Source organism: Orcinus orca, chromosome 4, assembly GCF_937001465.1.
Source record: "Orcinus orca chromosome 4, mOrcOrc1.1, whole genome shotgun sequence".
Taxonomy (NCBI): Eukaryota; Metazoa; Chordata; class Mammalia; order Artiodactyla; family Delphinidae; genus Orcinus; species Orcinus orca.
This window is the reverse complement of record NC_064562.1, coordinates 154,353,979-154,414,926: the sequence shown is the minus strand read 5'-3', so window position 1 is coordinate 154,414,926 and position 60,948 is coordinate 154,353,979. Positions and strand designations below refer to the sequence as shown.

Sequence of the window (60,948 nt, the reverse complement as noted above, 5' to 3'; positions counted from 1 at the left end):
CTACCTGAGTGCCTGGGGCTCGCTGGCGTGACGCGGTGTCAGGCCGAGGTGCTGAGGGCGGTGGGCAACGCTGCCTGGCGGTGGGTGAGAAGTGAACGAGCTGCTTCCCCATCCCTGCCACAGGTGGAGCCCTGCCCCCGCCCCGGGAGGGTGCGGACCCCACCCTCTTCCCCATCTTCTCACCCACGTGCGCCGTCCTTGACCGCGCAGTCTCATGCCCGGACTGGCCGGGGCTGACCTTCAGCCGCCGCCCACACCCACACTGCCCGCGGACTCCGTTGGGGGCCACACTTGGTATGCGGCAGGCGCTCAATAAATGTCTGGACACCTGCTTTAAGCCTTGGCTCCTGTTACTCTGACAACCACTCCGGGTGCTAGAGGGAGGGCGTGGGGCTGCGGGCGACCCCTGGCGCCAGGACAGCCGTGTCACCTCCACCCAGACCGCAGGAGTTTTACACAGCTCGACTGCTGCCCGTTGACAGCTTCTGGGCTAATAAGAAGCTTCTTTTAAAGATGTAACTGAACCCTGGCACGCTTTAGTCACACCAGGGAGCAGACATGAAAACACTGCTCTTCCTCAATACCTGAACCCCTCTGCATCTAAATTTTGGAGAGTTTCAAGAGAAGGAAGCCAGGGAAAGAAGGGTAGACAGCATTTAGGTTACGCTCCCTCTGTGTCCTTTCATGGTACCCCTTTCATAACCAAAGAACCTGGACCAGAGAGGGTGAGTGCCTTTCCCAAGGCTGCACAGCACGAAGTGGGCAATGGGGGTCTCATCTCTTTGTCTTGGGCCGTGCGGACTGTGAGGACACTGCCCACTGCAGGTGACCCTCAGGAAGCCCCAGAGAACAGCTGAGAACCAGGCGGACAAACCATCTGGGCAGCTACGTTCACCGTGTTTGTTGTTTTCTGTACTTTACGAGGGTCTGGCGTCTGGGGGCCTTGCTGACTCCCAGAGGTGGCGCCGGTCTGCCTGTGAGCGAGCGCAGCCGCCAATCCAGAGCCAGCTCTGAGCCCCCCTCCATCTGCTGCCCCACTCGGCCCTCATCAGCCCGGCTGGACCTCAGACAAGCGGGGCGGCCCCCACACCTGCGACCACAGAGACGGCTCAAGCCAGCCAACCTCAAGCCTGCCAGCCTCTCCCGCGGCCCTGCCGTTCCTCCCTTGAAAACCGCGGCCCAGGCTCTGGCCCAGGCCTCCGCCTCACCCCTCCTGGCGGCCGTGCCGCCTGCTTCCAGGGACCGTGAGTCCACCTTCCTCCTGCACGGCGGTGGCTCCTGATCTGTTGGCCTCACACACCCGACGGGTCCCGGGTACAGTCCTCTGTTCAGTGGCTACACGCTCGGCCCCACGACGGCAGGCAGCAGCACTTTCTCACGTACGCTTTACAGGACTTCATGGGGACAACGGCTGTCAACACAGCCGAGGCTACCGAGGCCTCAGGAAGTCAACAACTCATGGGTCGTGTGGGCAGCGCTCTGGCCACAGGAACAGCGGGTGCCAGGCCCTCAGTAGACCCGAGAACCATGAGCCACGGCAGGTCTCGGTCCTGAGGGCAGTGACCCCGGGCGCTGCAGGAGGCCCGGGCAGCACCGAGGAGCCGCCCCCTGGGCCGGTGCTACTGAAAGCCAATGACCAGACAAGGCCCCACAGCCAACAGGACACATCCAAGTCAGGGCCGAGCTTCTGTTCAGGAAAGCGGCGTGATTCAGTGCATTTGGAAAGATTTCCATTGAAAAATTTAAATGGAAAACATGGTGACATTTAAAGAGGGTAAGTTTCCAGGTCGAGAATGTGGGGACGCTCGTGTCCCTGTGTTGCCAGGTGGACAGGCTGCGTCCTGTGGACGAGACCTGGGCACTGGCGGGTGGGCGGCCCGAGACGTGGGAGCGGGTCGGCCTCGTGCACAAGCTCGTGGGACAGACCGGCAGGGGGCAAGGCTGAGGTGCCCGCGGCGCGTCAGCTCACCCAGGCAGTGCTTGCCGAGAAGGGGCCTCCAGCTGGATGGAGCTGACATCCGCGAAGCTCCTTCCCAAGACCGAGCATGAGACGGGACCACTTTAGGGCATCGTCTAAGACAGACAACAGCGGCTGTGCCCGGACGCCCACTGCTGCCTGCCTGGGAAGGGGCCGTGAGGCGGCCCCTGCCGCCTTGCCTGGGCCGTGAGCGGGCCCCTGTGCACCTGCGCCTTTGCGCTGGGGGTGAGAGCAGGAGGAAAGAGCACGGCCGGGGGTGACCCTGCAGGACCTGGGAGCGTACAGCTTTGCTGCGTGCAGAGCAGAGACCGAGCACAGAGAGGCTGCCCTGCCTGAGAGACGCCTGGGCGCCAGCTCGCGCAGACCCGCACAGCAGCCACGGTCACCCTGGAAGAGAAGCACGAGGTCAGGGGACTCACACTTGACGAATTCGAAAAGTCCTCCAAAGGCACAGTGAGCAAAGGGCAGAGACAGTCCTCAGAGCAAAGGGGAAAAGCGACTCGTCACACACGAGGACACGGCTGAGGGCGGCGACCCCTCACCAGAAACAAAGGAGGGGCCAGAGGCAGCAGGACGACTCGGCAGAGTGCTAAGAACAGTCATCTGAGAATTCTCTTCCCAGTGGGATTACCCTCGAAATGAACACATCATCATTCAAAGGTGACAAAAACTGGGAGAATTCACAGCTGGCCAAACTGCCCCACAGTAACACGGTACTTGGGTCTGAAAGGAACACCCACCGACAAGCACGTGGTCCCACAGGAAGGACGTGGGCCCAGAAACCTGACGAGCGCGAGGGGCGCGTGTGCGTCTGCCTCCTCTCCTGATCTTTGGGGCACGTGAGCTTCTGTAAGGGACGTCATCACAGGCCTGTCGCTGGGGTTCTATGTAACCTAAGTGGCTACACGTAATCAAAGCATCCCAGAGCAGCGGGTAAGCGGACCGCACGGGCAAAGCTGCCGCATGTGACCAGAATCCAGCTGGGCGGCCGGTAAGGCGCAAGGCTGCCCCCGAGGCAAGACAACAACGAGACAGCGCAAACATCAACGGAAGGCCGAGTCTCCCAGTCCGCTCTGGCTGCCACGCCACCAGCGCAGGCTGGGGCTTCAGCAGACGCTTATTTCTCACAGTCCCCGAGGCTGGAGCCCAAGATCAAGGCGCCGGCAGACCTGACTCCTGGTGATCCAGTGGATCCCGCTTCCCACCTGCAGACGGTGCCCTCCTGCTGTGTCCACACGTGACCTCTTCCCGCGCGTGCCGTCTCTCGTGAGGACACGAATCCTATCGGATTAGGGCCCACCCTCAGGACGGCGCTGACCTCCTAGAGACCCCCGACTCCGAATGCAGTCACAGCTCTGAGGGGACACGGGGCACTAAAAATAGTTAATGCCAAAGAAGGCAGTTAAGGAGATACAGATAAACAAAAAATCGCAAAAACACATGGCAAAGAGGCAGACATCAGTCCAAACCTATTAGTAACCATGCTGACTCAATGGACTGGACACTCCAGCCAGAGGCAGAGAGTACAAGCAGCATCCCACCACACACTGTCCACAAGAGGCACACTGTCCACAAGACAAGACACACACTGTCCACAAGAGGCACACTGTCCACAAGAGGCACACTGTCCACAAGATACACTGTCCACAAGAAGCACACTGTCCACAAGACAAGACACACACTGTCCACAAGACAAGACACACACTGTCCACAAGAGGCACACTGTCCACAAGACAAGACACACACTGTCCACAAGACAAGACATACACTGTCCACAAGAGGCACACTGTCCACAAGACAAGATACACACTGTCCACAAGACACACACTGTCCACAAGAGGCACACTGTCCACAAGAGGCACACTGTCCACAAGATACACACTGTCCATAAGAGGCACACTGTCCACAAGATACACACCGTCCACAAGAGGCACACCGTCCACAAGAGGCACACCGTCCACAAGAGGCACACCGTCCACAAGACGCACACCGTCCACAAGACGCACACCGTCCACAAGACGCACACCGTCCACAAGAGGCACACCGTCCACAAGACGCACTGTCCACAAGAGGCACACTGTCCACAAGAGGCACACTGTCCACAAGAGGCACACTCTGGCTTCAAAGACACAATCAGGCGAAAGCGAGGAACGAAAAGACGCCCCACGTAAACTGTACCCAATCTGAAATTAAAGAAAATTCCACCATCAAGATAACTCACTACTCGGGTACCAGCTTATGGATAACGCCTAAGACCCATACACTGAAAACGACGATTCCTCAGGTCAATCGGGGTCCAGTAAGCGGAGAGGCAGACACGTCAGGTCTATGGACTGGAAGACGCAGGAGTGTTGAGAGAGCAACTCCCCCCAAACCGATGAGCTCCTATCAACCCCCAGCAGGCTTTTTTGGTAGAATGTGACAAGTGGACCTTAAGATTCATATGGAAATGCAAAGCCCTTAGAAGAGCCAAGATTACTTTGGTAAATTAAGAACAAAGTGTCTGATCTCAAAACTTAACCGTAAAGCACAAGTAATCGTAACAATGTGGCATCTATGAAAGGAAGGATGGAGTATACTCGTTGACAGAACAGGAAGTCCAGAGGAAACCTTGACAGTTACGATCTATCAGCTACGTGCAATTTTGGACTGTTGGTTGTTCGTATACAGAATTACAACGGAGTTCTGCGTATGGATCTCGCACCCTGTAGCCTCCCCAAGCTCATTTATAATGCTTGACAGTATTCTTACAGACCCCTTGGGATCTTCTACAGTAAGACCAGCTGTCTACACAGTAGTTACACCTCCTCCTTTCCAACCTATGCGCCTTAATTTCTGCTCCGCTAGCGCCTCCAGGACAAGGCAAGTAGACGTGACGGCTGTGGGCATCCTTGCCCTGTTTCTGGTCTCCAGGGAAAAGGTTCCACCTCTAGGGTCTTGGCCACTCTGTGGAAGTGCCCTTCTAGTGCGTGTCTCCTAAGAGTTTCTACCACGAATGGCTGCAGAGTTTTGTCAAATTCTTTTTCTGTTGTAAAGATCTTGTTTTTTAGGTATTTCATTCTACTAATATAGTTAACTGATCTTCAGATGTCAATAACCTTGAATTCCTGAGATAAACCGCGCTTGGTGATGGTATATAAGTCCTTTTATATGCTGCTAGATTTGATGGCCTCGTATATTTTAAAGAATTCTGCACCAGTATTCACGAAGATTATGGTTCAGTTTTTTCCTCGTGTTATCTTTGGCTGTGCTATGAAGACACCACTGACATAAAATGAGTGGGGAAGTTTGATCCTCTCCTACTTTCTGAAAGAGTTTATGTAGGGCTGGTATTAGTTCTTCTTTAAATGTTTCAAAGAATTCACCCATGAAGCCAGTGAGAATTAGGCTTTTCTTTGTGCAAAGATTTTAAAATTACTAATTCAACTTCTTTACTTGATAGAGGTCTACCCAGACTTAGTATTTCCTCTTGAGGTAGTTTTGATATTTTCTAGGAATGTGTCCATTGCATGTAAGTCATCTACTTCGTTGACAGAGTTGTTCATAATATTCCTTATAATCCTTTTATTATCTGTAGGATGTGTAATGATGTTCCTTCTTTCATTTCTTATACTAGTAATTTGTGTTCTCTTTTTCTCTTGGTCAGTCCAGGCAAGAGTTTGCTCATTTTTTCGAAGGATAAACTTTAGGTTCCATTGGTTTTCTCTATTGTTTTTGTTTCCTGTTTTGTAGATTTCTACTCTGTTCTCTTGTAGCTTCTTAAGGTGGAGGCTTAGATTACTGCCTTTAGATCTCCTTCCTAATCTAAGCGTTTAAAGTTATACATTTCCCTCTAAGCCCCGCTTTACCTGCATCCTATAAATTTGGTACACTGTATTTTCTTCCACTCAGTTCAAGCTACTTTCTGATATTACTGTTGACGTTTTTTCTTTGGTCCATAAGCTAGTTATAATTGCATTGTTTAATTTCCAAATATTTGTTTTATTCTCAGAATTTTTTTCCTGTTGATTTCCAATTTAATTCCATCGTGGCCCCAAAATACACTCCGCGTGAACAGCCCTAAGCATCAGGGCCTGTTTTATGTGCCACTGTGCGGCCTTTTCTGGAGAATGGCCCATTTGCACTTGGGAAGACTGTGCACTCTGCTGTTGCTGGTGGTTCGCGTTTGTCGGATAGGCAGTCTCTTGTCTTCTTTCTGAGCACTTGTCTAGTTGTCCACCAACTACTGATAGTGGGCTACTGCAGCGCTCAAATCACGTGTTGAATTCTTTCTCTTTTTAACTCTGGCCTCGTGCATTTGGGGACTTTCTTCTGTGGCGTGTTTGCACTAACGGTTACGTCTTCCTGATAAATGACCTTTACTCATCATGCAATGCCCGTCTCTAGAGACGTTTCCCATCTTATGACCGTGTGTGTGACGTGAGGACAGCTGCTCCGGCTCTGCACTGGCTGCTGGCTTGATCCACCCTGTACGTTATCTCGTCTCAGCCTATTGGCGCCTCTGGCTCCGAGATGTGTCCCTCGCAGACAGCGCGCAGCAGTCTGACGTCTCTGCGTCTGCTGCACACTCATACCCGATGCTGTCCGTGGCTGACATCAGCGTGTCCACTTTGCTCTTTGTTCCCTACACGTCTCGTGTCTTTTTCGTTCCTGCTTCCCTCACAGCTTTCCGTCTCTGAAGGGAGAGCACTGAGCACCCCAGACCGGATGGTTGGCTCTTCTCTCCATGGGCAGCTTTTGCTCCACGTACCTGCTCTGCTGTCAGGTGTATACACGTTGGTAACTGTTGTTTTCCTGACACCCCGTTACCACGGGGTGTTCCTTCTGCTCCTGGTCTCCAGAACAGTCCTCGTCCCGGTCTGTTTCTCTGGTGCTCACGCCACGCCCCAGCCCTCATCTGGCTGCCACACGCACGGTGTCCTTCCACTTGGAACGTGTCTGTGCTGCTGTGGCTCAAGCACGTCTCTCGTGGGGAGCATGCGGGGCATCTCTTCCCTGGTGTGGCCAGTTGCTCACGGGTACTGGGTGGCTGACGTGCACCTGCACCTGCCATTCTATTTACTGGCTGCACCTCACTCTCTTTTCTGTTAGTCTGCCCGTGTCACCTTCTAAATGCTTTTCAATGTAATTATTTCAGTTCCTCTTTTAAACTGCATTTTTGTTTTTTAAAAAACTGAAGTATAGTTCATTTATAATGCTGTGCTAGTTTCAAGTGTACAGCTATGTGATTCGGTTATACACATATATATATTCTTCCTCAGATGCTTTTCCATTTTAGGTTGTTACAGGATGTTGATAGAATGGATAAACAAGGTCCTACTGTACAGCACAGGGAACTACATTCAGTATCTGCCAGACGCCCGTTTCCTGAGGGAAAGATGCTCCCAGCGCCGGGCTCTGCCCCGCAGGCCGGCCTGCAGACGCTGACCTGAAACCCACACCCGCACGGCAGCACGACGGTGGGGGCACAAGGTGGGGACGCTGGGCCGGGCACGAGGGCGGAGAGCCATTGACGCCCACAGGACACCCCAGGGCCCAGGGGAAACGCCACCTCCAAAACCAAGGGAACCCTGATGGGCGGACACTCCAGCTGCACAGGAGGATGGAGGCGGGAAGCATGAGGAAAGGGCCCTGGAGTGACCGATGGCCTGGGATCCCAGGGGAGGGCAGGGAAGGGGGACAGGAAGACACAGGCCTGACCTGTGAGCTGAGGCTGGGAGCACAGCGTCCACGAAGGGGAGAGGAGGGGAGGGGAAGGGAGGAAGGGGCAGGTGCAGCAGCGATTCCAAAGTGCAGAAGCAAATCAAGCCCCAACCGGGTGCTCAGGTGCAAGGGCGGCAGCAAGAGGCCCTAGACAGCCGCGGCTCAGAAAACGTACACCTCAGAGGCAACTATCAGAATCTCAACTTCAGCACGAAAAAAAGTGAATCTAAGGACGGAGATGCAAGAAGCAATGGCAAGAAGGAAAACAGAGGGGCTGACGATTAAGAATGGATAAGCATCTATCTCAAATGTAAATATTTCCATGACGACACACACCGAGGAAACTTCCAGGGCCTTGGCCCGAGTTTGGTGAGGGAGGGACTTGGGGTGGAGATGGGCGTGCGCCAGAGCCTAGTGCTTTGGGCAGGCGGGCAGGCCCACGCTGACCCCAGGGGAAGGGCCGGGTGCTCCCCCAGCAGCCACCCCAGCAAGCACCAGTAAGCACGGCAGGCCCTAGGATTCCTGTTCAAAGCCCAGGAGACGGGCCACGAGGGCCCGCCTCCCCTGTGCCAGGTCAGGTGGGGCCCTGGATGGACCCAGGAGGGGCCCGCTCTGGGGGAAACGTGCCTCCACATGGACCCACACCCACTGGGTAAGTCCTTCAGCACGTGTGGACCGGCGTAAGGTGGCGGGTCTCCACTTACCCATGCGTCCATCCCGAGGTGGACTGAGCAGGGAGATCCTTGTCAGGCCGGTGGCGACCTCACGCTAGGTTGTAAGAGGAAAACAATTGGTAACGTTCCAGACCTGCCGCTCTGGAGGAGAGAATCTCCTCATCTGCTAAGAACACAGCCCCTCAGTCTCATCTGCCTGAGAAACAAACTCCTGTCTGACCGCGTTCTGTGCGGGAACGTGGCCGAGTGGGCAGGGCCCACGGCGGTGAGTGGACGAAGGACCCACCGAGTGCTTTTAAGAGTCTCAGAAGAGGAAAAGTAAGCCAACTTCTTGGCTGACATTAGGAATTGCAAAGTCCTGAGTAAATCACTTGGGGAGCGTCCTGTCACCTTGAAATCCAGATGCTGACGGGCGTGGCTAGGGCTGGCGGGCAGTGCCCGGCGCCAGGCCTGCTCCACGCCACGCACGCGGCAGCGTCCGCCAGGCGGCGCCCCACCCCACCCCACCCGCTCTGCCCCTCGCTGTAACTGCGCGGTGGGACCTGGGGCGGGGCACACAGCCACTGCCAGGATCTGCCCCCCTCACTGTAACTGCGCGGTGGGGCCTGGGGCGGGGCACACAGCCGCTGCCAGGAGCCCAGGCTTGGCGCTGCTTCTGTGCCCGTCTCTTCATCTCCACAGCCCGTCCTGGCCCTTCCTGGGGCCCTAGACTCGGCCACCGCCCCACCTGCGCCCCTGCTGCGACCTCGGGCCCACCTTCCCAGCTCCCGCGCCCACGACGGTCCTTTGCTCCTGTCAAGCAGCCTCCCCGCCAGCTCAGCGGCGGCCTCGTTTCGGGGCACTCTCTGCAAACGTCCCCACCCCGGCCCTGCCTCCGGCTCACGCCTGCTGGCAAGACTCTGACCTTGGAGGGACTGGCCCCCACCCTCGAACGTCGCACTGCCTGGCAGGCTGCTGCCCACCCACCGGAGCAGCCTCCCCTCCCTCCCCGGCCCACCCACTCCAGGCCCGTGCCCAAGGCGAAGGCCTCTCCAGGGTCTGCGAGAACGGCAGGGCTGGCTTGGGGACGCTCACTGCTCAGGGTGCCCTCATCCCATTGCTGCAGTGGCTTTAACGTGGCTCGCAGTGAGCAGGGCCTGACCTCACAGCCCATCCTGCCGCTGCTGTCTCTCGGCTGCGTTCAGAGCCTCCCTCCAGCTCGGCCACCCTCCCCGGCCCCTCTGCGGCCGCCTGTGCACCGGCCTCTGCCCCTCCTCCCACCTCCGGCACGTCCTACATGTCAGGCCACGAGTGTCCAGCACAGGCCAACTCTGAAAAGTTATCGAAGAGAGGAGACAAAATCGCTCCTGTCGGGTTAGCACCTATCTGGGGGAGGCTCCAGTAACAGGCGAAACAGAAAGAGTTTAAAGATGCGGAGTGTCCAGGATGGTGGCTGTGACGCAGGTGAGCGCCGGCCGCGGCCCAAGCCGGGGAAGGGCACGGGCGCAGCACCTCCAGGAAGTGGAGGTGCTGAGACAGGCCCCCACAGGCCCCGCTTCTTCGAGCGCGCCGAGGAGCTGCTGTCGAGGATCTGGGTTGTTGGCAGCCGTACTCGGCTGCCCTCAGGATCTCAACGGTCACCCGGGCTCGGCTGCGAGCACATCTCTGCGTGGACGGCCAGGTGGTGAGGCCGGTGTGGCAGAGTGGGACCACACCCGACCAGGGCCGCCAAGGCCAGGGATGGCCCCAACCTTGGGCTGCATTCTCCACCGGCCCATCAGTCACCAAGTCCCCATAATGCAACCGGGCTGGCTTGTGGGACGTGACTGACACGCTGCGTCACGGCCTCCTCCACACACCTCACTCCGCGGGGAGCTCCTGCCACCAGAGGACGGGTGTTCTGGAGAGGCCCAGGCCCCGTGCCAGGAAGGTGTGGTGGGGCCGTGCGCGTGTGCGGCCCCTCAGGGTTCCACGGGGCCACGTCCTCACTGTAGGCCACATCCTGGAGGGGACGACCGGGAGGCCCCTGCCTGCTGCCCGCAGCGCCGCCTCCCCACCCCGCCCCAGCCCCGAAAGCCCAGTGGCCCCACAGCCGCCCCCCAGCCTCCCTCCCAGGTCCCTCCTGGGAGCCGCCTGGAGATTGGCCGCCCAGAGTCTGCGGAGCTGGCGTGCTCGAAGGTCATCAGCGACGAGAAAACCATCCACGCGGAGCATGTGGGAACCAGGCACGCGGCGAGCAGGTGCACTCACCTTTCTTCTCGGGGAGGGTGTGAGGTCAACCTCCATGGACTCCACCCTGTTACAGACAGTGAAACACGGTCACGGGCCTGGTTACGACCAAGTAACAAAAACACACGAGGCCCCGCGGGCGGCTCTCCCTCCGGCAGCTGCTGAGCACCAGGGGAGCCCGGGGATCACAGCCCCGCCGTGGCCAGCGAGACCTGCAAACCACCGCGCACCCACCCGAGGACACGGAAGCCCCCGCTGTCTGCCCTCCCGCCGCCTCCCCCCGAAGGCCCCCGCGTGGCCACCTCCTGGCTGGCTGCCCCCCTCCGGCCACTGTCGCTGGGCCCCTCCGCTTCCTGCTGGGCTTCCCGGAAGCAGGAGTACTACTTCCGTCCACCCTACTGCCAGGCCCACACGTTTCATGCAGGTAAGGCTCGACCCACGGCAGTTCCCTAATTAATCAGCCCAGAGGCTGGCGTGGGATGTGGCCAGGCGTCCCCGCAGGAGCACAAGGCGGCGGGAAGAGGGCGTGCTCCCTACTTTCTGAACGAGCTTGGGGTGGGGGCGGCCTGGCTGATGGGGCCTCGGGCGCCCTCATCCCACTGCTGCCCGTGGGCTCGACTCCAACCTCCCAAGAGAAACACCCCCCCTCTCGTCCTGTTTCCTCCACGTCCCTCTGTCCCAGTGTCAGAGGAGGGTCCTGGGGACGACACCCAGCTGCCCAACCCCGGGTCACGTGACCACCCCCACCGATCCCTGCGGCCACATACCCCTGCGTCTGAAACACTGCCCGCTGACGTTCGGGGGTTGGGGGCTGGGGGTGCACACCTTGCAGAGGCTGATGAGTCAGGCGGCATGAAGAGCGGCCCGTTGGGCTTTGTCGAAGGAGCTGTGGCGAGAAACCTGGTGCTGGAGCCGATCGGGTCCACTCCGTACCGCGTCACAACCCTCCCCTTCCGGGCGTCACTTTACTTACTTGAAACTGGAGTTTTTATTGTGCTGAAAGCCGTTTGTTGTGACAATCTCACACTAAATAGATGGAGAAAAGGCATTAATTGAGCCATAAACGTTTACTTCCAGGTAATTCCTTCCAACCTGAAGGTAAAGAAAACAGAAACAGCCTCTGTTCTCCATGGCGCTGCCCCCTGGCCCCTCCACAGCCTCAGTGACTGCACACGCCTAGCTGCATCCCACAGGAATGGAGGGAGCTCCTTCTGACTCACCAGAGCCCAAGACAGTGCTGAGAACACAGCAGGCGCTGAATAAAGGCCTGCTGAGCGGCCCATCAACCGGCAGGGGGACTGGTCGTGCTGGGGCCCAGCTCCCTGAAGGGCACTCACTCTCGCTTCCAAGTGACTCAGTGGAACAAACTGGGTGCCACGCTGGGTGTGTGGGGAGGGCGAGTGTCCAAGGCCCCGCCGAGACAGGCCCTGTGACAGGGTCAGCAGTGGTGACACCATGCCGTGCTTGGCGGGGCAGACCCAGGCAGGCGCGTCGGGGGCACAGGCTCCCCCCAGAGGGAGACGCAGGCCAGTGGTGCATGCAGAGCCGTCAGCGGGTGGGCCTGGCACAGAACCACCGCGCCAGGAACGCTCCACCTGGAGCCCGAGGGAAACGGGCAGATTGGGACCCTGAAGATGCCAGGTGGGAAACAAAGCGCTGTGAGGCAGAGCGAGAATACAGCACCAAAAATGGCCAGGGATGGGCTGGAAGGGTGAGAGCAGCCGGACAGACGCGGGGAGAAGGCGTGCGCGGTGGGGCGGAGAGGGCGCCGCAGGTACTGGGGTCTGAAGGAGCAGGCCACCAGGTGCAGACACCAGGTGGGGACAGAGCCACAGAGGGAGAATGGGAAAGGTAAGGGCTGGACATTTTCCAGAATGAAGGAAAGACATGATTCCACAGAAAGAAAGCGAACTGCACACCAAGGAGGACAGATCCCAGGGACTGGCCCGGGGGCCTCTTGTCCCCGTGTCAGGGTCAGGCCTCGCCCGCCACAGGAGGTGTCGGCCGCGCTGTTTCCCGCAGTCCTTCAGGGAAGGGAGGGCCTCCTCTGCCGCGGCGCTGGCCCGCAGCTCGCCGACCCCAAACACGCCTTCACGGGCGGCACCGGCAGCTCATGCCCCATCACGAAGGCGGGTGGGTGGAGGCCTCTTCACCCCAGACGAGGCTGAGTCCACACTGGCAGGCGCCCAGCTCCGACTCTGGCTGGTGGCCCCGGGCGCCCACGCTGCCCGGTGCAGCGAGGAGGCAGGAGTCCACGCACTGGGGCGGGGGGGTCACTGCTGGCAGACAGCAATCCCGCAGCTTAACCTGTGGCCCCCAAGCTGGGACTTCTGAACGTCCATTGCGTTCATACCAGGTCTCATGAAACCGAGAACGTGGCTGAACACGGGTGGTGCCGTACTGACCCCCGGGGGCCAGTGGGCCCAGGGCTGCCACAGGGCCCGGACCAGGGCACGGGTGTGCTGCACGCGCTCTCCGGGGAACTGCAGACGGGGTTAACTCTCCTCCAGGCCCCCTCCCGTCACCCCAGGAACCACTGGGGGGCCCCCCAAGGGGAACCACTCATGTTTTTTAAAAATCTTCTTTTTTGTCTCCCTTTCCTCCCCTCCAGTTTCCTGCACTTTTGCTTTGACAGAAGTTTCTAGCCAACGGAAGTGCTCTTTCCTCTGCACCCCTGGTTACGACAGGGCTGAGACAGACGAGCAGTCACGACAGGCCCACTGCCACCCTCGCGCCCCGGGCCTCACCTCTGCGGCTGCCCCATCCTCAGCGCTGACTTCCTGAGGGACTCTTCCAGCTGAGAAATCTAAACACAATTGAACGACTTCCAGTTACCACACGCACTACACCAAGCGACAGTTCAGACGGAACACGTGGATCCTCAACTTCTTAAACCACAAAGCAGAACGTGAGTTATGTGGCAGTGGCCCTCACACTATTTATGAGTGAACGTGCACCAAGTCCAGGTCACCAGGTGTGTAGGGAAAAGCGCTGGGTGACGCGACCACTGTTCTCCTCGCCGCCAGCCAACTGGAGTTACCTTTTCTCCGTAGAAGGCTAACAGTCTCCTCCTGTGCTTTTCTTGAAATTCTAAAACCTGCAAAGACAACACGTGTCAGCGGCTGATGCGCGCGTGGCGGCTGCCGCAGAGGCCGCTGGGGGCTTCCTGCAGCCGCCAGCTCTTCCCAGGACGTGGCCCCGCTGCAGCCTGGCAGCCAGAGCAGATGCCGGCAGAGCCCAGGCCGAGGACGGTCACGGCCAGGCGCACTCCACCCAGAGGCAGCAAGGGCCGCGGGTTCCACGTGAGGACCGCGTGGGCAAGGGGGCTGCTGTGCCTCCCTTCCGTGTGGCTTCAGTGGCCCTTGGGGCCCAGGCCATGGGATGCGACACATTTCACAAGGGCCGATCACCATGTGCTGTCCCTCAGGCAACAGCAACTGGATCACAGATGGCCTCCTGACCAGACAGACCAACCAGGAACCCTCTGACCTGCCACCCCGACTGGGCCTGCGCCGGGCAAGAACGCCACCAGGCAGACAGGCAGGGCCGTGCCATTCCTGGAGCCCAGCGACCTTGACTGGACATCCGGGGCCAGCAGCACCTGCAACCAGCAGTGTCCCTGGTCCTCCATTTATAAGAGCCCCAACCTCCTTGTCTGTGGTGCCCAGAGCCTGGACCGGCCCCTGAGAGTGCCCGTGTACATTAGAAGACGGCGACTGTGATTTCCTCAAGGGAAGAGAGCTATTTTCACCACTAGAGTTTCAGACAACGACACCCACTCTCTCAAAACACCACACTGAATTGCTTAAAGCTAATTCTTGTCGCTGTCTGCGCACAGCTGACACACAGCAGAACCGGGTGTGGGGCAAGCTGGGATTTGAAGTCCACATTGTATAAACGCGTCACCCACTTCATTCCCCCCAGGAATCTGCCAACGTGAGTGCAAACATCCAGGGACGGTGGCCTTTTCCCTGGGGCTCACTGGTCTGGTCCAAACTGAGGGAAAGGAGGCTGGCCCAGCCCACCTCCAGAGGGTGGGGCTGTGGTCAGGAGGGACAAACCCTCTTCAGAGTCTCCTGACCTCCTGGCTCCTACATCCTGAGGGATTCAGAGCCCTTGGGGCAGGAGACATGCTCCACAGTGCTCCAGTGAGCCCCCCCACTCCATGAGACCAGGGGCGCGTGTCTCCACCCAGGGGAGGGGCGATGGGCACAGGTTCTGCCCAGAGCGTCAGCCTGTGGAAGGGTGCCCCAAGGGGACCCCAAGGCCGCCGCTGCACAAAGTCCTCATGATTTGCGAGGTCCTGTCCCAGAAAGGCTCGGGACCGCACCAACGGCTCTCAAGTCCTGCTGCCCCCGGGCCTCAGCAGGCAGACTTCTGAGTCCTCACTCCGGGCGAGGTGAAGCCCCCGTCAGCCCGTGACCGGGTGCCTTTTCCTCACAGCGTGCAGGGCACTGAGGCAGGGCCGTGCACAGCTGGGAGGGGTTTTGTACAGACAGTTCTCAAGCCACCTTCCCCAATCACCTTCAGCAAGACACAGTGACAGTCACCTGTCTCCACAGCTCACTCCTCCGTGTGTCCTACGCCTGCAGCGAGAGACTAATGTCCCGCGCTGACCCCTGACCTCCTGTCTTGGTGCAGGGCCCAAACTGAGAAACAGGCAGCACTGCCTCTGGGAGCAGCCCCGGGCCGTTCTGGAGCGGCTGGCACACGGGACCCCGCCTCGCAGGCGCTGGGGCTCAGCAAGGCCTGTGGACAGGCCAGTGGCTACCTCGACTCTGGCAGGCCATTTCTGAATGAAGACCCTGGTGAGGACAAGAGTGCAGGCCCTCTGTGGCTGACACAGACGCAACAGGACAGGTGAGGCCGCAGCAGGGGCGGGGCCCCGGGCAAAGCTGGCCCTGGGAGAGGGGCCGGCCGGTGGGTGCCTGAGCGGCAGGCGAGAGCAGCCCCACTGAGGGCGCAAGGCTCACGCGGGCTCGGGGGCAGCCCGGACCCTGTGGCCACACGCCGTCTGCACTGGCTGGGGCGCCTGAGGCTGAGCGCTGCGGCCTCGGCAGGGGTCAGATGGTCCCAACAAAACGAAATGAAAAAGGGCTCGAGTCCTCATGCAGCTCTGGCCCCGGGGACCTGGCCGGAAAGAGGGGCCCACCGCAAAAGGGGCGATGCGGGCAGTCCCTGACCCCCGACCCCAGCACTCACCTCGTGCTGATGCTGAGCCTTGGGGCACCCCTGCGTCCCCCTGGAGCAGTCCCGGGATGATGGGGGACAGCCATGGCCCCACCGGTGCTTCTGGCCACGTCGGAGCCAGAGAGCAGCCTCCCAGGGGAGGGGATGGTCTCTGCAAGCTGGCTGACCACGGCCTCCAGACATGCAGGCCAAAGGGCGAGAACGGTCAGGCGAGCGGCGCTGCCCCAGGGAAGGGCCTCGGCCTCAGGCAGCTCCCGGCCACTCCTCCACACGGCCTCTGAGGGCAGGTGGCAGGCAGCCAGCAGTGGGGGTTGCGCCTTTGACAGAAGGACAGCCGGGGGGACCACAGGCTGTCCAGTGACGTCCAGGGAGGAACGTGCAGAGGGCACGGATGGCGGCATTAGAGGCTGGGCACGGGGGCGGGGCGAGTGTGTGAAGCAGCAAAGGGGGCACGTGCACAGTGACGAGGAGGGTCGGGCAGGCACGGATGCCACGGGGGCCACAGGGTGGGCGAGGGCTGCACAAGTGACCCCCAGGAGAGGACAGCGTCACAAAGCGGCCCACCGCCCGGAGTCCAGACAGCCCCAGCCCCACCTCCCAAACCCCAGATCTAAGGTCCGTCCCTCGCATCGTGAGGCTCAGTGGGGCGTCCTGACCAAGCGACCACTGTGTCCTGACACCCAGCAAAGGCACAGAGACCACGGGACAGAGAGCGCGGCTTCGCCACAGCGGGGGTGGGAGACACTCGCCGACCGTGTGCCCAGAATGGACTGGTCTCCACAACACCAAGTCTCCAAGGGCTGAGGGCAAAGCCTAGGACTCACCTGGGAGGTCTCCCTTGCGTACTTCCTGCACAGGCCGTCTATGCCCATGAAGAGCGCCTGGATGTCGGAGTCCGTCTGAAAGAGAAAAGGCTGTTTCCTCTGCCACGGGCCAGGGCTCTACGTGCTTCAGGGCCCAGACTCAGCCACAAGGACGTCACGGCTGCGTCCAAGGGGCACCGAGTACTCCACGGCGCGGGTGAGGGACGGTGCCCCCTCCTCGAGGACCAAGGGCAGTGCTGAGGGGCTCCAGGCGGCTGGGGGGAGCCGTGTACAAAGGAAACAGTGAAATCAGAAGTGGGAAGAGCGATGGGCACGACTTCAAACTGCTCACAAGTACGTGTTATTTATTTTATTTTTTAAAATAAATTTATTATTTATGTTTGGCTGCATTGGGTCTCCGTTGTTGTGCATGGGCTTTCTCTAATTGCGGAGCACAGGCTCGGTAGTTTTGGCACGTGGGCTCAGCAGCTGTGGCACGCAGGCTCTAGGCGTGGGGGCTTCGGTACCTGTGGCTAGCAGGCTCAGTAGTTGTGGCTCACGGGCTCTAGCACGCAGGCTCGGTAGTTGTGGCGCACGGGCTCAGTAGTTGTGGTTCACAGGCTCAGTAGCTGTGGCACGTGGGCTCAGTAGTTGTGGCGCATGGGCTCAGGAGTTGTGGCTCGCGGGCTCTAGAGTGCAGGTTCGGTAGTTGTGGCACATGGGCTTAGTTGCTCCGTGGCATGTGGGATCTTCCCGGACCAGGGCTCGAACCCATGTTCCCTGCGTTGGCAGGAGGATTCTTAATCACTGCGCCACCAGGGAAGCCCCGTGTTGAGTTATTTAAAAAGCAAACATGAAAAAGTAGGGTTTACGAACTGGCACCTGCCCACGTACACTCCTCGTACAGATACACCTGCCTCCCACCGCCACCCACCACCCGGCCACAGCAGCACGAGAGACACAGAAGGGCCGGGACAAGGACACACACAGGCCGATGAGACCAGGAGCCTGGGCCCCTCCCAGTCTGTACCAAGCGTACAGGCCCAGCCGCTCCCCATCTCCGCTGAAATGACAGGAACACTGCACTTAGGGAAAGCGAGATCCGAGCTAGAAACTAGGAAATGCACTCGAAGGGCCAGGGCCCCCAAGGAGCCTCTGGAGGACCCTGTGGAGGGGCGGCTGCAGGGGAAGCAGCTCCAGAATCCACTGCCGGCTCGGAGGAGGGCTGAGCAGGGCGCCAAGAGGGCAGGGGGCCCGTGGCAAGGGCTCCGTGTGCACGCGAGCCCCGCGCTTGACCTTTGCCCGAGACCCTGGACAGCACCCAATGTCTCGAGCCCCGTCTTCCAAGGGAAACAGGACAGAAGCCACACCTCCCCTGAGGGCCTGGGTGAGGCCTACACCCTAGGGGCAGGGGCCCCAGTGAGTGGAGACCAGACTGATGCCCACACAGAACCCGGTTCTACACAAAGACCTCCATGGGCCAGGAGGGAGGTGAGGGTGTCAGCACTGACCTGTCAGGGCCCAGGGCCTTCCTTTTTTTTTTTTTTTTAAATTCATTTTTATTGGAGTATAGTTGCTTTACAATGTTGTGTTAGCTTCTACTGCGCAGCAAAATAAATCAGCCATATGTATACATATATCTCCACCTTCTAGGACACTACAGTGCATTAGGTAGAGGTCCCTGTGCTAAACAGTGTGTTCCCATCAGTTGACTATTTTACATACAGTAACAATAGCATATATGTGTCAATCCCAATCTCCCAATTCCTTCCACCCCACCCCTTTCCCCCTTGGTATCCATACGTTTGTTCCCTATGTCTGTGTCTCTATTTCTGCTTTACAAATAAGATCATTTATATCATTTTTCTAGATTCCACATATATGCATTAACATATGAAATTTGTTTTTCTCTTTCTGACTTACGTCACTCTGTATGACTGTCTCTAGGTCCATCCACATCTCTACAAATGACCCAATTTCATTCCTTTTTATGGCTGAGTAATATTCCATTGTATACACGTACCACATCTTCTTTATCCATTTCTCTGTCGATGGACATTTAGGTTGCTTCCATGTCCTGGCTATTGTAAATAGTGCTGCTATGAACACTGGGGTGCATGTGTCTTTTTTTAAAAAATTAATTTATTTATTTTTGGCTGCACTGGGTCTTTGTTGCTGTGTGAGGTCTTTTCTCCAGTTGCGGTGAGCAGGGGCTACTCTTTGCTGCAGTGCGCCGTCTTCTCATCGCGGTGGCTTCTCTTGTTGCGGAGCACGGGCTCTAGGAGTGCGGGCTTCAGTAGTTGTAGCACGTGGGCTCAGCAGTTGTGGCCTCGCGGGTTCTAGAGCGCAGGCTCAGTAGTTGTGGCGCACAGGCTTAGTTACTCTGCAGCATGTGGGATTTTCCTGGACCAGGGCTCGAACCTGTTTCCCCTGCATTGGCAGGTGGATTCTTAACCACTGCGCCACCAGGGAAGCCACATATGTCTTTTTGAATTATGGTTGTCTCTGGGTATATGCCCAATAGTGGGATTACTGGGTCGCACGGTAGTTCTATTTGTAGTGTTTTAAGGAACCTCCATACTGTTCTCCATAGTGGCTGTATCAATTTACATTCCCACCAACAGTGTAGGAGGGTTCCCTTTTCTCCACACCCTCTCCAGCGTTTACTGTTTGTAGATTTTTTGATGACGGCCATTCTGACCAGTGTGAGGTGATACCTCACTGTAGTTAAGGCCCAGGGCCTTCCTAAGGGGAAATACGGATGGAGTCCCCGAATGGGACAGAAGGGAGAGGGAGTGATTGCACTCCACACGCACGGAGACCCCAACAGAAAGCCCTCGCTTTCCCACTTCTAGGAATTTATGCTCTAGAAATAGTCTTACAAGTATGCGGAACTATGGTAAAAAAAAAAAAATGTTCACTGTAAGATTGTTTGAAATAGAAAAAAACCCAAAAAACCCAAAGGTTTACCAATAGGAAAATACTGTCATACCGTGCAATCACTTCTAGAGAATGTGGGTGTGTACATTTTAGAAAATGTAGTGTCAACTGGGAAACACCCCATAAAAGGTAAATCACACTAACACGCAGAGAAGGATCCAGAGAAGGACCCACGCTCCTGGCTGTCATCAGCTTCGGGAAGTAGGGCCTGGGGGACTTGCACATTCTCTGTTATGATTCTCTGTTACGTTTGAGTTTTGTGTAATTTTATATTTGTAATCAGAAAAGCAATTTTTATAGATTAAACATCAGATCAAATACACATCTTAGACCTTAAATGTGAAGGAATCAATTCACCGACTTTCCCTCAGCCCTCTTAATTGGAAATGACCCCAGGAAAACCAAACTGCACCACCTTCCTGAGGAGCTGGTGTTGTATTGAAGAAACACAGGCACCCGACTTCTGTTCCCAGGAGCACCACACCTCCTAATGGGGCCAGGCTCTGGCTAAAGAGAAAGTTGTGCAAGGTATTCAGAACCACGCTATTGGACTTTATGCAGAAAGCTTGTAAGATCTCCTACTGCACGCAGCAAAACAAACAAAAGTTTTAGACACCGCAAATGACTAAAAATTGAATGTCACATTTAAAAAGAAACACTGTGATTAACTTTCAGATACTACAGATTTCAACTTACACGTTTCGAAAGCAGAACTGTACGACATGGAACTTTACAGATCAAGCATTCATCCCTTTTACCTGTAATAGAAAGCATATTTTATTCTATTAGAGTGAGTAGTGCTTTTAAATACGTATAAATGCAGACCTTCTTGCAAAAGTACACAGAATTACAGCACTTGCAGTGGACATGCCTGTGGGCGTGCACATAGCCGAAAAGACTTACATAAGTAACAATCTTTTTTTTCTTGTTTTGCAAATATGCTCCAAAATGGTGGCCATAAAGATCAACAACACAAACTTAGATCAGTCCCAGATATTTCTTACAATCAGGTTCTATAGGAAAAACTTAACTTAAAATTTTAAACTCTACAAAATGGAAAGCTCCTCCCACCCACCTGGGGGCTACAGTGTTCTGCTCTGCCCCACGGCCTCACCCCTGCGGCAGCTGGGACAGCTCGCCTGGCGTCGGAGCATTTACTGAGCTCCTGAGACAGGCCAGGCAGTGCCGGGGCTGAGCACGGAGGTGTCACGTCCCCCGGGCCGCCCCCACCCCTCGCTCGGCCTCCTCCCTGTGGGGTGCCCGCCTCCACAGGCTCCTCCCCCACCGGCTGGCCCCGCACCCCCAGGGCTCCCCCCACTCCGTCCCCCTCGCTTCCAGCTCCTGGTTCGGCCCTGCCTGGTCCTCACAGCCTCTGATCTTGGCTTCTCCACTAGGCAGCTTGGAGGCCAGCCGTCGGTCCACATCCACCGCCACGGGTCCTTCCAGGCAGCACAGCAGCCCAAACCCGGGGCTGCCTCCCCGCCCCCCCAGTTCAACACGGCTGAGAAGCAGGATTCCAACACTGCGGAATCTGCAGCATTGCTGGGCACCCCTCTGCTTTTCTTGGTCATTTTCCCCCAGTTCCCTGCAGGGGGTACTCAAACAAGCCCCCATGTCGTCTACTGAGGAAAAGGCCCGTCATGCGCACCTCTCTCCGCCTGCACCACTCGGCCTCCTTCCTCTGTCTTAGGCCGACAGCCCCCAGGCCAGGCCTAACCCTCCACCCTGTGCTCACCTCCTCTCCTACCCACAGCCCTGAGGGCTCCCGTCCTGGCTCAGACGCCCTCCCACTAAGCTCCGCCCCTAGCCCTCCCTGGTACTTCCCAGCCCCGAGCCAGCCTGTCCCCACCATCCCCATAGCATCACGCAGGTCACCCAGCCACTAAGGCCAGGGCCACATGCGGATGTGCTGGCTGACTGTGCTGGGATGCCTGGTTTGACGTTTCTGCTTTCTCTTCTCCTCACAGCCTCCTCCTGTCTCTACCCACCTTCTTTAGGAAATGCTTTTCCCCAGGTGAGAACAGGATCCTCCATCCCCTGCCTTCAGCCCTCCCGTCACCGCAGCATCTCCACTCTCTTCTCTGCACTAACCTCTCCCTGCTGCGCTCCAGCTGCCCGGACTCCCAGACCCTCGCGTGTCCTCACAGCCCCTCGGTCTCTCCCTGCATGGCTCTCCTTGGAACCTCCGTGTCCAAAGGTAAGGTCCTGGGCCTCACCCCAAACCCGCTGTCTCCCCGCAGCGTCCTGGATGGCCACAGGAACCCCACCGCCAACCCCGGCGAGCTCCACACGCTGGAAACCGAGATGCCTTTCTGCACCCAGGTCTGCCCAACCTGCCCGCTGCTTCTGTCCAGCCCCGTGGGCGGCTGTCCTGCTCTGACACCTCTCCCCTGTGCAGGGTGCCGCTTCTTCCCCAAGTCCTGCCGCCCGCCAGGTTCCACTTACCCCGGCCACGCAGACCGAGACTCAGCCAGCCCACCCCTGGGCACGCGACGGTGCTCACCCCCAGACCCCGCATGAACATGCCTGCAGCACCACCGGTGACAGCCAAAGCCTGGAAGAGCCCGAGGGTCAGCCGCGAGCTGGGAAATACACCAGGACACGGCGTCGGTCCCGAGCAGCAGGCAAGGGGCACCAGGGGCAAGTGTGCACCGAGGATCCCGCAGCGAGGGGCCCAGGCAGGGGCCACCCGGGGCGGGCGTGTGTGTGGGGAGCCTGCTGCCCGCTGGACCACCCGCTCACCGGCGTTAAACAGTCCAAGGCGATGGACACCAACGCGGGTCAGGACAGTGGTTTCCCTTGAGGAGGCCTGGGGTGTGTGTGTGTGAGATGTTCTGATTCTTAATCTGTGACCTGGTTTCACAGGTAGGTCACTTTATGAGAATTCACTGTGTTTCCATTTAGGCTTTTTTCCTGTATAAACTCTATACGTCAATAAAAACATTTCACAAGAAAAAAAGTACACGTCGATCACGTCACTGCCCGCTGCCCACGGTGGGGGTGGGCCGGGGCCTCCCTCGCAGTCCTCTCCCGCCTCAGGCCTCCTCCTTCCTCCCACCCCCTCTGCCGGGGACACTTCTGCACCCCCCCCCCCCCCCCCCCCGCTTCTGGCTGCGCGTGTCCTTACAGGGACCAGCCTGAGGTTGGACCCCACGTGGCAGGCGGGCCAGTGCCGGAACTGAGACACTCGGCCGGGGTGCTGCCCGCCCTCCCTGTGGCCCCTACAGGCCCTGCCCCCCCCAGCCCGCAGGCAAGCGCCCAAGAGTCGCCAACGGGAGCCTCTCGGCCTGTGCCCCGCCACCCCCGCACGCCCCGCCCTCCCCCAAGGCCCCCTGCTCCGAAGGTCCTCTCCCCACCCTCCAGGCCCGCTGAGGGCCCCTCCCCCGGAAGCCCCTCCGCCCCCCCCACCAGCCCAGGGGTCCAGGTGTGGGCCTGGCCCGAGGGCCCTCAAAGCCCTGACCCCACCCTGACCTTTGCGCAAGCAGACATCGCAGTACACGTGGCCGCAGTTAGTCAGGCTGAAGCACGCCGTCCCCTGGGGTGGCTGGAAACAGCGATTACAGAACACCCAGCCGGCCATGCTTCGGAGCGATTTCCGCTGCCGCCAATGCTGCTGCCCAACCGAAGCCCTCCTGAGACCCACGCGAGACCTGGACGCGGGATCTGGGCGTGGCCCGAGGGCTGCAATTCCACGCCTGCGCACCGCCAAAACTCATGTGTTGGAAGGTACCAACCCGGGAAGAGAGGGAGGTTAGAATTAGACTTTCCTCTCTGAGGGTTGTTTTGGCTGGACGTCGGGGAGGAGGAACATACAGGCGAGGACCTGGCCTCGCTCTTTCCAACGCTGCAACCTCCAGCGATTCTCCTGAGGGCAGCGCGTTATAGTCCAGGACCTATGTGGGCCCCCAGGCGGCGCCGAGGTGGGTGCGCCGGGACGCCGGCGCAGGCGCAGAGCTGTGGGAGGCCGCTGCACCTCACAGACCGACAGCGGGCCGCCAGAGTCAGGCGAGACCCACGCCTGAGGGTTGGGTGGAAGTAATCACATGGAGGCGGGATGTGCATCGACCTTGAGACACGGTGAGCTGAGCGGACCGGCTAGGTGGACCAGGTGGCCCCTCGTGCCCTCCATTTTGCGGGGCGTGGGGAGGTCAGGGGGAGGGCCCCTCGGTGCTCGCCGTACTGGGAGTGGGAGGCGTAGGGTCCTTGGGGCCCCGGAGGATGAGGGCCGGGAGACAGGAGGGACCAGAGGAACAGCAAGGGGGTCTGGGCCGTCGGAGGTAGGGGATGGGAAACTCTGGGGCCGGGGCATTAGGAGACCTGGTAGCCCAGGACGAATGTCAGGATCACGATGGGGTGTGAGTGGGGCCCGGGGCCCACTGTCTGGACCCCATGGTCGAGGTGGGCCGGGTCGGGCCAGGCGCCGTTGCTTGCACATGTGAAAAGGCTTGACCTGGGGGAGGTTATTTCGCTTTTAAAAACGGTGGATAGGGGAGTTGGTGGAAGGGACTCTCTGTACTGTTTTTTGTAACTTCTAGTGAGCTTACGCTTATTTTAAAATTTAGAGGAAATAAATGGAAGTTGCTTTCCCTAGAATTACACTCCTCGCGGGATGCCCCATCCTCTCCGAAGAGCAGTTTCCATCCGCCTATGGAGGTGGATCAGAGTGGGACCCACTGAGAAAACTTGGTTCAGAGGAAGTCTCTGGGCCATTCACTTGTGTGGAGAAAAGTGGCCATCTTTCAGGGAAATAGAGAAATGCAGAGATTCAGGACCACTCTAAGTGGAACGCCGTGGGGAAACGAGGTACTCCCTCTGTCCCGTGCTGTAGCCATGAACCTTGTGTGGCCATTGGCCTCTGAAATGTGACTGGTCCAAATTGAGATGTGCTTTGATTGCAAAATACACCTGGGTTTCTAAGACTTCCTATCAAGAAAGGAATGTAAACTACCTCATTAATAATTATGTATTGATTACATGTTAATATGGTAATATATTTGATCTATTGGGTTAAATATAGGTCACTAGGGTTAATTTTACTCTTTAAAAAAAAACTTTTTTAATGTGGCAACCAGAAAACTTAAAATTTACATATATAGCTCACATTTATTTCCGTTGGACAGTGCTGACCTATACCAATTTTAAAATAAGGCCTGGGTCATGTATTTATTTTATCAAACTCAGAAGCCACATTGTTAAAGTGACATTTTATCAGTGTTACAATGATATAACATCAATTCCAACCTCTGATGTCTTTGAAATCAGAAATGTTATGCACACTTATGAATATATTTTGATATTAACTCAAACATGCAAGGTAGAAGGTAGTTATTTGCCTTTATTAATATTTTTAAACAAGTTTCTTAGCTATGAAGAAGTCTTTAAGGTACTTTATTTGGAAAATTCCAACTGAGATAAAGATTAGTGTTTGTGCAAAGGCCCACCATAAAACGTTGCTGTTTGTATCTTCACTGGTCATTCGAAATTCTTCTTCACGGTCCTACACAGAAGAGAAATAGGCAGGTTAAGTTTCTTAAGGTACTTCCTGCATGAATTTGAGGGGAAGGTGCTGTATGCATTCAAGGTACTTAATGTCACCCAGGTAATCTCTTATGCCAAAGTGCAGTATCATTTTCTAAGCCAAGGGGTGTTGTTAGTCAAAGACAAGAAGAAGAGTCAACCTTATAAAACACACTTTTGTGTTTTGGCGTAAAGTATCAGGTATTTGATCTATTACTTTATATGTTTTATTTGTTACCATCAAACAAAGTGAACATTACCTAATTGACAGATGTTCATCATTCAGGTTCTTACTTTACTTTAAGCTGGGCACTGTGCTCATTTTATTTTCCAGATAAAGAAACAGAAGCTCAGAGACGACAGAAGGTTAGTGAGTGGGGGGGCAGATTTGAGCCCACGTCTGACCAGGGTCCACTGAGCACAGTGACCCAGGAAACGCATAATGTCACAAGAACAAAATGGTGATTTAGAAAGTGGGCACACTGAGACGCTGCGGCCATGTGGGGTGTGTTTGGAAACGCTTATTTATTCATTCTGTGAGCTCACACCCCAAGGCGAGTGAGCCACGGTCCCCTTCCTAGAGGAGCTCATGGTCCAGCGAACGGTGAACGAGCGCTGTCCCCGCATCCCCTGCATGTCCACGCAGTCCTAGCTCAGAGGAGGCCCGGGGAGCCGGCAGTTTACTCTTTCCTTGGTTCGCGGGCTTCGTGGAGAATTACGTACTGGGCAGGAAGAGGGAGCATAAGCTGAATAGGCAGACTGACCCTTTGATAGTTTTGTTCTTTGACTGTTTGCTCCATTTGCTCAATTAGATGTTCAAGCTTGAAGCTAACTTCATTAACTTTGTCCTTTGCTTGAGCAATGGCTGCATCAAGGTCATGTTCTCCAACTCGAATATCTAAGTGGATCCGCTGTGCAAACAGTAAAAAGGAAGAAACATGTGTTTAACGTGGCTCACTCTTTTCCTTTGCTTTTTCCCTCCTTGTGTCCTCCCATTCCTTCCTTTTGCTCCACTCTTCCTTTTTGAGAGCAAACACTGCTTCATTCTCGAGCTCTCTATTTTTCCTCACCGCCACTCTATTCCCTGTTATACCCAGTAGTCTTCCTTTGTAATAATAATGCTGACCTGAAAGGTACTTATATTAACAATAGACTGTTAGGCAAGAGCCTTTGCCCCTGAGAGAATTTGATTTACTCAGGAGAATGTTCTTTACATATAACTAAATTTCTGATGCTAAAGTACAGATTCTCTTCATCTGTTCTCAGCACATTTAGAAAATAGCCAATCACCATCTACCATGTAAGAGTTTTATTTATTGGAATTCCATTATTAATTCACCCTTCAGCCTTCAATTGTTTTCAAGCCTGAATAATCACAGTTCTCTTAAGCTTCCCTCCCAGTTCTCATTTTTCAAGCCCTTTAATCAACTCCGTGGCTCTCCTTTGAACCCCTTCCAAGCTCTCCAGCTCCCTCTTTGGTTGCTGTGCTGAGGTCTGGGTATAATGGTCTGCATATCATTGTCGCGCCTGAATAGTGCTGACGCTGCTCATCACCAAGTACTCGGAGGCACGTACTTACCAGCTTACTCCCTCCAAATGACACGAGCCTCGTAGAATTAGACTCTAAGCAAATGATGTGTTCGCCAGGTGAATGTGAAGTGAAGTAGAATGTTCCCTGTGGGCCATATAACTTTGACAGTAATACCTAGGATTGAGGATTTCCATAGTTTAAGTTTATTATTCTCTACTTTCCATTAAAAAAAAATCATCCCCATGTAATCTAGTGAAAACTGTGCAATTCTTAAAGAAGAAATCAAGTGGCCAATAACATGCAAAATACTCAGTCTTGCTGGTAATCAAAAAAATACAGACCACAGTAAGATATTCCTTGTTGGTTTTCAGATTGGCAAAGACTTACAAGCACCTGGGGCGGGGACAGTACGGAGAAATACTATCTCTAGACACTGTTCTGGGAATGTAAGTTGAACACCCGTTTCAGAGAGTGCTTTGGCCAAGCGTATAACACCATTCACCCAGCAGCGCTACATATAGAAATTTATCCTATGGGAATGCCCAAATGGACAGTTATATGTAAAAGGATATTCAGTGTGATGTTATTTATTTAAAAAATTGTGTTTTGAAATAACTAATACCTTTGAGTGTGGATTGATTAAATTTAGGCAAAGCCAAATGAAGAGGTGCTAGGTAGCAGTAAAAGAGATATTACACCCATATCTATACGAAAGGTGTCCACAATATTCAGGGATAGTCTGTATAGAATCCTATTTTTGTAAAAAGTATCGTTTGTAAAACTACACGTGCTTAGAAGAAGATTCTAAAGAATATATACCAAGTTATTAGGCAGTTATATTTGTTGGGGAACTTTGACTTTTCTGCTTAGTACATTTCTGTATTGTCTGGCATTTTAAAAACAGGTATAGGACTTCAAGTCTGGCATATAAGGAGCTTGGAAGTTGTCCCTCTGTCTTAACACGTAAAAAGCTACATAGAAAGAAAATCAGTTCTTAGATCTGTCAGAGAATTGAGGTCACAGGGTAAACTGCCCCCAAAATGGGAGAGGCGAATGCAAAGAGTCCCAGCTTAGCCTGAGCACAAACCCCTGTGGGAACCAGTACGGGTTCCTTTTACCCAGCACATCACGTCCAACTTTCAACAACAACAGAAAAATAATAAGACATACTCAAAGGCAAAAAACGCAGTTTGAAGAGAAAAAACAAGCCTCAAAACCAGATTCAGATGTGGCAGGGATATTGGAACGATCATATAAGGAATTTAGAAAACCTATGATTAATAGTCTGTGGTCTCTAATGGAAAAAGTAGACAACATGCAAGAACAAATGGGTAGTGTGAGTAGAAAGATCAGAATTCTGTGAAAGAATAAAAAGAAATGCCAGAGATCAGAAACACTGTAGCGGAAATAAAGAGTGCCTCTGATAGACTCCTTAGCATACTGGACAGGACTGAGGAGAGACTCTCTGAGCTTGAGGATATGGCAACAGAAACTTTCAAAACTACAAAGCAAAAACAGACTGGGGGAAAAAAGGAACAATATCCAAGGACTACAGGACAACTATTAAAGGTGTAACATACACATAACGGGAATACCAGAAGGAGAAGAAAGAGAAAGCAACAGAAGAAATATTTAAATAAAGACGGAGAATTTCAGATTAGTGTCAGACACCAAACCACAGAGCTGGGAAGCCCAGAGAACACCAAGCAGGATAAATGCCAATAAAACTACACCTAGGCATATCATATTAAAACTGCAAATATCAAAGATAGAGAGGAAATCTAGAAAGAAGCCTTATTTATAGAGGAGCAAAGCTAAGAATTACACCTGACTTCTCCTCAGAAACCATGCAAGCAGGGAGAGAGTAAACATTTAATGTGTTGAGAGAAAAAAACTCACCAACCTAGAATTCTGTATCCTGCAGAATTCTCCTTCAAAAGTAAAAGAGAAAGATTTTCTCAAACAAAAGTTGAGGGAATTTGTCCCTCATAGACCTGTCTTACAAGGAATGTTAAAAGTTATTCAGAGAGAAGGATAATGATATTGGTCAGAAACTCGGAGCTACGTGAAGATTGGAAAGCATTAGAGAAGGAATCAGTGAAGGTAAAATTAAAACTTTTATTTTTCTTATTAACTGAGTTAATAGATATGTCTTTCAAAATAATAGCAATGTATTTGATGATTATAATTTATATATAAATGAAATTAGCAACAGCAAAGATGCAAGGGATGGGAGATAAGAATTAGCATTACTTTGTTATTATAAAGTACTTGTACTACCTGTGAAGTGATATGGTGATATTCAAAAGTGGGCTTGGAGTAGTTGTAAATGTATATTGCAAACTCTAGGGCAACCACCGACAAAAAGTTAAAAAGTATAATTGATAACTATGAAAGGAGATAAAATGGAATCGTAAAATAATTAAAACCACAAGAGACAGAAAAAGAGTGGAAAACAAAAATAGGAACAAATAACAAGGATGACAACTAGAAAACTAATAAATATGATGAATATTAACTCAGCTGTATCAACAGTCACTTTGAATGTCAGTGGTCTGAATGCATCAATTAAAACAGATTGTCAGAGTGGATCCAAAAAAAAAACCAAAACCCCGACTATGTATTGTCTACAAGAAACCCTCTTTAAATATAAAGACACATATATATTAAAAGTTAAGGGATGGAGGGACTTTCCTTGTGGTCCAGTGGTTAAGACTTTGCCTTCCAATGTGGGAGGTGCGGGTTGGATCCCTTGGTTGGGGAACTAAGATCTCACATCATGGCCAAAAATCCAAAACATAAGCAATATTGTAACAGATTTAATAAAGACTAAAAATGGTCTACATCAAAAAAATCTTTAATTAAAAAAAAAAGGGACGGAGAAAGATGTATATGTCAACTTTCAGCTAACCTTAATCAAAAGAAAGCTGGAATAGTTATATTAACTTCAGACAGAGTAGACTTCAAAACAAGGAAAATTATCACGGATAATTACATAATGGACCATAGTAATAAATAGGTCATTTCTCCAAGAAGACAAACCTTAATGTGTATGCATCTAACACCAGAGTGTCAAAATACATGAAGCAAAAACTGATAGAACTGCAAGGATAAATACAAGAATTTAGTATTATAGTCGGAGACTTGGATACTCCTCTATCAGAAGTGGGCAGATCCAGCAGCAGATCAGTAAGGACACAGTTGGACTCAATGGCACCATCAACCAACTGGATATAATCAATATCTGTAGACTACTTCATCCAACAAAGCAGAATACACATTCTTTTTAAGCTCACATGGAACACTCACCAAGATAGACCACATTCTGGGCCATAAAACACACCTTAACACATTTAAAATAATAGAAACCATACAATGTATGCTCTTAGACCATAATGGAATTAAAGTAGAAATCAATAACAAAAAGATAGCTGGAAAGTCCCCAAATATTTAGAGATTAAACAGCATACCTCTAAATAACACATGAGTCAAGAAAGAAATCTCAAGAGAAACTAACAGTATTTTGAATTGGAAGAGAATTCTGGGAAGATGGTGGAATAGGAGGCACCAGGAATCTGTCTCTAGGCAACAATTACACTGGAAGAATCTGTCTGATGGAACTGTTTTGGAACTCTGGAGTCTATTGAAGGCTTGCAACTTCCAGGGAAAGACTTGGATGGTAAATTGTGGTTAATTTTGGTCAATATCAGCTCTTAGAACAGTGGCAGCTGCCTACCTCCCACCCCCCACCCCCTGCCAGCCACATGGCAGGCAGCTGCGCAGGTGTTCCTGGAGCGGCTCCCATGCATCTTTTAGAAGCCAGGGGAGGCAAAAAGGACCCTGTCCTCCAAATGTCAGGGTTTTTTGTTTTTGTTTTTTTTTTTGCGGTGCGCGGGCCTCTCACCGCTGCGGCCTCTCCCATTGCAGAGCACAGGCTCCGGACGCGCAGGCTCAGCGGCCATGGCTCATGGGCCCAGCCACTCCACGGCATGTGGGATCTTCCCGGACCGGGGCACGAACCTGCGTCCCCCGCATCGGCAGGCGGACTCTCAACCACTGCGCCACCAGGGAAGCCCTGTCAGGGGTTTTTGATGTCATCATATAGAAGGGATTCTCAATAAGATTAACAAGATTTCTCATCAGAAACTTCGGAGACCAGAGGCAGTGGGCGGATACATTCAAAGTGCTTAAAAAACCCCAAACAACCAGAAAAGGCCAACAAGCACATGAAAAGATGCTCAACTTCACTGATCATTAGGGAAATGCAAATCAAAACTACAGTGAGGCACTACCTCACACACATTAGAATGGCTGCTATACAACAAAAAACGTACTGGCAAGGATGTGGAAAAATTTCAACCCTTGTGCATTGTTGGTGGGAATGTAAAATGGTGCAGCTGCTGTGGAAAACATTATGGTGGCTCCTCAAAAATATGAAAATAGAATTATCATATGATCCAGTAATTCCACTTCTGGGTATATACCCCAAAGAATCCAAAGCAGGGTATCAGGATATCTGTACCCCCATGTTCATGGCAGCAGTGTTCACAATAGCCAAGATGTGGAAGCAACACACGTGTCCACTGACAGGTGGATGAAGAAGCAACATGTGGTACATACATAACAGTGGCATATGATTCAGCCTTAAAAAGGAAGCAGATTCTGACACGTGCTGCAGCATGGATGAACGTTGTGGAAATTATGCTTACTGAAGTAAACCAATCACAAAGAGACAAACACTGTATGACTCAACTTATACGAGGTATTTAGTCATAGGGGAGTTATTGTTTAACGAGTATAGAGTTTCAGTTTTACAAGATTTAAAGAGTTATGAGGATGATGATTATACAACATTAAGAATATATTTAATACCACTGAATTGTGCACTTAGTAATGGTTAAGATGATGAATTTCATGTGTACTTTACCACAATTTAAAAATCTCAAAAAATATTTTGAACTGAATTAAAATGAAAATACAACTTAATCAAAACTTGGGGGATACAGTGAGAGAAGCATTTACAGAGAAATTTATAACATTGAACGCATATATTAAAAAGAAAGAAAGGTCTAAAATTAATCATCTAAGCCTAGGAAACTAGAACAAGAAGAGCAACTAAATCCAAAATCAGCATAAGAAGAGAAATAAGATCCGTGCTGATAAAGCTAATGCAGAAACCAGTGAGAACAGGAGATACGCAGAGAAAACCAGCAAACAGAAAGCTGGTCCTCTGCAAAGATCAGTAAACCTCTAGGGAGGCTAACTAAGAAAAGAAGACCCAAGTTAATAACATCAGAAATGAAAGAGGAGGCTTACTACAGGTCTCACGGACATCAATGGGGTAGTAGAGGAATACGATGAACAGCTCTGTGCTCACAAACGTGGTAACCTGGATGAAATAGACCAATTCCTTGAAAGGCGCAATTTGTGAAAACTCACACAAAAATAAATAGACAGTCTGGATAGGCTGAGAGCTAGTAAAGAAACTGAATTGATAATAACTTTCCAAGCAGAAAGCACCAGGCCAAGATGGGTTCACTGGTGAATTCTACCAAAGATTTAAGTAGGAAATCGGACCAATTCTCTACAATCTCTTCCAGAAGTAGAGAGAATACTTTCTAAATCATTTTCTGAGGCCATCATTAGCCTAATACCAAAACCAGAGAAAGACACAAGAAAACTATGGACCATTATCTCTCATGGACATCGATACAAATATCCTCAACAAAATATTAGCAAATTGAATCCAACAATGTATGAAAAGAATCAGGCACCATGACCAACTCAGGTTTATTCCAGATACGCAAGGCTAGTTCAACATTTTAAAATCAGTTAATGTAATTCATCGCATCAACAAGTTAAAGATCACTTGATCATAACAATAGGTGTAGAAAAGGCATTTAACAAGATCCACCATCCATTCATGGCAAAAACTCTCAGCAAACTGAGAATACGGGAACTTTGTCAATTTGATTTAAAAAATCTATAAAAACCTTACAGCTAACATACTTCATAGTGAAAAACTAGAGGCTTTCCCACTATGATCAGAAACAAGGCTAGGATTTCCTCTCTCACTATTCCTTTTTTATTATTTATTTATTTTATTTTTGGCTGTTTTTGGGTCTTAGTTGTGGCATGTGGGATCTTCATTGCAGCACATGGCCTCCTCGCTAGTTGTGGCATGCGGGCTTCAGAGTGCATGGGCTCAGTAGTTGTGGCACTCGGGCTCCAGGGTGCATGGGCTCTAGTTGTGGCATGCGGGCTCACTAGTTGTGGCACGCAGGCTTGGTTGCCCCACGGCACGTGGGATCTTAGTTCCCCAACTGAACCCGCGTCCCCTGCATTGGAAGGTGGATTCTTAACCACTGGACCACCAGGGAAGTCCCTCAGTATTCCTTTTCAATATCATACTTCAATTCCTAGCTAATGCAGTAAGAGAAGAAAAGAAAACAAATGGTATACAGGTTGGGAAGGAAGAAATAAAGCTGTGTTTGTTCACAGATAACAGGATTGTCTATGTAGAAAATTCAAAATAATAAAACTTACTGGAACTAATAAGTGATTATAGCAGGGTTGCAGGATACAAGGTTAATATGTTAATCAGTTTCTCTGTGTCAGCAGTGAACCAAGTGGAATGTGAAATCAAAAACAATACCATTTACATTAGCATCTCCCCCAAATGAAATACTTAGGTATAAATAAAACAAAGTATGTTTAAGAGATATATGAAAAAAACTAAAAAACTGTAATGAAAGAAATCAAAGAAGATAAAATACATGGAGAGATGCTCTGTGTTCATGCCAGGAAGACTCGGTATTGTGAAAAAGTCAGTTCCTCCCAACTTAATCTATAGATTTGACACAATCCCAGTCAGAGTGTCAGCAGGTTATTTTGTGAATATCTTCAGGCTGATTCTAAAGTTTCTATGAAGAGGCAGAAGATCCAGAAGAGCCAACACAATATTGAAGGATAAGAATAAAGTCAGGGGACTGACGTTCCTGATTTCAAGACTTACTATAACTGTGTAGCACTGGGAACTCTACTTAATGTGCTGTGGTGACCTAAATGGGAAGGAAATCCAGAAAAGAGGAGCTATATGTGTATATAGAGCTGATCCATTTTGCTGCACAGCAGAAACTAACACAACATTGTAAAGCAACTACACTCCAATAAAAGTTAATTTAAAAAAGCCTTACTATCATGCTACAGTAACCAAGGTAGTGTGGTATTGGTGAAAGAGCAGACAAAGAGATCAGTGAATCAGAGAGCCCAGAAACAGACCCACGCAAATACAGACCCACTGATCTTTGACAAAGGAGCAAAGGCAATACCATGGAAAAAGGTAGTCTTTCCAACAAATCGTGCTGGAACAACTGGACATCCATATGCAAAGAAATGAATGTAGACACAGACCTTACACTTTTTAGAAAAATTAACTTAAAATGGAGCATAGGTCTAAATGTAAAATGCAAAACTATAAAACTATTAGAAGGTAACATAGAAAGTCTAGAAGACCGTGGATTTAGTTATGACTTTTTAGGTACAACACCAAGAGCACGATCCATGAAAGAAAGAATTGAGAAGCTGGACTTCATTAAAATTAAGCTTCATTAAACATTTGACATTAATGTTGAACGTTGAATGTTGAATTTCATTAGAATTAAAAACTGCTCTGCAGAAGAGAGAGCTGTCTGTCTCTCTGTCAAGAGAATGAAAAGACAGGCCACAGACTGGGAGAAACTATTTGTAAAAGACGTATCTGATAAAGTACTGTTATCCAAAATATGCAAAGAATTCTGAAAACAACAAGAAACTGAACAAATTAATTGAAAAATGGACAAAAGATCTGAACAGACAACTCACCAAAGAAGACATATAGATGGCAGATAAGCACATGAAAAGATGCTCCCCATCGTATGTCATTAGGGAATTGCAGTTAAAAACAACGAGATACTTCACACCTATGGGAATGGCAAAAATCCAGAACACTGACAACACTAAATGCTGGCGAGGATGTGGAGCAACAGGAACGCTTGTCACTGCCGGCGGGAACGCAGAATGATGTTCCCATTTGGGAGACGGTTTGGTGGTTTCTTACAAAACTAAACATACTTCTACGTACAGTTCTGCAGTTGTACTATTTATTTACCCAAATAAGATGGAAACTTATGTCCACATGAAAACCTGCACACAAATGTTTACAGCAGCTTTATTTATAATAGCCAAAATTTGGAAGCTACTAAGATGTCCCACTGCATGTGAATGGATCAGTAAACCATGGTATACATCCTGACAATGGAATATTGTTCAGTGCTAAAAAGAAATGAGTTATCAAGCCATGAAAAGACACGGAGGAAACTTAAGTGCATATTCCTAAGTGAAAGAGGCCACTCTGAAAAGGCTGCCTGCTGTACGACTCCAGCTGTATGCCATTTTGGATAAGTCAAAACTGTGGAGACAGTAAAAGGATCGGTGGTTGCCAAAGGTTAGGGAGGGGGGAGGGATGAATAGACGGGTTCCAGAAGATGTTTACGGGAGTGAAACTACTCTGTTGATACTATGATGATGGATACATGTCATCACACATTTGTCAAATCCACAGAATGTGCAACGCCAAGAAGGAAGCCTAATGTGAGCCGTGGGCTTTGAATGATGTGTCAGTGCAGGTCATCAGCTGCAACAGCTGTGCCGTTCCAGGCCTGCTAGTGGAAGAGGCTCTGTTCACATGGGGGCAGAGGACATACGAGAACTCTGTACTTCGTGCAGAATTTTGCTGTGAACCTAAAACTGCTCAAAAAGATAGCCTATTAAATCACTTTAGAAACAGGTATGTATTACACATAGAAAAATGCAACGAAGATTCTTTTTTTAAATCTTTCAATTTTGATTTGGAGAAAATTAAAGGATCTTGCCATGTACTTAATTTCACTTAACAGAGTGTTGATAGGGAAACTTTGGTAAATACAGCTGCGTTCAAGAATCAGATTGTGCATTTGATTTCTAATTTTCATGAATAACAGAGTTACTCTTCCCTGGAAAAATATGCAGTGATGACTCATCACCTGTTAAATTCCATTTCTGACCCTTAGTGTTGGGTCAGGGTTCTACATAGTCTGCTTCCAGTGAATATTCACGTCAGCAAACATGTCAGTCAGCAATGCCTGTTAGTTTGGTGTGTTGGAAAAAGACATGCTTGAATTTAGACCTCAGTGTTTCCACTTGCTGATGATGTGATCTTGTATAAGTCATTTTACCTCTCAGGACCACAGTTTGCTCTTCTACAAAATGGAATAGGAATATTGGACACGGAATAAGGGACAATGGAATACAAAATGCATAGTTTGAATGGTGCCTGTATATTGTCATTGTCTGCCCTGCCTACCCTACCAGCCATGTTACCCCTTGGCCTGCCAGTCACCTGCTGTAGGAAGGGACATGTGTTCAGGTTAGCATCCGAGAGTACCCTGCGTCCAGGCACATCGACCCGGGTAGGAGCAGTCCGAGTCCTTGGCGGGGTGCTGTTCAGGGTCTTCAAAGAGGATCTTAGCTCGTTAGGAATGTTAAACCAGAGCTGTGTCTGGTCCTCTTACTTCCAGAGGGAGAGAGCCTTCCTGAAAATCAGGCCTTTGGGGTGAGAATTTTCTCTCTCCTAGGCCCGTGGCAAATATCCGTTGGATGTTTGCAGAATGAAAACACTTCTCCTCCCATCTAGAAGGGGGTATTGTTTCGAGTAAATGTATTTTTTGGAGAATGAAACAGCTCTGTCTTAAAAACAGTGAACAGGTTTTTCTGTGAAGCTATTTTGTCCAACTAAAATTTGGGTTCTGGGTTTAACAAGCTATGCAGACATTTCCAGATCAGTCATGAAAGGTTACAGGGAAGGACAGCAGAGAATTCTGTTTTGGTTTAACTGGGCAGGAAGTGAAGGAGGCGGGGGTGTCAGGAGGAGAGGGTAGCTGTACGAGAATTAGGAAAGTGGCCCCAGTGGAACTGTTGCCAGGGAGGTGCCTGGTGTACCAGGAGAAGGCTGCTACAGCGGGCCGGAATCAGGTGTCCGGTCCAGTTGGAATGGAGTCTCCTGGGCTCCACGTGAGTGGGGGCGTGACAGTGTCTGGCTTGAGTGCAGCCCTCATGAGGACAGGAAATTGGGCCTGTCTACATCAAGTACCCTCTCCTTGCCAGCTAGAGAGATGCCTGTCTGTTCTGTGAGGCTCTGCTCCACCACCATCCTGCTACGTCATGAGCACATCCCCAGGACAGCAAGTCCAAAGGGAAGTAGTTCCTGCAGTCACGTTGGAATTATTGGACGGAGCAGGTCACAGTCCCTTGAGCTGGCACGGTGGGGACAACATCTGCTGCGACCGTTGGACAGAGGAGAAAATGGAGGGTTAAAGCAGCCAAGTAACCCCTCGAGGTCCAGCTTGTAGATGACCGTCTGCACTCACACCTGCCTCCGACCCCAAGATCCACATTCTTTCCCTTTGACCGTGGTGCCTTTTCTACTCTGCAGCTCCCAGTGAGGAGGCGCCCCGTGAGGCCAGACAGACCCAGAGGCAGCACTCCTACAGAAACCCCACCAGACGGGCGGAGGGAGAGGCGGCCTAGCCGACCCTCGTGTCTGGGTGAGGCTGCGGCACCTGCAGAGCAGGTGAAGCCTGGCCCTGCACGACCAGCGGGATGCATTGGCCCTGTGGGTTCCCTCTGCCCAGCAAGACCGACAAAACCTCGGGATGATGCGTGCGAGGCCTGCCCTTTGTACTGTCTCTACCTTGTGTGTTAAGGAGTCTCTGCTCCTCAGCTGGACTGTAGGCCCGTTGAAGGCAGGCGTCTGTGTCTTGGTGCAGTGCCTCTGTCAGGGCTACACATGTCAGAAATGAGATGCTGGACAGTGAGCGCTGTGTGGAGATGTGAAGTGTGTGGGTGTACATGACACGTGACTTTTTAGAAAATAAAAGATTTCAGTAGCAAGACAAAAAGTGTGTTTTACCTCATCATTGTAAGTTGTAACAGTCACAACCATTCCCAGACCAGGAGCAGATTCAAGGAAATCGTGTCTGCCCAAGTCCCACTGTTGTATCTTGAAAGTCCCTGTTTCAAAAATATAAGACATTTATTTTTATTTATCTTTTTTAAGTCTTTATTAAATCCCATTGAGAAACATACAACTAGTAAATATATAACGTTGAAGATGTTATATATGCTACAAGAAGAAGCAACAGACAGGGTGGGAGTGGTAGGGGACTTGGAAGCATTATGTGGGGAAGTCAGGGAAGGCTTCTCTGACATTTGAGCAAAGACCTGAAAGGATAGGGGAGTAAAAATATATCCGCTTCTATAATATTTGTTTGTCACATACATGCAGATTACATCCATATCTATCTATACATCACATTCAGTGCTAATTGTGTGCCAAGCACCGTTCTAAGAAACTTACACGTGTAATCTGAATTGTCATGACAACAGCGCTATGTAGGTAGCTAATATTTTATGACGATTTTACGTGTGATGACACTGAAGCATAAAGTAATTTGCCCAAGGTCACGTACCTAGCAAGTAGCAGAGTCAAGATTCAATCTAGGCAGTGTAGTGCCTTTTTCCTTACTACCTCGTGATGCTCCCTCCACTGGTGAAAGATCGTCCCATGCAGGAGGATATGCAAAGGTCCTGGGGCAGGAGAATGCTTGGAGTGTCCAAGGAACAGCAGAGTGCTGGAGTGAAGTTAACAGGAAGAAAATCACAGGAGATGAGGCTGAAGTGGTAACGGGCCAGATCGTGGATGGTCTACAAATCCTTTTTAAAATTTTGGGGAAAGGCTTCGTTGGTGGCACAGTGGTTAAGAATCTGCCTGCCAATGCAGGGGACATGGGTTCGAGCCCTGGTCCGGGAAGATCCCACATGCTGTGGAGCAACTAAGCCCGAGCACCACAACTACTGAGCCTGTGCGCTAGAGCCTGCAAGCCACAACTACTGAGCCCGCGTGCTACAACTACGGAAGCTCGTGTGCCTAGAGCCCGTGCTCCGCAACAAAAGAAGCCACCGCAATGAGAAGCCCGCGCTCCGCAACAAAGAGTAGACCCCGCTCGCCGCAACTAGAGAAAGCCCGTGCGCAGCAACAAAGACCCAACAGACAAAAATTAATAAATTTTAAAAAAAGACCCTATTCCCCCCCCAAAAAAAATTGGGGGGAAGCAATTGGGCAGGTGAGTGAAATGATGTGGCTTTCATTTGAACATTTTTTTCGCATGGAGTAAGGAATGAAGAAGGATAGGAGTGGAAGAAGGGAGGCTGTCATCATAGTCTAGGTGGCTTGGACCAGGTGCTAGTGGCAGAGGTTGTAAAAAGTGTTGGATTCTGTATTGTCCCTATTTCACAAGGCGGAAACTGAGTGTCAGAGTCACAGCCCAAAGTCACACAGTGAATAAGCTGTAGGTGCAGAATTAGATCCGAGGTGGTTTGATCCCGAAGCCCAGAACCACACTGACTCCCTGGGAGGCAGAGGGAGACGCATCCCTGACGGGAACCTCACCCTGGACACGACCGCACGGGCAGCCCTGGGGAGAGGACGGGTTTCCTGGGACGGGCGGGCGGCAACGCCCCTGAGCCCTGCCTGCACTTCGGAGCGGCTTCAGTTCAGGCCTCACTGAGCAGTCCTGGTTGTCTTGTCTCCACAAGTTTGTTAACTCTGTGTCGTGTACGTTATAGACTGTTTAGAATGTTCCAGCTGAAGAGGATCTTTAAAAAAGGTGTCATTGGTGATACCAGAAAAGATGGGGTAAGCCCATTCCACCCTATTTCTCCCGCTAATTACAACTAAAAACCCTGGCCAAAATGCCTAAAGCAAGTATCAGAAGACTCTGAAAGGTGGAGAAAAGCAGGTGACTGCCAAGGACTCAAAGTGTGACTCAGCTGTGAGTTCCCTGTCTGTCCCCCACCCCCATATCCTGGCCTGGGTGCTGGAGCAAACAGCAGTCCCCACGAAACTGAAAGAGGCAGGGAGGAGGAAAGAGAACCCGCTCAGGAGAAGTCTGCGCTCTCGTGCAAAAGGATCTGGAATAGGGTGACCCAACAGGATGGAACCCTTTGACTACACCCGCCCTACTCCAGACGAACCCTGTGAAAGAAACGGCACCCTCTCCACGGGCTGCTTCATGTGGGGACTGGGGTGAAGACCTGTGGAGATGCCTGACCTGCACTTAGTGAAGGACAGTGAAGAGGCAGAGATGGGGAGGGTGACAGAGAGGCGGGAGCTGGAGAGGCGATCTTTAAATCTGTGTATGGGTGTCCTGGGCACACCCCTAAGCAGCCTATGCATGAGACCAACCAGAATAAGTACAGCAGAAACTCTGAGAATCCAATCGTGATGTGGAAAACACCCAGGTTTCAGATTGGCCCCTGGGTAGTACGCAAGCAGGGTAGGCCAGAATAATAGTGCAGAGTCTCAGAGAAATAAGGTTAGGATGTGTGATCTGAAACTAAATGGGTTGACTACTTGTTAGAATAGAATATTTAAATAGGAACCAGAGTTATAATACTCAAAATGTCCAGGATACATTACAAAATTACATACCATGTCAAGAACCAAGAAAGCCTCAACTTGAATGAGAAAAGACAGCTAGTAGACACACCAAAATGACATAGACATTGAAATTATCTGACAAGAATTTTAAAGTCGTCATAAAAATGCATCAACAAGGAGTTTGAAACCCTTAAATGGAAAAGTAGAAAGTCTCAGAAAAAGAATAGAGATATAAAAAGAAATAAATGGACACATTAGAACAGGAAAAATATAATATTTGAAATTGAAAAATAACCAAATGGACTCAATAAAAGAATAGAGACGACAGGGAAAGAGTCAGTGAACTTGAAACTAGATCAATGGAGACTTCCCTGGTGGTCCAGTGATTAAGACTCCGCGCTTCCACTGCAGGGGGCGTGGGTTCCATTCCTGGTCGGGGAACTAAGATCCCACATGCCGCATGGCATGGCCAAAACAACAACAAAGAAAACCACAAACAAACAAAAAACTATAGATCAATAGAAGTAATCCAATCTGGTCAATGGAGAGAAAATAGATTGAAAAAAAAAACAAAACTCAAACAGTCTTACGAACTTGTGGGACAATAATCAAAGGTCTGTAATTTGCGACTCCCAGAAGAAAGGAGGAAGCGTGTAAGGCTGAGTAAACGCTGGAGGAAATGATGGCTAAAGACTTCCCAAACTGGGGGAAAGAGATGAAAGAGATAAGCCTACATACTCAAGAAGCTAAGTGAACCCTACAAGGTCAGACTCCCCCAAATCTACCACCGGATACATCATGATTAAATTTCTCAAAACCAAAGAGGGGGGAACCTATGAAAAATAGCCAGAGGGAAACACTGCATTACTGATGGGGAAAAACAATTTGAGTAACAGCAGACTTCTCATCAGAAACATGGAGGCCAGAAGGAAGGGGCACATTCCCAAGTGTTGAAAGAAAAAGCATTGTCAAATCTATATCCACCAAAAATACCCTTCAGAATGAAGGCAAAATATTCTTAAGCTCAAGGAAAACTAAGGATTTTTTCACTTGAACACCTACTGTAAAACAATTGCTAAAGGAACTTCTGCAGACAGAAAGAGAACGGTAAGACGGAAACTTGGAATAGCAGGAATGAAGGGAGAACAATGGGGAAGTCAACACCGGGGAAACCACAATAGAGGATTCTCTTCCCCTTTAAAAAAAAGCTGTTTGGGGCTTCCCTGGTGGCGCAGTGGTTGAGAGTCCGCCTGCCGATGCAGGGGACACGGGTTCGTGCCCCGGTCCGGGAAGATCCCACATGCCGCAGAGCGGCTGGGCCCGTGAGCCATGGCCGCTGAGCCTGCGCGTCCGGAGCCTGTGCTCCACAACGAGAGAGGCCACAACAGTGAGAGGCCCACGTACCGCAATAAAAAAAAAAAAAAAAAAAGCTGTTTGACAGTTGAAGGTAAAAAACAAAATCAACATTGCCTGGTGGTGTTCTCAAAGTATGTAGACATAATATTTACAACAACTATGTTACAGGGTGGGGGGCAGAGGGATTTACATGGTCATAAGGTTCTATATTCCTCTTGCTATGGTAAAATATTGATCCTTGTAGACTGAGGTAAGTATGTGTATTGTAACCCCTAGAGCAACCACTAACAAAAACTATACAAAGAGATACAGTGAAAAATACTATAGATAACACAAAATGCATTACAAAACATTCAAGTGACCCACAGGAAGGTACAAAATAGAAAATGGGAACAAAACCCAAAGGGAAAAAAAAAAACCCAAAGGGAGCAAAAAGAAAACAAATAATAAAACAGCAGACCTAAATCCTGACGTATCAGTAATTACATTACAAGCAAATGGTATAAACGGAGATAAGACAAAGATTGTCAGAATGGATTTTTTAAAAAATGAACCAACTATTCAGTCTTTGAGAAAATCACTTTGGGTATAATGCTATAGGTAAGTTAAAAGGATAGAAAAGACATCATTACGACAGTCAAAAGAAAGCTCACGTGGCTCTATAAATATCAGATAACGTAGACTCCACAGCAAAGGAAATTACCAAGGGTGGAGCGGGGCCTTAACGTAATGATGAAGGGGTCAATTCAATATGAAGACATAACCATCCTACATGCATCAACAGTTTCAAAACACACGAAGTAAAACTGCTGAAAGGAGACGTGGACGAGTCCACCCCATGGGTCGTCAGCGCTCCTCGGCCGTGGACAGGGCTAGTGGACGTGGGAGAGCTGACTTGCACCGTCCACCAGCAGGGCCTGGCTTGGCACTTTGGGGATGGCCCCCAAACAGCAGGGTACACATTTCTTTTCAAGTGTACGTGGAACTTTCACCAAGTTAGGCCACAAAGCCGTAAACCTGATGCGGCACCTTTGCTGAAGCAGCCGAACGTCCTGGAGAAAAGCACACAGCCAGGCAGGCGGACAGCCGCCTGGAAATGCCCGCGTGGGTTCCCGTCCTCCGAGACGACGGTCTCTTCGGGAGCCTCTTCCAGCCCCTCGCCCGTCCGGGGCTTGCCTTGCCCACGTGGACGCACTCAGCGTCTCCGTCCTCCACCTCGAGCACCCTCACCCCGGCAGCTCACCGCCCTCTGCCTCCCCTCCCTGCCCTCTAGGGCTCTGCGCTTGTCACTCTCCCCACACTCACCATCCGCCCTCTTCTTGTCCGCGTGCCAACTGTCCCAGTGCCGCCCCCCCACCCCCGCATTTATTCTGGGAGGGGCTGGAGTCTGGGGACGTACGGCGTCTTCCTCTGTGGGCCTCCTGGGCCCGGACTGAGCGAGGGCAGAGCCCGCTGGATTTGTACGTGTTCGATAACGGGTTTTGAACGGATGCGCATCCTTGGCCCCTGGTTACAGCGCCGGTGTTCCTGGCCCAGAGGGAGGTGTTATGCCCTATGGCTACCACCAGGTGGCAGAAGAGTAGCACTGCTCGCGGGTGAATGGGCCCGGCGGTCCTCCCAGCGTGGACAGGACAGTCCATGTGACGGACGCCCAGAGCGGGCCAGGCTGCCTCACGTGTTTCTCATCAGGATAACAACGGTGTATACCACTTGGGGTGTGAAGACCCAGTTAGTATTTGTAAACGGCTTAATGCAGCACTTATCACGTTGTAAGCGCTATGCAAGCACTTGATGAATTATTCCTTACGTTATTATTGGGCTTTTGATGTCAACGCCCATTAGGGCCTACAACCCTGGAAAGTCGGTATAATAATACCCACCTTTGCAGACGAGGCTACGGGACTTGTCTAACACCACCCAGAAAATAAAAGGCTGAGCCCGAATGAAAACTCCGCAGGCTCGGTTCCCAACTCAGCGCTCGGCCCCTCATCACAAACTCCACCCCGGCTCTGCACGCAGCCCCGGGCTGTGTGGCGCGTGTTAAGCCCCAGGTGTAGTTCTGGCAGAACTTCTGTGCTGACCTAGCTCCCCAGGGGCCCTTCCTCCTGGGGGCTCCACTCAGTGACCCTGGGTGGGAGCTATTGGGTGCCAGGTGTGAGCCGCGTGCCACAGGAGGCCACCTGCCTCCCTGGGACCCTGTGTGCGCCCCGTTCAGGCACTCAGCTCGTCCTGCGACCCCTGAGGTGGCTCGCTATTCTGCTCCGGCCTGTGAGTCCTTGAGCCTGGAACTGAGGGCCATCTGAGTTGATACTAGAAAAGTAAAATGCATCTCTTGTAGGAATTTTAGAAAGTAAAAATCCCCTCCAGAAGCCTTTGGTATTCAGTATTATCCTTCTAACCTTTTTTCCCTGTAAGTGCACATCGTATATTTTATAAAAAAATGAAATCATACTGTGCATCTCTGATTTGGTTTCTCCACCCAATTTTTTCGTGACCATGTTTCCATGTCCTTAAATGTTCTTCTGTAACCTAATTGAGGTCTATTCAGAGAGCTGAAGAAAGACCCAGTGTCGTTTGTCCAGTGCTGAGCACAGAGCTCTACAGACAAACTGGCCACACAGTGTCTGAGGAACGAGAGAAGGAACTGGGATGGGCCGCCTGACAGGAGGGGGTTCAAAGCCAGCTCATCCTGTTGACCCGGGTGCAACGTGGGCATAGAAAGCAGCTGCTCCCAAGAGTCGCCGTGAATACAGAGTGGCCTCTTCCAGGCGCTCCAGGCTCCCCGAGCACCTTGGCTCCCCTCTGACCTGTGAGCCTTTCTGAGAGCCTTCCTGTGTGGAGGGAGCGCAGGAGGGGACGTGTCACTGACACGAGAGCACACACTTCCTACGCCACACACGCCATCAGGGTACAGTCAATGAGTAATTGCCACTAACTCACCAGCCGAAACATTGCTGGCGCCCCAGACACCCCGCACCCTCACCACCCGTCCCCGGAGGCCACCAGCCCCCTGGCTTGTGAAACATTGCTGACGCCCCAGACACCCTGCGCCCTCACCACCCGTCCCGGAGGCCGCCAGCCCCCTGGCTTGTGAAGACAGCGTTTTTGTGTCTTTGTACTTTATATAGTGCGTGTCCTCCTGTGAACACCGTCAGCGTGTGTGGGGGTCCGTCCGTGTCACATGCGGTGGAGACCGTCCCTTGTTGCCGCTGCTGAGCGCCTCGTCATGTGAACAGTTGGCTTTTTTTCCATCTGTCCGTGGATGGGCACTGGACGGGCCTGGTTTGGGCCATCTTGGGTCGTGCCTCTCTGAAGATTCTTGTGCAGCTGAGCACGTGTGTGCATTTCTGTTGGGCATGTCCTGCATTTACCCGGCTTGTGGACTGGGCCTGTGTTCATCTTCGGGGGGGCACCATTTTGGGGGTGAAGTCTGCAGCCTGGAGCGGGGGTGGCGGTGCACACCTACCAGCACACTCGGTTTTCTCACCGGTGGGTGCGTGGCAGCGTTTCATGGGCTTTGTGTTGCCTGGCGGGCACGGAGTCAAGCGCCTTTCCCCCCGCTCCTGGCTGTTTGCTTTCCGCCTCCTGTGAAGTGTCTGCTGCTCTTCAGCTCGCGTCTCCCTCCCGTGGATGGTCCCCTCCACGCTGGTCCCTTCCGTGCAGAGGTGTGCATCTTAGTTGCACACTCGTTCTGGGTGTCAAAGTTGTGTCACCAAGGAGAGGCCGGACATGCAGACATGTCTCCCGAAACCGTGTCCGTAGAATCCGGGGGTGTCTGCAGACGGAGGGCCTGGGGCAGGCGGGGCGTCCAGAGACGTTGGTGCCGCTGAGACGGCAGAAAGAGCGGCCGTGACTCTCGTAGCTTGTGCGCCCCGAGGCTGGAGCGGGGCCTGGGAGGGGTCCAGAGCATCAGAGGCGGCGTGTGGGGTGGGGCCCGGCCGTCAGCTCCTTTGCTGGGAGGTGGGAAAACTCTGGGGGGCTTCTTAGCCAACTACTTTTTCACTTTTTAAGATTGTGATAGAACATATATAACAAAATTTAACACTGTAAGCATTTTAAGGTGTGCAAATCGATGGCATTAAGGATGTGCACTTTGCTGTGTAGCCGTCACCATCTGTTTCCAGAACTTCTCCACCAAACAGAAGCTGCACCTGGTTAAGCAGTAGCTGCCCTTCCCCTCCCTGTCTAGCTCCTGGTCACGTCACTCCTACTTTTTGACTTTTGAATCTGACTCCTCTAGGGACCTCGTACAAGTGGAACCACACAGCATCTGTCCTGTTGCATGCTACAGTGGGTTCTGAATTTCATTTTTATTCATTTCACTCTTTTTCACGACTGAATAATATTCCACCGTGCCATGGACCGCATTTTGTTCATGCATCCGTTTGTTGACGGACACGGGTCGCTGCCTCCTTTGGCTGTTGTGAATGATGCTGCCCAAACGAGGGGTCTGAGGGTCTGTCTGGGTCCCCAGCCTCACTCCCAGGTGTCCTCTCGGCGGTGGGGGCACTGGGTGGGCATCTGCAGTGCTGGCTCACGTTCCCGAGCTCCCCGGGCTCAGTCTGAGCCTGGCCTCACCTGGAGGCTCGCCTCGCCTGGCCTCTCTCCCTCCTTCCCCTGGGGGACGCCCCCTTAATGACTCACTTGCGCTTGACTCCTTGGCTCGGAGTGGGGGGGCTTCAGCAGGCACCCAGCCCTTGACCCCCTGAGGTGTGGTGATGAGCGACGATCCTCGTTTAGCTTTGCTTCTTCCTCCTCCATCTCCTGGTCTTGCTGAAGGTTTGCACTCTGAAGAAAAAGAACTACAGAATCCTGGAGACTTCGGCCGAGTGCAAGGGTCATGTCCAAGGACGCTGTGAAAGGGAGCGACCAGGAGCGAGACTTCATTGCTTCTGAATTCGACTTCTTTTCCTTTTAATGAACAGCCTCCCACACAGGATCACTGTGCTCCGCGGTACTTCTCGCCTTCTCTCAGCACCTGCTTTCTATAAGAACTGACAGCCTTGTTTAAAAAGTGTCTCCGCACGTACCTGGTGGCGCAGTGGTTGAGAATCCGCCTGCCAACACAGGGGACACGGGTCGAGCCCTGGTCCGGGAAGATCCCACATGCCGCGGAGCAAGTAAGCCCGTGTGCCACAACTACTGAGCCCACGTGCTGCGTCTACTGAAGCCCATGTGCCTAGAGCCAGTGTTCCGCAGCAAGAGAAGCCACCGTAATGAGAAGCCTGCACGCTGCAATGAAGAGCAGCCCCCGCTCGCCGCAACTAGAGGAAGCCTGTGCACAGCAATGAAGACCCAATGCAGCAAAAAATAAATAAATGAAAAATAAATGAATTTATACTTTAAAAAAGTGTTTCCAAGGATCAGCAAGTAGGTGGTTGTGAAGCTCATCGGGCCGGCGGCGGTCACTTACCCCACAGCCCCCCAGAGCTCCCTCGTCCCTCTCGTCCCTCTCCTCCTAAAAACCTCGCCCCCTGTGTTCATTCAAAACAACCTGGAATTTATCATTAAAGAGCATTACTAAGAGGAGCTAAGAGAAACAGTATAAAAGTACAAAACATATTTGACTTTGAAGTTTCCAAGCAAATTTACAGCGCAAGGATTTCTAGTCCTGCGCTTGGCTGCAGTGCCCTGCACTGGCACGGTTCACAGGGGCACAGGTGGGTTTGTCTCCCTTTCAGCCTCCAGCAGAGGGATTCCAGGCTCTCCTCTGCTTCTCAGGAATTTCCTTCCTTTCAGGGAGGGGTTGGAGCCAGAATCAGGGCTACACCTGCTTCTCTGGTACCTTCGGACAGACCCTGGGAGGCCGAGTTGACAGGTTGGAAACAGAGTCCAAGAGGCTGGGAGAAAGTGGGACGCACGCCTGCAGCTGGTCGGGGCTGCCAGGTGCTCCAGGCAGGTGCTGCCTCCAGCTCATGGATAAGGGGACGAGGCTCAAAGTTGCCACCAAGCTGCTGGCAATGACGGCGATGGCCGGCACACCTCTGTCCTCCTGCGGTGCCCTGCGCGGCCTCCGCCTGGGGAAGGCGGCAGCCTACTTTTAGTCCCGAGGAACAAAATCACGCTTTTAGGTAGATTTGACTAAATGACTGGCTCTGAGGTCATCTCTCTTGGACGTTCGAGACGGTGTGTTTCATCGGACTTCATAGGAACTCAGAGATGTGAAGAGAAAAGGCATAGCTGCCATGTGCTCTTCCTAGACTTGGGCCACCAGGCATGGCCTCAGGTCCCCACAGATCCACAGACATTTTAACATTTGTTTTTCCATTTTAGTGGTGATCTAAACATTAAATCTAGCATATTCTGGGTTGACACTTCTTAACCAGGCAGGGTTTGACACGTGCATTTATGATCAAGTATCACTAAGTGAGAGTCAGGGATTTGACAGGCAGCGAAGGTTCAGTGATAGTTCAGTGAGACGGGGGTGGAAACAGAGGTATTTGGGGTGCGGGCAGCCTAAGCGCGGAGAGCCCACAGCGGTCGGGAATGTGTTCACGCTCAGAGCAGATGGGCTGAGCTAAGGTCCTGGCTGTGGACTTAGGGGCTTGCAGCACACAGTGAACAAAAAGCAGAGAGTAAATGTGCAATGAAATTTTTTACAAAAAGGACTTTTAAAGGAGATGTTTAAGAACTGTGTCGAGGGGACGCTATTATAGCATTTGGCACATGTGAGTAGCAGGCTGCTGATTAACTCAGCCTCTGGAAGCTGAAGTTCAGAAGGCACACTGACTTCTGCTGCTTTGTCTCGTGTTCCTGGACCCGTCTACAGACCTCACTTATCCTTTGAGAATTCAACCACAATTAGCATGATTAACGGCATCAGAGATTGTTTGACTTAAGGTAACCTGACAACTGGAAAAACAAATCAAGCTTGGATCCTGTGGTCTTGTGTTTGGGTTTCCTGTTTTACGAATTATGCAATTCCCTCTTAAGGCTGTTTTCAAGCCAGTTCTGCATAATTTGCTAATGTGTCTCGAGAGAAAAGCGCACAGCTTGAAGCTCTCTGCCAAAGAGCATGCACGTCAAGAGGATAGCACGTCCAATAAAGATGTTAGAAACAGAAGAGGTTAGCGCGACACCACCGGAGGTTAGCGTGACACCACCGCAAGATGACATCTCGAGTTCAACGTTCAGCAGAGTTCATCTAACCCACCTGTTATCCAGGTGTCACTTGGAATGTCTTCTATTATGCATTTCTCCTCTCTTTCCCCTACGTGGAAATAAAAAGCCGTTGAAAGTGAAAAACAAAAACTCAAAAGAAATGTTAACATTTGCATTTCTGTTGCTTTTGCCGCCTCTGGTTCTGCTTCTTCTGAAATGGATCCGTTGCAGGTGATACTGCTTACCGAGTGCTTACATTTCATTGGACAGCTTTGTAAATTGATTTTTGTGAGAAGTGACATATGGTGGCTACACTTGGGCAGGTGATTGCTGCAGGTCCCAGAGAACAAGATAAAAGACGCCTGAACCCCGGGACCTTGCCAAGCGTGATGACATCAGAATTCCTTTGGATCGGTTCCTTTTAAGGATTTTGAAATGTTCCAATGGAATGAAAGACAAAGTGAGGCCAAGGGACAAGCCATGGACACCCCGAAGCGCCGCACCCGGCAGAGGCCCAGAGATGGCCTGAGCTGTGCGGGAGTGACCAAACGCAAATGGCCATTCTCTGGTCGCTTCCACTGCTTGGCGGGAGGTGGGAGTGAAGGCTGCTTCGGGGGGGAGAGAAACGCAAGTCCGCCGGGCCTGGGAAGGGGTGAGAGCTGGAGTCTAACAGAGTCCTCACCCCAAACTCTCTGAGTCTCTGTTTTCTCATTAAAAAACAAAACAGTTAAAGTCGCCCAGTGTGATTTATGATGTTCTTTCAGCTCTGGCACGCAATGTTTTCTTTTTAAACCTTTTATTTTGAAATATTTATAGACTCAGAAAAAGTTGCAGAAATCGTACCCATCGCCCAGATCCCCACAGCGGTAACATCTTACGTGACCAGCTGACTGCACAGCCGTCAAGGAAACCAGGACTTTGACATTGGCAGAGTGCAGCTAACTAGACTACAGACCTTACACGGATTTCATCAGCGTTTGCACACTCATTTTTTAATGAGACTCAGAGAGTTTGGGGTGAGGACTCTGTTAGACTCCAGCTCTCACCCCTTCCCAGGCCCGGCAGACTTGCGTTTCTCTCCCGCGCGAAGCAGCCTTCACTCCCTCCTCCCCCCACCTCCCGCCATTTTTTAAAAATGTGAGTGTGCTGTCAAAAGAATGCTTCAGCAAGTAATTATGAATACTCTTGAAACAAGTAGAAAAACAGGGGGAAAATGCAGCATTGCTTTTGGATTAAGAGATTAGGCTCCTATGGCTGGGTTGTTTCAGTGACCTGCTTTTTAGCTGTGAGAACACAGACAGGCCAGCAGACCCCAGTGTTGTCATCTGTAAAGCAGGGAGCTAGTGGTAGCACTGACCTCACAGCAATGTGGTTGGGCCTAGGTGAGGCCGGTAGTAGGAGGTCCTAGCTCTGTGCCAGGCACACAGTAGGCCTTCAGTACAAGATGTGCACGGTGGCCTTTCTGGCACTGGGTGGGGCAGCTGCTGGGTGCATTCCTAGTGGGAGGCAGTGGCCACCAGGCACAGGTCCTCTGTCTCTGTCTCCACCTGTGACCGCGCCCCCAGCCCTCCTGGCACTGGAGCCCTCCTCCTTGTCGTCAGGGACCTTGCTCTATCGGGGGCTTCAGCCTTTCCCTTCCTGTTGACCCGTGTCCTCCACGCCATGTCCCTCCCTGACCACCCGCGTAGTCTGTTTGGGCTGCTACAACCAAACGCCACAGACCGTGCAGTGCACAGACAATAGACGTTTGTTTCTCACGGTTCTGGAGGTTGGTTGGGTTCTGGTGAGGGCCTGCTTCCGGGCTGCAGAGGGCCACACTCACACTGTGTCCTCATGTGACAGAATGGGCGAGGGGGCTCTGTGGGGCCTCCTGTGAGGCACTGGTCCCATCCGTGACCTAATCACATCCCAGAGCCGACCTCCTAACACCATCATGTTGGGCGTTAGGGTTCCAGCATACGAATTTTGATGGGACATTTAGACCATAGCAACCACCATGCTTTCCCTTTGAGAAGGGCTACGGGGTGGTGCTCACAGCGCAGACGTGGACCCGTGTGGAATGCCTCCTCACGTACCCCTGTGTGGCCTCGGACAAGCTCCTGAGCGTCCCTCATCAGCTGGCGGGTCGCCCTGAAGTACAGTCCGCACAGCAGAGGCAGGCTGCATGCTTGACTCTTCCCCTGTAATTATCAACTTCCAAAGTGAGACACCGGTGCCTCGGCAACCTCCTGTGGTGGCCAGTGGGGCTTCCGTCTTGTGTCATCATGAACTCATGAGTTGTTACGTATTTAATGCTTTCCCCATATATTGTAGTCGTTATTCTTCTAGATGCGCACATGACCCCACATTTGGCCAGTGGCAGTCCCTTCAGTTTGGCTCCTATGTCCTTTTATTGTGTGTGTGGTAAATTGCACATAACAAAATTTACTTTCTTAACCAATATTAAGTGTACAGTTCAGTGGTATTAAAGACATTTACACTGTTGTGAAACCATCACCACTTTGCATCTCCATAATCCTCTTCATCTCATGGAGCTGAAGCCTGTTGAACAGTAGCTCTCCTTTCCCCGCTCTGCCCAGCCCCTAGCAACCACTCTTCTGCTTTCTGTCTCTATGATTCTGACTGCTGTGAGTAGCTCAGATAAGTGGAGTCATGCTGTGTTTGTCTTTTTGTGACTGGTTTATTCCACTTAGCACGATGCCCTTGAGGTTCATCCACGCTGTAGCATGTTGCGGAATTTCTTTCCTTCTTACGCCATTTTATGGATGTAGCACATTTTGTTAATCCATTCGTGCATCAGTGGACACTTGGGTTGCTTCCACATCTTAGCTATTGTGAATAATGTTGCTACGAACATGGGTGTACAGATATCTCTTTGAGGCTGCTTTGAATTCTTTTGGGTATATACCCAGAAGTGGAATTGCTGGATCCTAGGGTAGTTCTACTTTTAACATTTCGAGGAACTGCCATACTGTTTTCCACAGTGGCTGCACCATTTTACATTCCCGCCAACAATGCACAAGGGTCCCAACTTCTCTACATCCTGGCCAACACTCATTTTTTTCTGTTTTTTGATAGTAGCTCTCCTATTGGGTGTGAAGTGGTATCTCGTTGTAGTTTTGATTTGCGTTTCCCTAATAATTAGTTACATTGAGCATCTTTTCATGTGCTTATTGTCCATTTGATATCTTCTTCGTACAAATGTCTATTCAAGTCATTTACCCATTTTTGAATCGTGTTGTTTGTTTTTGTTGTTGTTGAGTTTTAGGAGTTCTCTATATATTCAGGATATTAATCCCTTATCAGATATATGGTTTTTTATTCTGTTGCTAGTGTCTTTGATGCATAAAAGTTTTAAATTTTCATGAAGTTCAATTTGTCTGTTTTTTCTTGTTGTTGCCTCTGCCTTTGGTATCATATTCAAGAGATCATTGCCAAATCCAATGTCATGAAGCTTTTCTACTGTTTTCATCTAAGAGTTTTATTGTTTTAGGTCTTATATTTAGATTCTTGATACATTTTGAGTTAATTTTTGTACATGGTATAGATAAGGGTCCAACACCATTCTTTTACATATGGAGATCCAATTTTCTCAGAATCATTTGTTGAAAAGACTGTCCTTTCCCCATTGAATGGTCTTGGCACCCTTGTCAAAATCATTTCACCATATATTCAAGAGTTTATTTTGGGGCCCTCTATTCAATTCCATTCGTCTATATCTCTGCCTTTATGCCAATACCAAATTGTTTTGATTACTGTAGCTTTGTAGTAAGTTTTGAAATCCCGAAGTTTAAGTCCTCCAGTTTTGGTCTTCTTTTTCAAGATTGTTTGGACTATTTGAGTTTCCTTGAGATTCCATATGAATTTTAGCATGGTTTTTTCTATTTCTGAAAAAACATCATTGAGATTTTGATAGGGATTGCATTGAATCTTTAGATTGCTTTGGGTCGTTTTGGCATTCTCACAACTTTAAGTCTTTCAATCCATGAACATAGAATGCGTTTCCATTTATTTATGTCTTCTTTAATTTCTTTGGCAATATTTTATAGTTTTTACTGTACAAGTCTTTCATCTCCTTGGTTAAATTGATTCCTAAGTATTTTCTTCTTTTTGAGGCTGCTATAAATGTAATTGTTTTTGTAAGTTTCTTTTCAGACTTTTCATCGTTCATGAATAGAAATGCAACTGATTTTTGTGTGTTGACTTTGTGCCCTGGTACTTTGCTGAATTCATTTATTAGGTCTGACAGATTTTTGGTGGGATGTTTAGGATTTCTTACGTTTAAGAACATATGCAAACAGAGACAATTTTACCTCTTCCTTTCCAATTTAGTTGCCTTTTATTTCTTTTTCTTATCTAATTGCTCTGGCTGGAACCTCCGGTACTATGTTGAATAGAAGTGATGAAAGTGGGCATCCTTGCTTTGTTCCTGATCTTAGAGGAAATGCTTTTTTCTTTCACCATTGAGTATGATGCTTGTGGTGAGTTTTTCATAAATGACTTTTATTATGTTGAGGTAATTTCCTTCTATTTCCAGTTTTTTGAATGTTTTTATCATGAAATTTTGTCAGATGCTTTTCTGCATCAATTTGAAATTTGTCAAATGGTTTTTCTGTATCACTTGAGATGATCATGTGTTGTTTTCTTTTGCCTTCATTCTATTGATGTGTCATAATATTCAATACATTGATTGATTTCCATATGTTGAACCATCCTTGCATTCCAGGAATAAATCCCGCTTTGTTGTGGTGTGTAATCCTTTTAATATGCTGCTGAATTCAGTTTGCAAATATTTTATTGATGGTTTTTGCATCGGTGTTCATAAAGGATATTGGTCTGTAGTTTTCTTGTAGTGTCTTTGTTTGGCTTTGGCTCAGGGTGATAATGGCCTCAAAGAATGAGTTAGGAAGTGTCCCCTCCTCTTAAATTTTTTTGGAAAGTTTGAGAAGATTGGTATTAGTTCCTCATTAAATGTTTGGTAGACTTCACCAGTGAAGCCATCAGGTCCAGCTTCCTTGTCAAGAGATTTTTTATTATTATTACAACTGATTCAATCTCCTTACTAGTTATAGTTTTATTCAGATTTTCTATTTCTCTATGATCCAGTCCTGGTAGGTTTTGTATTTCCAGGAATTTGTCCATTTCAGCTAAATTATCTAATTTATTGGTGTACAGTTATTCATAGTATTCTTGTAATCCTTTTTATTCTGTAGTATTGATTTTAATGTTCCTACTTTCATTTCTGATTTAGTAAGTTGAGTCTTCTCTCTTCTTTTCTTAGTCCATATAGATAAAGGTTTGTCCATTTTTTTGGTATTTTCAAAGAACAAGCTTTTGGTTTCATTGACTTTTCTCTGTTGTTTTTCTATTCTGTATTTTGTTTATCTCTAATCTTTATTATTTCCTTCCTTCTGCTAGCTTGGGTGTAGTTTTTTCTTCTTCTTCTAGTTCCTTAGATTTTAAAGGTAGATTGACGACTTGAGCTCTTTCCTGTTTTTTAATGTGTTTATAGCTATAACCCCCCACCCCCACCCCCCAGCACTATTTTCACTGCATCCCATGCGTTTTGGTATGCTGTGTTTTTGTTTTCATTCCTTTCTAAGTCTTTTCTAATTTCCTTGTGATTTCCTCTTTAATCCATTGGTTTAAGAGTGTGTTGTTTAATTTCCACAAAGTTGTGAATGTTCCAGTTTTACTTCTGCTGTTGATTTCTAACTTCATCCTGTTGTGGTTGGAGAAGATATTTGATATATCACCTTTTAAAATCCATTGAGACTTAATATGTGGCCTGACATATGATCTATTCTGTAAAGTGTCCCATGTGCGCTTGAGAAGATTGTGTATACAGTTGTCATTGGGTAGAGTGTTCTGTGCATGTCTGTTAGATCTAGTTGGTTTATGGTGTTGGTTAAGTCCTCTGTTTCCTTACTTATCTTCTGTCTGGTTGTTCTATCCATTATTGTGAGTGGGGTATTGAGGTCTCCAACTATTATTGTAAAACCATCTATTTCTCCCTTCAAATTTGTCAGTTTTTTCTTCATATATTTTGATATTCTGTCATTAAGTGTGTAAATGTTTATAATTGTTATATTTTCCTTTTTTTTATTCTTTTTTTTTAAAAAAGATTTTTTGGCTGCACCGCATGGCATGCGGGATCTAAGTTCCCTGAGCAGGGATCGAACCCACTCCCCCTTCAGTGGAAGCACAGAGTCTTAACCACTGGACCACCAGGGAAGTCCCTATATTTCCTTGTTGTATTGAAAATTTTATTAATGTATAATGTCCGTCTTAGTTTCTTACAACTATTTTTGATTTAAAATTTGCTTTATATGATATTAGTATAGCCACCCCTGCTCTCTTTAGGATTCAGATGTAATCCCTGTGATAACCACAAAGAAGATAGATATAAAGTACACAGAAAAAGAAATGAGGAAGGAATGTAAACACTCCTCTACAGAAAAACCAACTAAACACACAGAAAAGACCGTAATGCAGGAAATCGGGAAGGGATGTCGTCTCTTTCCATCCTTTCAGTTTCACTCTATTTGTGTCTTTGGATTTAAAGTGGGTCTCTTGCAGACAGCATAAAGTTGGATCATGTGTTTTTATCCATTCTGCCAATCTGCGTCTTTCGATGAGAAAAATTAATTCATTTAAATGTAAAGTCACTACTGATAGGGAGGGACTACTGTCACTTTGCTGTTTGTTTTCTATAAGCCTTAGAGGGTGTTTTTGGCCCCGATTTCCTGCATTACGGTCTTTTCTGTGTGTTTAGTTGGTTTTTCTGTTGAGGAGTGTTTACATTCCTTCCTCATTTCTTTTTGTGTGTATTTTATATCTATTTTCTTTGTGGTTATCACAGGGATTACATTTAAATCCTAAAGTTATAACACTCTTAATTTGAATTTCTACCAGCTTAACTTCAAAAACATACAAAAACTCTGCTCCTTTACAGCACTCTTCCCATCCCTTTCAGTTTCTGATGTCACAAAATTACATTTTGAAATTTTATTTTTATTACTATCATTTTTGGCCATGCCATGCAGCATGCGGGATCTAAGTTCCCTGACCAGGGATCAAACCTGTGCCCCGTGCAGTGGAAGCACAGAGTCTTAACCACTGGACTGCCAGGGAAGTCCCACAAAATTACACTTTTATGCATTGTATGCCCCGAAACACAAACTCATAATTATTTTAAATGCATTAGTCTCTTATTTCTATTATGTAGAAAACAAGATTTGTTGTTACAAACCAAAGTTATAGTATTACTAGATTTTACACTAACAATTTTTTTCTTTAAACGTATTCGTCTCTTAAATCATGTAGAAAATGAAGTTGCAGTTGCAAACCATTGTTATAATGATACTAGCTTTTATAATTGCTTGTGTATTTACCTTTACTGGGGTATTTATTTCTCCATACAGCTTAGATGTCCTTTCATTTCACCTGAAGGATATTTCTTGCAGGGCAGGTCTAGTAGTCATGAACCCCCTCAGCTTTTGTTTTTCTGGGAATGTCTTCATTTCTCCCTCACTTTTGAAGGACAGTTTTGCCAGATACTGGATTCTTGGTTGATAGCTTTTTTTTCCTTTTGGCACTTTTAATACATTAGTCTTCTGGCCCCCACAGTCTTGTTAAGGGTCCCTTGTATGTGACAGTTTGCTTCTCTTGCTGCTCTCAAGATTCTTCGTCTTTTGAAAGTTCGATTATAATATGTATTAGTGGGGGTCTCTTTGAGTTCATTTTACTTGGAGTTCATTGGGCTTTTTGTCTTGATGTCTTTTATCAGATTCCAGCGGTTTCCAGCCGTTATTTGTGCAGATGTTCTCTCTGCCCTTTCCTTCCTCTCCTCCTTCTGCGACTCCCAAGCATGCACATTGCCCTGCTTGATGGTGCCCTGCACATCCCTTAGGCTCTGTTCACTCTTCTTTCATTGTTTTCATTCTATTTTTCAAACCTGATAATTTCCATTGTCTTAGCTTTAAGTTTACTGATTCTTCTACCTGCTAAAATCTGCCTTTGAATCCCTCTGGTGGATTTTAAATTTCAGTTATTAGGCTTTTCAGCTCCAGATTTTTTTTTGGTTTCTTTATGGGTTTTCCATCTCTTCACTGGTATTTCCATTTTGTTTACACATTGTTTTCTTGATTTTCTCCATATCTTCCTTTACTTCTCTGAGCACCTTTAAGGCAGTTGTTTTAAAGCCTTTGTCCAGTGTGTTTGCCATGAGATCTTCTCTCAGGAGCAGTTTCTGTTGATTTATTTTTTCCTCTGTGTAGGTGTGTAGGCCGTACCTTGCCTATTTATTTTTTCCTCTGTGTAGGTGTGTAGGCCGTACCTTTCCTATTTATTTGTGTGCCTTGTGATCATTCTTTTTGTTGAACACTGGACAGTCGGATCTAATAATGTGGTAATTCTGGACATCAGATTCTCCCCCTTCCCCAGAGTTTGCTGTTTGGTGTTATTATTGTTGTTCGTAGTTGTAGGCTGTCTCTGTGCTGAGGACAAGCCTAAGGTGTAAACCTAAGGTCTTCTCAGGTCATTTCTGGGCGTGCATGGTCAGTTTCTATCAATAATTTCCCCTGCATTTGCAGTTGTTTTTGAATGTCCTTGTCTTTAATGTTTGGTTCCCAAAAGGGAGAAAAAGCAAAAAATGCAGAGGGGTTAAAAAGGCACTAGCCCTTTAAGTCCCCTGCAAGTCACTTCAGCTGGAGGGGGAGGGTCTTGCAATAATGGGGGAAGTGCAACAACAATGGCCTGTTCATCTGCACCTCTGTGATCAGAAGCAGCAATCAGTGGTCAGAGCAGAGGCCCCCAGTATCTGTACAGGGTCTTTTTTGCCCCACCAGTTCCTGCAGGCTGTGGGCAGGCTGCTCCAGAAACAGGTGCATGGCCTCCTGGCCTCGGGCCTCCTGTCTGGGGGAGGTGGGGTGGGTAGCTTCTATGGTACCAAGAGCTGAAACTGACCAAATGAACTGCGGTTTACCATCCAAGGCTTCCCCTGGAAGCCATCAGCAGACTCCAGAGTTCCCAGACCGTTACATCAGAGGGTTCTTCCCCTGCAGTTGCTGTCCAGGTGGGAGATGGAGTCTCACCTCACAGGTGCCTCCTACTCTGCCATCTTCCCTGTCTCTTGGTTCCTGTGTCCGTTGGACAGAATAACACTGGTTCTTAAATACGAAAGCATGTGGTCTAAAAGGTGTTTTTTATTTTAGCCAGTTCTGTAACTTTTGTACTGTTTTTTCTTTAAATATTATCTCTTCTCCATTATCCCTATTATATCCTTCAGAGTGTTTAACTTAAAACATTTTATAATTTTATATCCCATATCTTTTTGAATATTTCCATCTCTTTGTCTCTATGTGCTGCATTCCGGGTCATATATCTTCCAGTTCACTAATTCTTTCTCCAGCTACGCCTAGCTCAGCTCTTCAACTGACTGAGGACTTGTCATCTGCACAGTTTTTCCTTTCCAGATTTATCTGTTTGCTTCTAATTATCCTGTGTTAATTGGTCATTTTTTGTTGCCATTGTTCTATATTTTATTTCTGACAATTTCATTACCTGTGATCTTGGGTCTTTTTCTGCTGACCTTCAATTTTAGTGACTTGTTTAATTGGTGATTTCTGTGTGGCACTCACTGCTTGGTTTTGATGGGTGGGAGCTGGGAAAGCTTTCTACAGAGAGATTAATTTCTGCTCTTCCCTTACTCAGGGGCTGCTGCTGACCTTGAGGGCTGAACTTGGCGCAGAAGGCTGTTCGTCTTCCCCAGCCTGCCGCTGACCTAAGCTCAGCCCCAGCTCAGCCCTCACCCCGCAGCTCACGCGCTTACTTATGTGGCTTAACCCCAGCTCCTCTTTGCTCCAGGCCCCGTTCAGTTTTTTGTTTGCTTATTTGTAGAAGTGGACGAGGAGGTGACAGTTCTCCCCTATCTCTTATGAAAAGGGCAGTGTCTCAAGTGGCGTTTCCATCCAGAGTGTGGGGTCTAGTCGTGCAGTGGTGGTGGAAGAAGCCTCCTCAGGGTGTACGAGCAGACCTAGCACCCAGGGCAGGCATCTGGGTTATGCCATCTAAACAGTGGGGTTTGGGTGGGAATAGGGTTTGCAGCCCACCATCTCTGCCAGGAAGCCCCCTCTTGTCACTCCTCAATGTCCTACCCTCTGCCTCCGTCCCCCCAGTGCCACCCACTGCTCACCCCACCCCCGTGACCTGCTTGCTTTCCATGATCTCCCCTTCCTGCTCCAGCAGTGGACGTTCTCACCACTTTTGCCTCCTTTGCAATGGGCTGGCTCTGTGTCCGGCCACCCACACAGAGGGCTGCTGGCTGTCTGGCCCAGCCAGCAGCCCCCTGAAATCCCAGCAGACACGTTTCTAGCCCATGTGAGGGGCCTTCAGGCATTAGCATAGATGCTGGGATCACTTTGCTTGGCCCGGTGTCCCTCATCTATTTGACATGTGGTGCACTGCAGAACCCACAGGAGCCTCAGGAGGGAGCCTGTCCGCACTGGTCCCCCCATACCCGGGCCGACCCAGCCAAGCCAGGACCCTCCTGAACTTCGTGCTCTGAGGTGGGCTGGGCCGACGCAGCCGACTGGGGGACGTACTGTTAGCCTCCAGTCTGAGTACCATTGCTGCCTTTACATCAAAGTAAGCCTGGAATTCATTAACTTCCAACCCCTTCCACCATATCCTTGTGGCCCAAACCTCCCTCTTCTCTGGGTTAGCGCAGTGGCCCCTAACTCTCTCTTCTTCTGCCTTTGCTCCCCTACACTCTGCTCTCAAAATGACCAGACAACCATTTAGAACGTGCACGGATGAGTGATTTCTCTACTCAAAGCCCTCCTGTGACGCCCCATCCACTCTTCACCTCTTCAGGAGCAGAAGCTCACAGCCTGTCTGCCCCGGCCTCCTGCCGGGCTACCCCTGCCCTCTGTGCCAGCCACACAGGCCCCCTGGCCGTGTCCTCTGCCTCTCGCTGTTCCTCTGCCCAGACACTCATTGCCATATCTCTGCAAGGCTTTCCCTCCCTCCTTCAGAGCTCTGCTTGGAGGGGCCTGTCAGGAGGGCGTCCCCAACCACCTTCCTGAAAGAGCGTCTTGTACCATCAGCACCGCCACCTGCATCACCACCACCACTACCACCATCAACATCACCTCCGCCACCACCACCAGTACCAACACCATCACCAGCACCAGCACCAGCGGCACCGCCAGCCCCACACCCACATCACCACCAGCACCGGCACCAGCAGCGCCAACCCCACACCCACATCACCACCAGCACCAGCGGCACCGCCAGCCCCACACCCACATCACCAGCACCAGCGGCACCGCCAGCCCCACACCCACATCACCACCGGCACCAGCACCAGCAGCGCCAACCCCACACCCACATCACCAGCGCCAGTGGCAGCAGCGCCCCAGCCCCTCTTCGTCAGAGCCTGAGCGTCACCTAGTGCAGGATTCCTTTACAGTTTACTTTCAGCATGTGCTTCCTTCAAGTCTCGTTCCTGAACACACCAAACTTGTTTCCGATCCGCTCTAAGTCCTGGGCACTGTCCAGGGTGCTGTCCTCCGGGTGCCGGCCGAGGCTTCTGCACAGGCGCCTCCATGTTGACTCGCGCTCCCACGCGGGCAGTAGATGTTCTGGCCCCACCCAAGCCTGTGCTCCAGAAGGAGGGGGGTGGACATGGGTGTCCCAGGGGTGCCCCCCACTATCTTTCCCCGGCCTTTCAGTGTTCTCACAGGGTGGCCCTTGTCCTGTAAATGGCGCGTGCTTTGTGAGTCCAGCCTACAGTCTCTCATTTGACCAGAGCGTTTAGCCCATTGATTCAGGTTTCAATCTGTAATTGTGTTACATGCTCGGTTCAGTGGTACCCTTGAGTTTTGAGCCCAGGTGTGGATGACACAGTCAGCCCGCTTCACCGCGTCTCACACGGGATCATCCCAAGGTCAATGGCCGCGTCTCACACGGGATCATCCCGAGGTCAATGGCCGCGTCTCACACGGGATCATCCCGAGGTCAATGGCCGCGTCTCACACGGGATCATCCCGAGGTCAATGGCTGCGTCTCACACGGGATCATCCCGAGGTCAATGGCTTTGTGGTCTGATTTTGGAGCTTGGTGTCTCCTGCAGGTGAGGGGCGCCGCTTTCCCATGTTCGGGGGGTTTGAGTTGAGCGCGCGTCAAGGTGGGGATTCTGAGTCCGAGTCCGCAGTGCGGTCTGCAGGGGGCGCCTATGCTTATTTCTCCTCAGTGCCTCGGGATGTTAGTTGGGGTTTTCAGACCTTTGCTGTGGTCTCAGACCGCAAGCCCGGCGAGCGTCGGGGTGCGTTTGGGAATCGTGTTCTCTGTGCAGAGCCCCGTGCCGGAGGCTGTGCTCTCGCAGGGCCGGCTGTACGCTGGCTCCCATGCTGGGGCTGCCGCTGCGA

The 60,948-nt window shown here is 50.4% G+C and overlaps 1 protein-coding gene and 1 non-coding gene across 2 annotated transcripts; both read right to left on the bottom strand.

The window, feature by feature from the left end:
* Positions 1–2,360: 2,360 nt before the first annotated feature.
* On the bottom strand, positions 2,361–23,098 carry RNF212 (ring finger protein 212). The gene is made up of 11 exons (XM_049708920.1): positions 22,968–23,098; positions 20,193–20,254; positions 16,578–16,652; positions 13,604–13,660; positions 13,311–13,369; positions 11,537–11,589; positions 11,389–11,449; positions 10,585–10,630; positions 8,386–8,449; positions 3,897–4,037; positions 2,361–2,365 (listed from the first exon to the last, which is right to left on the bottom strand). The coding sequence occupies exons 1-11, from the start codon at positions 23,074–23,076 to the stop codon at positions 2,361–2,363; spliced, it is 732 nt and encodes a 243-aa protein (XP_049564877.1). The 5' UTR covers positions 23,077–23,098.
* Positions 23,099–24,782: 1,684 nt separating this feature from the next.
* Positions 24,783–42,918, bottom strand: LOC101275487 (uncharacterized). The gene is made up of 5 exons (XR_007476936.1): positions 42,722–42,918; positions 37,532–37,632; positions 26,593–26,718; positions 25,778–25,924; positions 24,783–24,993 (listed from the first exon to the last, which is right to left on the bottom strand). It is a non-coding gene; the product is annotated as an uncharacterized LOC101275487 (transcript).
* Positions 42,919–60,948: the final 18,030 nt, after the last annotated feature.

What these genes read in the sequence shown, in the direction of transcription:
- RNF212 (XM_049708920.1), bottom strand. Translation starts at nt 23,076, where the DNA reads ATGGCCGGCTGGGTGTTCTGTAATCGCTGTTTCCAGCCACCCCAGGGG. An exon ending in TAGCCTTCTACGGAGAAAAG is followed by an intron (nt 13,370 to 13,603) that starts GTAACTCCAGTT and finishes AATTGTGTTTAG; the next exon opens with ATTTCTCAGCTGGAAGAGTC. An exon ending in AGGATGGGGCAGCCGCAGAG is followed by an intron (nt 11,590 to 13,310) that starts GTGAGGCCCGGG and finishes CCATCTATTTAG; the next exon opens with TGTGAGATTGTCACAACAAA.